General features: G+C 40.8%; 3 protein-coding genes across 9 annotated transcripts; 2 read left to right on the top strand and 1 right to left on the bottom strand.

The window, feature by feature from the left end:
* Nucleotides 1–3,802: 3,802 nt before the first annotated feature.
* On the bottom strand, nucleotides 3,803–9,098 carry LOC115674175 (WRKY transcription factor 44-like). Of its 5 annotated transcripts, none has more exons than XM_056316563.1 (7): nucleotides 8,741–9,088; nucleotides 8,580–8,642; nucleotides 6,231–6,554; nucleotides 6,013–6,144; nucleotides 5,177–5,898; nucleotides 4,868–5,023; nucleotides 3,803–4,403 (listed from the first exon to the last, which is right to left on the bottom strand). In XM_056316563.1, the coding sequence occupies exons 3-7, from the start codon at nucleotides 6,447–6,449 to the stop codon at nucleotides 4,217–4,219; spliced, it is 1,416 nt and encodes a 471-aa protein (XP_056172538.1). In that variant the 5' UTR covers nucleotides 6,450–6,554; nucleotides 8,580–8,642; nucleotides 8,741–9,088; the 3' UTR covers nucleotides 3,803–4,216. The 5 variants fall into 5 exon arrangements, with proteins under 5 accessions (XP_056172538.1, XP_056172539.1, XP_030452365.1 ...); XM_056316564.1 differs by having other exon boundaries at nucleotides 8,580–8,637; XM_030596505.2 differs by having other exon boundaries at nucleotides 6,231–6,527; nucleotides 8,741–9,087.
* A 22,730-nt stretch (nucleotides 9,099–31,828) lies between these two features.
* LOC130139432 (uncharacterized) lies at nucleotides 31,829–33,037 on the top strand. Its single transcript, XM_056316386.1, has 2 exons — nucleotides 31,829–32,032; nucleotides 32,798–33,037. Exons 1-2 carry the CDS (start codon nucleotides 31,829–31,831, stop codon nucleotides 33,035–33,037), a joined length of 444 nt encoding a protein of 147 aa, XP_056172361.1.
* A 9,886-nt stretch (nucleotides 33,038–42,923) lies between these two features.
* LOC115674233 (zinc finger CCCH domain-containing protein 11-like) lies at nucleotides 42,924–46,362 on the top strand. Of its 3 annotated transcripts, XM_056316366.1 has the most exons (9): nucleotides 42,924–43,230; nucleotides 43,790–43,874; nucleotides 43,969–44,109; nucleotides 44,239–44,327; nucleotides 44,788–44,976; nucleotides 45,132–45,262; nucleotides 45,498–45,549; nucleotides 45,592–45,642; nucleotides 45,878–46,362. In XM_056316366.1, exons 1-9 carry the CDS (start codon nucleotides 43,057–43,059, stop codon nucleotides 46,049–46,051), a joined length of 1,086 nt encoding a protein of 361 aa, XP_056172341.1. In that variant the 5' UTR covers nucleotides 42,924–43,056; the 3' UTR covers nucleotides 46,052–46,362. The 3 variants fall into 3 exon arrangements, with proteins under 3 accessions (XP_056172341.1, XP_056172340.1, XP_056172339.1); XM_056316365.1 differs by having other exon boundaries at nucleotides 43,793–43,874; nucleotides 45,498–45,642; XM_056316364.1 differs by having other exon boundaries at nucleotides 45,498–45,642.
* The last annotated feature ends 4,513 nt before the right edge of the window (nucleotides 46,363–50,875 follow it).

The raw sequence follows: 50,875 nt of genomic DNA, 5'->3' as shown, positions 1-50,875 counted from the left end.
TTGTGGTTTGTTTACCTGAGATATTGTAGAACCGTCGTTATAGTACCATGGAGCTAGTATTGCTAAATGATGTATCTTATTGTCAACCCTCTCGAGAAAGAAGTTGGGTGTTTCTTAATTCTTACCTTTGCTGAGCAATCAGCAGGAGCACCTATTTTTGCACTACATAAAGTTCACGGTTTTTTAGCATCACAAAATTATGCACTTAGGCCAGTCTTTCTAAATGCATGTTCCCTTGTTTTTAGTCATGTAATCGTTTGTTTATTGTAGCCAAAGGCCTAGATTTTAATCTACAACAACAATGAGCACGGATATGTGCTGATCTTTCCTTGCTTCTGTGTTCAGTGAGTAACATGCCGTTTGCTGTGGCTATTCTTTTATTCATAAACACCCGGTTAATGTGTTGTTTTAAGTGCATTTGACTTGCGTTTTGCAGCCAAATTCTAATCATTGTAATGGCTTTCATTGTAAGTGAAGCACAGTGCTTAAATTGGATAATTTGTTTACTCATATCGATATTGATTCTAGTTGTGAATCTGGTTCAAGGATTAAGCATGTAGGTGGATGATTAGGGCATAACATTCTTTGTTTCTATTAGCTTGTTCTCATCATTCAAATTTGTTCGTGTGACTTCATCAAAGGAAAAAGCATTTTGGAGCCTGGAAGATGTAGAAACCATTTGTAAGTTGTGCGCTGAACAAATTGATAATGACAATCGTCCTGCAAACAACAAAAGGGATGGAAGACAATCATAATTAAGAGGCTTGAGGACCTAAGGGGCAAGTATGATAAAAGTCAAATGAAGAGTAAGTGAGATAATATTAAGGAAGAATGGAAAAGATGGAGGGCATTGGTTTTGAAGGAAACAGGATTGGGATGGGATTCAAAAAAGAATATCATTGATACAAGTGATGAATGATGAGGATATTGTGGCCACACAACTTGATATTGATGATTGTGCAAGATCAACCGATAATAATATAGAGTGTAATATAGGTGAAAAGATTGTTGAATAGACTCAAAGCCATAAAAGAATGTCGCAGAGTTCGGTGAGGCAATTATAAGGAAAGAAACAAAAGAAATTGACCATTGCTGCTACTAGCAACACAAATGAATAGAATTTGTTCAGCTATTGAGAGTAGGAGCCATGCAAGGGAGTTTGATCCTTACAAAGAAATCATAGAGACGTTGAAAACCATACATGAGATTAAGTAAGACTAAGAATTATACTTTTTTGTCACCAGATCTTTTTGTAGAAAAGAAAGACAATAGGCAAATCTTCATGAACTTATATGGCGATCAAGAAAAAGTCGAATGGATCAAGTATAAGTTCGCACAATGTAGTCATCACTAGTAGTTAGCTACTTATTTGAATTCTTTCAAATGCTACATTACTGTAATGTGAGACCTATTTGCGCTACTTATATGTGCTAGTTGGTGATACATATTTATGTTCTATTGTAAGACATGTTTTTAAATAGTGTTCTCTTTATTGAGTGGAGTTTGCATATATATGATGGTCGATAAGTATTACATCTCTTATTCTCATTCTTTTGTTACTTTAACTAGTTATGGATGATTATCCTGAAAGGGAAAATCATGAAAAAGAGGAAGAGAAATATTGGCTACTCTGTGCAACTGTGCATACGGGAGCTGTTTATCAAGCAACATACCGTCACAAAAAACCGTGCATGACCTCATCATACACAAGAAATGAATAGTTAAAAGAGTTAATGGGCATCGATGTTAACCCGATAAGGTGTTTTCGAATGTTTAGAATGGATAGAACTGTATTTAATAATTTAAGGCGTGCTTTAGTGACGCGATATGATCTCCAAGGATCTAATGTTGTAGAAATGCTAGAAATGTTTCTTCATATTTTAGGAGATGGTGTAGGTAACATATTAGCACAAGAGTGCTTTTAGCACTCTGGGTAAACCATATGCGAGCTATTTAGCTTAGTTTGGATAAAGTATGTGAAATGGAAGTAGATTTGATCTAACCATCCAATCGACAATTTAAGGAAGTTCCAATGAAGATAAAGAATAATCAAAGATTTTATCCACGTTTTAAGGTAAGTTACAATTATACAATAGAAAACACAAACTAAATATCAATCAAGTAATATTTACATTCTTTTTTTAGGATTGCATTGGAGCTATAGATAGTACACATATCCCAGTCATGGTACCTATGGGCAACCAACTTCGTTTTATCGGTCGAAAAGGAACACCGACGCAAAATGTATTGGCTGTATGGAATTTCAACATAAAATTGTACTTATGTTTGGACCAGTTGGGAAAGAACAACTCATGATACTCGTATCTTCTATGAAGCCATTAGGAGACGTGATTTACAATTTCCTCATCCTCCTAAAGGTTAATTAATTAATGGTTTTTATACATTAATTAATATATGTATGTAATATATATTGATTTAATTTGCAATATTTTTGTGTAGGTAAATACTATTTAGTAGATGCTAGATATCCAAATCTCACGAATTATTTGAGTTTATACAAAGAAGTTAGATATCATTTGCTTGAGTTTCAACGAGATCCTGCACCTACAGGCTATAAAGAAGTGTTGAACCATGCGCACTCCACACTGCGATCAGAAATTGAGCATGCCTTTAGCGTATTGAAAAAGAAGTGAAATTCTAAAGACTATGCCAAGTTATCCATACAAAAAGTAAATGAAAATTGTGATAGCGGCAATGACTTTGCACAATTGTATATGAAGAAATGCCCTCAATGATGCACATTTTGTAGAAGTAGATTAGGATCCCAATTTATTTACTGATGATGTAAATGAGGAGGGTAGTGCTTCAAATGATGACTCTGCTTCTGACACGTCACATTTATGTGATCAAATAACTATAAGTTTCGGAAATATTTAAGGATGATTGTAATCTTTAAAGATAATGAATTTCTTTTGTCGGGGCATATGTTACCACAATTATTGTAATCAAAGTATTCTTTTTTTAATTGAGAAGGAGACCACTTTGATGTGAATTTTCCATTTGAATTTTTTTAGCCAGAAAAAATTTATTTTTTCAATAAAATTGTTTAAACGATATCTTTTAACATTATTGTCAATATTTAATTAATTTTTTTTTTGCAATTTTAGATAAATTAAAAATTAAAAAGCTTAAATTAATCACCAAAGGAACTTTCCAAATGTGTTTTCACCAAACAACTTTCTTTTGAAATTGCTTCTCAAAGCATAATTTACTAAACAGTCTTTGCATTTCTCCAAAGCGATTTACGCTAAACTACATTGCATTTTCCCAAAATCTATTGGAAATGCTGAACCAAACGCACCTAATATCCTGAAAGGATTTCCTGTAATCAGATACCGAACATTCACTGAAAAGTCTGCAGAAAATGAAGTGGTGATGCCATCCAAAATCTTTGAGGAGATTCCAAACATACAATATGGTGATCGCTTAGATGACTATTGAGAGTTCATCATATCATATGGTAATTATTTTTTCTTTTAAATAAGTGAAGCGCCTCGATTAATCAACGGCCCCATCCATGAGGAGTGTGCCAAGCATGGGCTCCAGTTACTGAGCTCAGATAGCTCGATTCCTTCTTATAAGCAGAGTCTTCACTCATTGCTGGATTTTATTTTGGTCTCTTGCTACTCCACATTCGATGTTCTGATGCTTGCTAAAGCCTGCAGGCATTCATGGGTACACACGTTTCTCCTAAATAATATTAACACATCGCACATTCATTTGCTTACTTAGCAGCAGGAAAATCTATAGAATGCTGAAATTCTAGGAGCCATCTTGATCAGGAGCCTAAACGAGAAGATGCATAAATAGAAAATTTCTACAGTTACATCGCTTCTCAAGCTGCATATAAGGAGAACCTACGACTAATCCAAGAAACTAAAAGAACAATTCATGGCTGACAACATATTTTGACAAAACTTTTAGTAAGTTGGGAAGAACTTGCTACGGGTGGCTATACACTGGAACGTTGACGAGGACAAGTGAACTTATTATGTGAAAATGAAAAACTCAAGGGAAGAATTCTTATCAAGTCAAAGCTATCATCAGTAGAAAAGTTCTTCCGGCAGGTTACTGGAGTGACTCGGCTTCCGACGCCTCGAGTTGACCCTTCTTCTTTTCTTGCTCTTGTTTGACTTGTTCTTTCTTCCTGTCCTCTGCCCTTCATAATGCCATCAGAAATTACTTCAGGTAGCAGTTAAGGCTTATCTTTACTGGAGGCCGCTTGCAGATCGGACTCTGAGCCTGCCGTGTTGGTACTCCTCAGAGGCATCTCATGGTTATGTTTGCCCTCATATGTTGTTATAAGGGCTCTCGGATCATCTGAAGCTCTTTCGACATGCTTCCGCACGTTGCACTTGAGACTGGTACATCTATAGTAGCTTCTGTTGAAAATGAAATACCGTTTTATGAGATTCTGTGAAAGAGACCTCTCTCATTCCTCTTTCAGCAATTCTCCATACCTGGTGTGCATTGCAATATATAAACTAGAGTTGGAAAATCTACTTAATTCAACTTTTGTCCTTGATTAACAAAACTACAAAGAGGAAGTAATGGTTTTTTTTTTTTGACTTCTAAACTTTCAATGGACAACACAAGTTTATTTGTTCAGTAGCTAAGTTCTAGCATAGAAACTAGTTCTCAGCATGACCATCCTTTCCAGAGTGCTAGGATAATGATCAACCAGCAAAATTTGACCCCATGTAATTAGTTGTTTTTCCTTAAATAACCGATCTTGTCAAGTGTTCGTAACCTAGCAAAATGTAGATTCCAGAAATCTCTCAAGCACATACTATTCGGGTTGGGAACGTATTCGAGTGCAGGTTATACACTCTGTTCAAAGTCTCACCTGGGATACGGGTTTCCTTTCACTACCTTCTGCCCATACTTCCTCCACCGAAATCCATCACCTACAATCTCCGAATCTGTTGAATTTTGCACAGCGCGGGCTTCTTGTATTCCTTCGCCTGAAATGTCTGGTTCATTCAATTGATTCTCCCTTTTCCTATAAGAAGAATTCATTAGTCAGAACAAATAATGCGATACTGATAAAGAGGTCTGCGCATATGGGAGAACAAGACTAAAAGAATCACTAATTTTATTCCAGGAAGCTATCTGGCTTCTTCTAAGCTAAAGGCAGCTGCTCGCTTAAGCTAACCTTCTCTTATTCTTGGGCTCGTCATCCTCTTCCAACTCTTTGCTTCCATCATCGTATTCCCCACTAATACCGCAAGAATTGTCGGGTGTCCCACCACCAGCATTAGGAGCCGCATATGTGATAGGATCATAAGCCAGGGGACCTTTCCCGTGGTAAGTCATGAGAGCAAGATTCTTGTTCTCTACTCTATCTTTGGAGCATTCATTTCTTTCATTCAGGTGACCACTATTGTTAAGGTTATTCGTGCTGTCTACGCCAGACCCTTCCAGTACATTGCCTAGCCCTTGTGTTCCTGATGAACTGCGTTTTGGAGGCTGAGGCTTCGGATGGTTGTGCTCACCTTTATAGACGATTTCTGCTATCTGGCCATCGAAAGACCTCTCGACCTTTTTCTTCACCGGGCAGTTTGGGTGCGTGCATTTATAGTAACTTCTAGGATACTCGCTTCCCTTGACTTGCTTTTGCCCATATTTTCTCCAATTATATCCATCGTAAGAAGGGCGATCCACATTCAAGGCTGGTAAAGTTCTCGCATCTTCTTCCATGTTCTGGGCGGCCAATCTCAATGGTTCGCTCGTCCCATCCATATCTGCTTGCAAAGAGACACTCCCATGAAGATTTCCACTGGGCTGGGATCTCGAATTCTGTTTGTCCTGCTGCTGAGATTTAACACGTGCTTCGGCGACTGACAATGTTTGACGGTGAGCCGTATCGAAGCTTCCCTGATGAACAAAAAAATTATATCTTTCTAGATTAGATAAGAACTAGGTATTACACAGTTTTTCTGGAACTTGAAATGGCCTCTGTCATAGGATAAATGCAATTTAGGTACCAACCATATTTGCCAAGAGCGAGACAGTTGACCTTGAGACAAGCTTTGCCAATGGTTTGTATATTACGGTAGGTTTTTCATCAGACTTTAAATTCTTATCAGTGGAATTGCCGGTTGCTGTTCCAGAGACTTCTGCCTGAGTTTGTCTGATTCAGTCAATCTTAAATCTCAAGAGGCTGAAATTAAGAAGAATCATATCCACAGAACAAATATAAGGGTCACCTGGGATGAATTCACTGCAGTTGGAGCTCGATTTGGCACTGGCTTAAACCTCACTGTTTTGGGTCTAATGGTGGCAGCTGCAGATTCAGTGCATGCATTAGGTGGCGAGGAATTAATGGCACCAGCAAGGAGCTCCGAGAAGGATCGAAAATTCGAGCTAGTGGGCCGTGAAGCAACTGGCTTCGCGATCACTACTCTGTCCGTCTCTTTCGTCTCCATCTCCAATTGATGGATGACTTAGTCACATTTCTCTTGGGTTATGTGGGAAGTACTATTTCCTTCCTGGACGCAATCATCCTGAGTATAGATCACAGATGTTATGTGCTGGGAAAAAAAATAGATCACCGAAGTTGATATGATTTCTCTGAGCAAAGCTTGATATTTTTCTAACATATCATAAATCTCATAATAGAACAGAAAGATGAAATGGAAGAAAAAGATGATCCAGAGTCAATACTGCGGTGGGGCAAACAGGATCACAACTCACATCCCACACAGTGCAGCATGGATTCAGTTTGGTAAGGACTATACAGCTGCAGACAGAGACCATCCAGACAGTTTCTCCCTAACGCCACTTTAAATGAATTCTAGTTGATTTAACAAGGTTTTGTGCCTCCATCAATGAGGGAAAATGATGAATTATCGAAATAAATAAGCAATGAGAACATGCTTTACTCCACTTCCACTTCACACTGGTACACTACAGATTTCAAGCTCTATGGAAGCATTGCTCTTTCGATCATGTTTAGCCACTCATACACGCGTTGATCATTCAACTATCTTCTACATCCTTTAGTCTCCGCCATTTCATTGGCCCTACTATTTGCACACTGTAGAGAGCTTAACCTTTTTGGCTTGGATTCTTCAATGAGCAGCTTTTGTCGAACAACCTTGAAAACGTCATAATTATTAATTCTATCTCAGTAAACATGGTTTTCATCTTCCCAGTCTTTAAAAGAGAAGTAATACGATTCCTTTGGACCATCCTTCTCTAACAGCACTTTGAGCCAAATAATCCCTCATGTAACCTTTCCAAAATAATGTACAGTAGCTTATAGAGTATAAAGTACTTGCACTTACAGATTTTTTTTGTCGGCCAAATTTTGCTCAGACAAACAAACACCAGCAAACTAGACATTGTGGTGGGTAAAACAAAAAACAAAAATTTACCACACCAATGTGGTTATAAAAGAAGCCAAAAACAAGGGCTAGAAGGTATGGATTTCCCACCTCACAACCTAGTCCGGAGTCTTCTTAACTAAATCAATCAGTCACTAATTGAGAAGTGCGAATTGTAGCCTAAGAACTCAATCGATGAAAACTGCAGAACAAAAATGTCTTTCCTTGGTCAGCGAATCATGAATTCATCCCAGAAACAAAATTGAGTTTTTCCGGACTTTCTCAACTTCTTGGCTAGTCATTAGCCTAGCTAATACCAAATTTAGGACGTTTGAGAATATAAGGGTACAATCAATTGCTACAGCTATCTGTTAATTTTCTCTGTTAATTACCCTATATTATAAGGGTGCAAAGACTGGTTTACAAATTAGTACAAAGTGTTGCGACAACAATGTAAGTGCGCATTTGAATAGATGCCCAATGTTCAAGCACAAAAAGAAGTATGCGCTTCAATTTGTAAACCAGTCTTTATACAACTTTATGTATCTTCATACTAAAATTCTGGCCTGCGTGGATATATTTTGATTGAGATTTGGCTGCAAAGGCCTCAAGCACAGCTGCCACCAACTCATGTCTGGAAATCAAGCCAAATCGGCCGTACAACCCTTTTTCAAATTGACTGCAAAAAGAGCCCCTTTTAATAGGAGACACTTTATTCATCTCTTAGCAAGCAAATTAATTACCAAATAAAATTATGATACTTTTGTTTTCTGCAACCCTCAAAACTAAAAAGTAAAAAAGGAAAAAGCCCAAAATAAATTTAGCAAGTAAATCTAATCCTTTTAGAGTTCTTATATTTAACTCAAGTGTCTGTGTTTGTTCTTTTCTTTTGACAAAGTGAATGCAAATTTGCACCTAACTGAAAATGGAGAAAGCAAAGAGAAATTTAAAAAGATGACAAGAAGTTATGTCAGCTACCCACTACAAGGGAGGACAAAATTCCCAAATGCAGAAACTGGGGTCGTTTCCAAATTTCTTGTTATAATCAAAGAACACATCATGCACAAACCACTTCACAAGATGAAGCAGATAATAAACAGAAGACCTTGACATCCTTGAGAGCACAGAAACGACAAAAACAGGCAGACCCGTACGGTCAGTATGAGCAGAAGGAGACCCAGATTTAATCTCAAAAGAACTTGACTACTGAAATGAAGTGATGGAACTAACCTGGAAGATGACACTATGCTCTACGATAACTCAAGGAGGTTCGCGCCTTCACTTTCATCTGCACTGGAGAGCCAAGAACTGGGTGAGAAAACATGAGAAACTCGAAAATCACTGGATCCAATTAAATCTAGAAAAGTAAAAACCATGCACAGAAAGTTGACCTTGGTGATTCAGAAACCAAAAAACGGTGCAACACTCCCGCAGAAAGCTTATGTATAGCGCTAAAAAGGGAAAAAAGAAGCTTGGCTAGTCCTTTTGAACGGGGAACAAGATGTTCTTGGACAACCCAGAGAACTACGAAGAGAGTTTTTGTCTGGTTTTCCTTTCAAATTTACGTCAGATTTTTAACAGTCACAGTACCCTTTTTGCTGAAACCACAGAGAGAGATAGAGAGAGACAGAGACAGAGAGAGAGGGAGAGAGCGAATGGGAGAAAGTTCACGTTTTGAGACGGAAGGAAAGTTATCAGCAGAAAAAAGAGAAGAATAAAAGAGAAATGAACAAAATGCAAAGTCAGTGTTATCTTTTCTTAATATATTTCTTCAATCTTATGCAGCGTTTCAATGGCACGGTGGGATTTGCACTTGCATAGTTTTCTCGATATGGAGGAGCAGGTCGAATTGCGCGATACATCGTTTTTTTATGTGGGTCCCGACGCTATTAAGGAATGCGATTGGTTGTCGGGACCATGAATGACTAAACTGTGTAAGCAATACGTGCGGAGGCAACAAAGCTTTTCGGTGAAAACAGTACGGCTCGACTATCTCTCTCTCCCTCTCTATTGACTCTCTGCCGTCGAAAAGCCAAGACGGCTCTGAATAATTCCTCAAGGCCTCGCGTTGCATCAAAATGGGAACTCCTAACGACGGCGCGTCCGGAAAGGGCGGAGCTTTTATATGTGTGCTAGTTTTTCTTTTGCGCTCGTTTTCTGTCAAGGAAAGGAGTTTCTCTTTAACGGACGTGTAGTCAGTGTGAAATATGATTTACACCGCCTATATTGAATTCATGCAGTTTTGTATTCATACGAGCTAAAATGAAGACAAGGTAAAACTTTTTTGAAAATGAACTTTGAAATTAGCTAAGCTTGACGTGGTAAATCCAGAGTTTACGGAATAACATATTAGTCTCGCGGTCTAGTGAAGATGCGAGTCAAAACTTGAACAAATGATCGAAATATCTAATTGTTTACACTTGAGTATGTGAAGCATTGAACCTGTGTTTTTCATGTAATCCACACAGAGTCCGGTCCCTAATTGTTAAGCACTCCGTATGAATTAGAGTTTATGTTGATTATATCAACTTAAAATCTAACAAGAACATTGTGAGGCATTAGGCATGTATGTAACGTCACATCTCCTAATCTGAAACGACGTTGGTAAAGAAGTTTCGTGTAACCTCAAACTAGCTCAATGTGTGTTAAAGGCGTGCTAACTTGAATGATCCAAATAGACCCGAGTAGGATCACACCTGCACAACATTATGCCCTAAAATTAGTAGGATGTATCAACACACAGCAATGGTGATGGAGGGATGCATAGGGAAAGATGACTGAGCTATTTAAGTTTGCTTATGAGAGTTAATGATTATGGTGGGCATGAACCCCATTACTTTCTATAACTCATTTCACTTTATATGGGTGATTTGGGCATGATCAAATTTCTCCTTTTTCATATTATTAGTTTGCTTAATCTCATTGGATGCTGCCTTGGCCTGTGAATCTTTCCTTGTCTGCTGAGTTGATCCTCAAAAGCACCTCTCCATTGATGACGCTGCAAAGCCACTTTGTAAGCTTAAAAAGGTCCCTTCATCCCTAATTTCGACCATACCATCCATAATTGAATTAAAATAATGACTCTGAATTTAGCAATCATGCCTTCATTAGTACTGTAAAAGGTGGTGAACCCCACTGAACAGCTCTAAAAATTCTTCCAGCTCATCCGCGGTACAATAGATTGATTAGAAAAGAGAACATTAGTGATAAAGCATCTGCCGTCTTTCTTGTTGTGAACTTGTTTTCCAAATTCAAACAAAAAATAAATAAATAAACATCATTGAGTTCGAAGTTTTGAACACTTTGTCAATATCTGTTCAATTCTTCTAATCGTGCTCTCTTGAAGCAAATTCATTCCTTATTTAGATTACATTCAATATATCATCAATTGCCTAGACTTTTAACACAATGGTCCTGCCTTTTAGATCTAATGGAACATCACATTATTAAGTCACATATAAATGCTATAAAAGTATCCCACGGTATTCGTCTACAGGATTTACATACTCTGCGTATAAACTTTTGAGCTGGATAATCTAATACAACATCAGAATCAGATTCCGTCTCGTTTTATTTCGTCAAACTCCACGCGTTGTCGTGCCTAAACCGACTTCCACATTCTTTTTTTTTCATCACTAGAAGTGAGATTTTTTAGGTCGGATGGTACGACGAGTGTCAACAAGAGAGTGATGGGCGAAGAAGCTAAAATTCGAATGAGCAAAAGGCGAAATGCAATCATGCAAAAAAGAAAAGTCTGGTGTATCAGATAGTGGGTGGAGAGGGGGGAGAGTTTTGTCACATAGTGGAAAAGAAGAAAGGGTGATTAGGTCGAGAGCTTTGACTTTTGGAATGTTAGTTGAAGAGGGAGGGGGGAGTGAACACGAGAACGAAGTCGGTCACGTGATGGTGGCGTCGTCAGATTCTTCCGAACCGAAATTCCACGGCCGCGACTGGTAGTTGCGCAACCCCAGCGCACGAACCTACAACCCCCACGCCCATTCACACCATCCTCCGCCCCACTACTCCCCAGCTGTTGTTGTTCTTTTCCTTGGACGAGGAATAATTGGATTAAGATTCCTAGGTTGTTCGGAGTGAGTGAGTGAGATGATGAGTACGTATATAAGATCATTGGTTTGTTCAAACCTCCAATTAAACTTTGCCGAGTGTCTGTTTGGTGTGAAAGATCTTGTGGGATCACTGCTAACCGTTATCTTCCATCACTTGGTGTCTGGTTGAGTGTACCCTCACCAAAAGAAGGGAGCTTTTGCTCTTATGAGGGCATCCGCGGCCTGTCCGCTTTCTCGAAAAATGGCTTACTCCACAAATGCATACCTTATTTTATCATGCCGGGACCCTCACGCCTCGAACCCCCAATTCTCCTCTCCCCTACCCTCCACGTATCTTTTTCCTCCTTGGGTAAGAAAGAATACTGTCTCTTTGCTTTACATCTAGAGGATCTCCGAGGTCCGAACGATATCCTGAATAAAGTAGTTTAAGGTCATACTTAGGACCATTTGTTGTTCTTATCCTTCAACGATGAATAATTGGATTAAGATTCGAAGGATGCTTGGGGGAGTGAGATGATGAGTATATAAGATCATTGATTTGTTCAAACCTTCAATTAGAGCTTGCCAAGTGTATGTCTAGTGTGAAAATTTTTATGGAATCACTGTCAACTATTATAAAGGCCTAATACCCTAAAAATCTCTCCAACTTTAACTCATGTCCCGATTCTACATTTTGTTTTATAAAAAATTTTCAACTTTAGGTCATGTCCTAATTCTACCCGAAACTATTTTTTCATCTCATAAAAAACCCTCAACTGTAGTTTCAATCTCAATTCTATCATAAAGTAATTTTGTTTTATAAAAACCCTCAATTCTATCATAAATTTTTTTTTTGTCTCATAAAAAAATCCCAGCTTTTGGTCCAATTTCTATTTCACTCTAATTATTTTTTTGTCTCGTAAAAGATCACAAACTTTTACTTAAGTCCAAAATATGCTCTCCACTAACCCTCCGTCAAAATCGCCCTTAGTGATTTTGTGCTCGTCGATCTCTCGTGCTTGGAAATGTTCTATCTGAGAGCTCGCGCTCAAGACACTCTAACAGCTTGTACTTGGGAGTTTTCCATCTCTCGGTTATCATCGATAAATTTTGGGCCGAGGGTTAATGGGGGAGATTTGTGACTCAAGTAAATTTGTTTAGTTTTTTATGAGACTGTAAAAATTTTAGAGTAAAATTGGGATAAGACCTAATGTTGGGGATTTTTCATAGAAAAAAAAAGTTTATGGTAGAATTGGAATATGACTTAAAGTTAAGGATTTTTTTGTGATAAAAAAATTATAGAATTAGGATTGGACCTAAAGTTTGAGGCTTTTTATGAGATAAAAGGTAAAATTGGGACAAAAGCTAAGATTTGAGGTTTTTTAGGGTATTAGGCCGTTATATGAAGGTATGGCTTAATACTTAAATATTATATGAAGGTATTAGGCCGTTATACGAAGGTATGGCTTAATACTTAAATATTATATCATTTCACACTTAATCTAGTCTTTTTGCCTAGTACTAGGCATAGAAATATTTCTTTGATGAGTCAAATATGGGTCTAAAAAGATTCTAACTTAGGATCTCATGATATCGTGTGAGATTTTTTTGTATATTTAAATCTTCCATAATGGTATAGCTATTCCTATATTGTAGTTCTATCAAGTCTTAGTTGGGCTCAAAGCGTCCTAACTTGTGTGCTTTGCAATATGGGAGAAGGACACTAAAGTGTCAAAAGCTATGTACGACGCTCACTTTAGTGCCAAAATTTGTTTCAGATCACTTAATTGCCACTTTAAAAAAAAAACAATCACTTAAGTGCCAAATCCGATCTGAATCCCCGGAAATCTGACATGGCAATATTTTATTAGTTTCTTAGTTCTACGTGGCTCGTCGGCGCGCCCAGTCAGCATATAACCCATAAACGACGTTATCTAAAAGTTGTAAATAGTGATCGTTTGAGTGCCAAATTTTGTTTAAAGTGATCACTTCAGTGCTAGTCTTTGTTAAAAAAAAATCACTTCAGTGCTAGTTGGATTGTGTGACATCGTTTTGGATGCCCACATGGACTGAATTTTTTAAAAAATTATGTGAAGTCATATTAAAAATTTTAATTATAAATGCCACGTAATCAATTTGGCTAGAATTGACACTTAAGTAATCGTTTTTTCTCCGATTTGAGACTTAAATGATCGTTTTTTCTCCGATTTGGCACTTATGTGATCCAAAAAACACTTTTAACACTAAAGTGAGCACCGTACACAACTTTTGACACTTCTAGTGTTCTTTTCCCTGGGCAATATACATCTTTAAATTACAACACCGCGAAATTGAGGGACACCCTTTTTTCTAAAAATTGTTATAAAGTTTTACGGCTGTGAGGATCTTGCGAAGCATTGTAGAAAAGTGACAACCTCCGAGTTTCATTAATATATAGTTGTTGTCGAGAAGTTATACCAAAAAAATTCATATAAACAAAATTGAACATAAACTTAGTGCGTTTGGCCTTTTCTATTTTTCGATTTTCCTAGCCAAAAATAGAGACCACTATATTCAACTTCGAATGAAAGAAGAAAAAAAAAAGTCATGCTACCTGCAATGAGAAATACTACCTTTAAAGAGAAAAATATCATTTCTTTTTTATAAAGATCTAATAAGAAATATATTTATTTCCAAACATAAATTATACACATAACAAAATCAAGTGCTTTGAGAAATCGAAATTTCTTCTCTTTTGGTAAGTTTCCAGGTATTTTAAGAGCATTTGCCAACAAAATTCTTCTTAAGGTTAATACCACAAAAAACTCCAAACCGGTATATCCATGACAAATTTATTCAAAATTAATTTTTTGACCACGAAAAACCCCAAACTGGCAAACTTGTAACAAATTTACCCAAAACTAATTTTTTGATCACCTAAAATCCCAAACCAGCACACCTGTGACAAATTTACCTCAAATTAATTTTTTGACCATAAAAAGCTCTAAACTGGTACGCATATAACAAATATACCCTGAACTAATTTTTTGACCATCAAAAACCTCAAACTGGTAATCATGTGACAAATTTACCCTCTGTTAGCAGACCAATTAGGAATTTTTCGTGTTATTTACCCTATAGATTTCCACGTGGACTTGCCACGTCACCATATCACTTCACCATGTGTCATCCACGTCAACAAATTCAATGGTAAAATTTGACGGAAGCTAACAAATGGTAAATTTGTCACAGGTGTACCAGTTTGGGATTTTCATGATTAAAAAATTAGTTTAAAGTAAATTTGTCACAGGTGTACCAGTTTGAGGTTTTTTGTGGTATTAATCATTCTTCTTATGAGTGGTTAAAAGTCTTGTCACTTTTCATCATCCAAGTACTTTCTGGAGCTACAATTCCTGTATAGAGTCGCCATGAGAAATTTGAGTTGCTCATATTCCTATTTTGCGACTATCAAAACTGCTTCATATTTATACAACATTCTCTTATATTAGTAAATATTGGAAAAATTACACAAAAATTCCAAATTATTTGGCTTAATGTGCAATTAAGTCTTAATAGATTGAAAAAAGTGCGATCAATTCTTAAAACATTTAAAATTTGGTGTAATTTTTTCATTTTGGTGACCACGCACTTAATTTCGCTGACATGGCACGTTGGGAATCCCACGTGACCTTTTTTTAAATAATATCTTTCAGCATATGTGGTGCTGACATAATGGTGATTCAATATTATGTTATAAAAAGTTAAAATATTTTGAATAAAAAGGAAAAGCCATGATTTTGAAAAAAAAAAGAAAAGCAAAAAAATTTAGAAATGGAAATCAACCTAAGAGAGAGAAAATGGCCACCATGCGGGGCGGGTGTTTGAAGGTTGGTTGTGGCGGCGATGCACTTGGTTTAACAGCTTCTCCCACAGTCTTCTTTCTCTTAGTTGTTCTTTAGCCTAATTCCCTAAAAAAACCCCAATTTTAGGACTAGTTCTAATTCTGTCCCAAACTTTTGTTTGTTTTAGAAAAAACCCCAAATTTTAGGTCTAGTTCCAAATCTGCTTCGAACTTTTGTTTTTTTTTGTCTCAATCCCCTACTTTAGATCCAATTCCATATCTATCCCAATTTTTGTTTTGTCTAACAAAATGCCAACTTTCAATCTATTTTCAAATCTCCCCCCGTGGTCCAGTTTTAACTTGACATGGCATTTCCATATTGATAACAAATCCACATTAACATGGTGACATGGAAAATTATCTCCAAAATGAAACTATTCTAGGATATGAAAATTAGGGATAACTAATGTATTTTTGGACAAAGAGTTGTTGGAGGTAGAATTGGGACTAGACCAAAATTTGAGGGTTTTTTTTTAGAAAAAGAAAAGTTAGAAGATAGACTTGGGACTTGACCTAAAGTTTAGGGTTTTTCCAAGACATAAAAAAGTTCGGCGTAGAATTTGAACTATACTTAAAGTTGGTGGTTTTCTAGGGTATTAGGCTGTTGTGCTTTTCTGAATTTTAGGCTGTTATGTTTGCCCAACTTTTTACTTTTAATTTTGGCCTTTTGTTTCTATTTTTTTTTTAACTTTTTTTTCATTTTTCACTATTTTCTGAGTCATCTCGGAGACGCGTTAGCAAAATTAGCTTACACGCCTCATTTAGAAACAAAGTGCACCATTTTCAAAAATTTTAATATTTAATTGCGGTTTTGAAAACTTTTAAGACTTAAAATTCACTTTTGGCCAAATTTTTTTATCATTGAGATAACTTTTCTTGTAAATATCCCACTCTCCATGCAATACTCGTTTTTTATTGGGAAAATGATACAAATGATCCCTGAACTTTTGGCTCAATGTCCAATGTCATCCCTGAACTTTTAAATTGTTCAATGCGATTTCTAAACTTTAGCTCAATGTGCAATATCATCCATGAACTTTAATTTATTCAATGCGGTCCATAAATTTTTGGTATATGTTCAATCTAGTCCCTAAATTATATGAAAATATTCGATGTAGTCATTCCATTAATTCAGGGACTATATTGAACGTGTATCAAAAGCTGATGGAACACATTGAATAAATTAAAAGTTTAGAGTCGATAGTGAACTTGTATTAATAATAGTTCATGGATCACATTAAATAAATTAAAAATTTAGGGATGACATTATACATTACACCAAGGTTCAAGGACCATTTGTGTAGCTATAACCTTTTTTTAATCTGTAACCGGACTTCACTTTAGAAGGGGAGAAAACAACCGAGTACGATAATAATATATGGCAAATTCACTAAGCTCGAGTATAGATCGTAGAGAAACGTACAAATAGAGAAACGACATTGGATTTAGCAGATTTCTCCCCCGAGGCTTGCAGTGTCAGATGTTGTTGCTACACTGACAAGGGCCATGCCCGAGTCCAAAAGAGCGTACTTCTCTTCATCTCCATTGCGCAAATCGATTTCGGAAATGTTAAAGAAATGAAATAGCGTTCTATGTAGAAGGCTCGTTGTAGTTGTTCTTTTGTCACTTAGGGAATAACCTTCTTTTGGGTTGGACTCATCGTCAATGTCATCGGCTGACATGACACTTTTGAGTTGGAAGCAAAAATGTCTTCTTTTCGATGAAAACGAACTTCAAATGGAATCGAAATGAATGGTTTTATGAAGTTTCTTTAACTTGGGATCTCACCAAACTCCTTCGGTTGTTGGGGGAAGAGGTAGAAGAGGCAACCGTCTTCACCAACTCCCTAAGTTTGTTAGTGTTTGGTTGGAATCGGGGTTAGATTGAATGTGCAAAGCATCTTAGTACAACAACCGATTGTGCACTCGACGGTGACAAAAGTTATTTTGGGCCTACCCAACTTTTGGTTGGCCCTTACTGTTAAAATTTTACTGGGTAAAAACTTACCTAGTGATAAATTGAAAAAAAAAAGCACACACACTGACTCTCTCTCTCTCTCTCTCTCCACCGTCACCTTTATCTCCTTCGTCTATGGAGGAGATGACCAGTTTCGTCTCATCCATCGACGGTGGAAACCATCGTCCGACATTGAAGGAGATGAAACCTAATAATCTCACGAAGGAAGCTTATAGATTAGGTATCGGGCTTTGATAGAAGAGATTCGCTATTAAAATATTATCCCGCATTACCTAATAATGGATCTTAAATACTCTTTATATTCATGTGATTTTTCTTCGCCTAATAATTTAAGTTTATGGAGAGGTCGTTGCTGACTAAGTCATATTGTGGGACAATGGATTGAGACCTGGTGAGGCTACGGTCGGTATCTACCTCCATCCGGTAAGCATACACCGTTGGGAACTATTGGGCCAAGCCAGGCAAAATTCAAGTACGACTTCGATGTGATACCTTGGCCCCCGGTTGACAGTTGACCTGTTAGAGGCAAAATTGAGGGCAAAAAAACACTACAAGTGCCATAATTTGTGTACGGCGCTCACTTTAGTGCCATAACTTTTTTTTGGATCACTTTAGTGCTAAATTTTTTGAAAAACGATCACTTAAGTGCTAAAATTTTTGAAAAACGATCACTTAAGTGCCAACTTCGGTGCTGTACACAATTTTTCGCCGGAAATCTGACGTGGCATTTTTTTTATTAATTTCTGAAGCTGACGTGGCTCGCCGGAGTCTTGCCGGAGATTGGCACTTAAGTGATCATTTTTCAAAAATTTTAGCACTTAAATGATCATTTTTCAAAAAATTTAGCACTTAAGTGATCGTTTTTCAAAAATTTTAGCACTGAAGTGATCCAAAAAAAAGTTATGACACTTAAGTGATCGTTTTTCCTCCGACTTGGCACCAAAGTGATCCGAAAAAAAGTTATGGCACCAAAGTGAGCGCCGTACACAAGTTGTGGCACTTATAGTGTTCTTTTGCCCAAAATTGAGGTATCAAAACGAACCAGCCAAACTGGGGAATGCACACTAGATGGTAAACTTTGCCACCCCAGCATTCACCCCTTGCCTATAGTTAACGGTTTTGGCTCGGCTCTCCCAATGTAGAATTCTGACCAAGTTCTCACTTATGCAAAAATTGATCATTTCCATACTGGGGCTATGACTCTACCTGGTTCCCCCATTGCTTGAACTTACTAAAAGTGCTTTAACAACTTGTTTTACTTCATTATACGAATTGGCAATAATAGGTTTGAACAATTCAGCCATGTTTTTAAAAATAACACTCCGCATAACATGTAGGCTACGGTATGTTTCTCGCCTAAACATGCTCATACATTGATTAGTCATTCCAACATTACCATTTCAACTTTAGGAACTAGTCGACACATGTTCAAATTTTTTGCCCAACACCAGTCGGGAGGGTCGCGACATATAGCGACCACACTCGCACACATTCATTATCTCCACTGCCCACACACACAATCACGTTTTTCTCAACATTTTGCCCACCACCCCTTCTTGCATTACCCTCTAACGTATTCCCACACAGCAGATTCATATTGAAAAGCAAAGAATATAAAATTTACTAGTTTCCACTCTGAGTTCTACAAAGCGCGCCAAAATGTTTTTCTCTCAAACTTCATCAAATGAACGCCAGCCCCCTTAAGAAAGACTCGTCCTTGAAAACCGAGCTCGAAATTGGCAAAGATGAAAAACACGTACTCCTTGTATTATTAATTGGGCGATTATAGTTTAGAAAGGAACATGAAGTAGACTTCAGGATGACTCAGAGCAAAAACCTGACAGCGTAATCTCAAATCAAACTCACAAGAGCGAGAGTTTGGCAAAATGAATGAAAAGAAATAAGAACTTGAATAAAATAAGTAAATATTGCGATTTGGTTGAGTGTATGTACCATTCTTCTTTCCTAGGCCGTCCTTTTACAGTTTTGAGTATCTAGGATCTCACTTTTCAAGTTCTTAGACTTGTTTTCCAGTTCTGAACGTGTCCCCCCGAATTTTTGGCCGGGGTTGATATTAATTTCTAGTAATAATTGTGGTACTAATGCCAACTGCTTCTCCACGTACGCCAATCTTCTTCTGCCATGTGTCTAAAATCTACGTCACTCAATTTTTAGGAATGACGTTTTAACAAGAAAATAAGTGTTCCTGCACTTTTCTTAGACATTTAATGGATTTGGAATCATGCCAGCCACTTCCATCATACATGCGATAGCTACTTCTACAATGTGTCCCCCCGAATTTTTGGCCAGGGTTGATATTAATTTCTAGTAATAATTGTGGTACTAATGCCAATTGCTTCTCCACGTATGCCAACTGCTTCTCCACGTATGCTAGTCTTCTTCTGCCATGTGTCTATAATCTACATCACTCGATTATTTTAGGAATGACGTTTTAACAAGAAAATAAGTGTTCCTGCACTTTTCTTAGACATTTAATGGATTTGGAAACATGCCAGCCACTTCCATTATTCATGCGATAGCTACTTCTACAACGTGTACATTAGCTGCCTATGCCATGTGTTTGGCCATAATTCTCACTTCTCTACTTCTCTTTTTCCATGTTAGCATTGACAAAGCCAATGTCGGCCTCATGTTGGCTAAACCTCATGTTGGCCAAAACCCATGTTAATTACATTCCAATCAGCATAATTTCCATAACATCATAATTATAAAGTCAATATCTTGTTTGACATGGCAGATGCCTCACATAGCAATTACCTCTCTAAAAATGGCCAATATCAATTTTTACCATCTGTAGGTGTCGACGCATAGAAACTTAAATTTTATTAGAGATATCAATAGCTTTTCATGATAATTGTAAGTGAATAAAAACTATATCTAACTTATCTAAGAATTAATCACAAGAAAAAGTAATTCAAAATGTTTAGGTCAACTCGAATTAAAAAAAAAAAAAACAAGAAGCAAGAGTATCTTAGAAAAAGAATAGTCAAGTGTAGGAGGTTGGGTACTGTATGCATCATCTAAAATCTTTTAAAGCATAATTTTTGAGGTCGGGTACTTTAGTTATGTTGCCTTCGACACGGTTGAAACTTTTGCTTTTCTTTGGTCCCAACATGACCGCCCAAGCGTACGGACCGCATAAGGTACGGCCGGAGAATCCATCTCCAAAATAGCATGTCGCTAGGTCAAAGGTGATCTTCCAATTCGGATACAATCTAGAGGAACCTAAGTCAGGCTGGAATTAATTTTAAAAAAAGTAAAATCCAATAAGATGGGGTCATGATTGATCAATTCACAGCCCCAATTCAAACCATATCGATCAAAGATCACAATTCTCAGACCTAAACGGTCCAAATTCAAACAGAAAATAGAAGACTAATTCAATCTGCTATTGTCTCGCCTCTTGATCAAACGCAGCCCTCGCCACCCTTGTTGTTATCCACCTCCGGACCGCAATTGGTGCTCACACGCTATAGAAAGTAGATGAAAATTCTTCAATTTCCTTCCTTTTCTAGTTTCTTAAATTGCTTTAGATTTGTTATTTTAATTTCCTAAATTAGTCAATTTGCTAATTCTTTCATTTTTCTTGAAAAAAAAAACTTGCTAAAAAACTTTCACCAGATCATGTGGTGAGTGGTGACGGTAGTAGAGAAGGAGATGGTAACAGGGGTGAGTATGGTTCCACTGTTGACACTTATTTTTTATTTGCCCAGAATTAATTATACAAAATTTAGGAATTAATTTTCTTTAATTCCTAAAACAAAAAATATTTCTATTTAAATGCATTACATATAGAATTTAGGCACATTTGTATTAATAGGGTCTATTAGAGTTATAAAAAAACCAAAAAACCAAAAAAATCGAGTCAAGCCGGGTCGGGGCTGGGCCGACCCGGCCCTTTTCTTTTTCCTTTTCTTCTCCCGCCTAGCCCCCGGCCCATTCTTTTTTTTTTCTTCTTCTTCTTTCTTCCCCCTCCGTGCGGGCCCAGCCCGCTTTTCTTTCTTTTTATCCCCCCCCCGCGCACGGCTGGGCCTGGCCCGGCCCAGCCCTTCTCCTTCCTTCTCCACCGTCGCTCTCGCTGCCCTGTTCCCGACGGCAGCGTGACGCACGGCGGCGCCGCTCCTTGGTGTCCCTATCCGGCCAGAGCAGGGCCGAAGAGGCATGTTGACGGGACTGGCATTAATTGCCAGTCCCGTCCTCCCCGTTTTCCCGGCCTCCCTTATCCCCTCCGCCCTCTCTTCTCCCTGTTCCTCTCTGCGCCTCACTAAACTGACCCCCTGCTCTGCACCGGCCTAAATGGCCGCGAAAGTCGCGCGCTAGAGTAGGCCGGTGCAGGCCATCGTCATTGCAGACGTAACGGAGTAGGGGGGCACCATCGTTGCCGGCTATAAATAGCCAGAGAGAGAGAGAGGCCGGTCGGCCAATTTGAAGAGAAACAGAGAGAGAAAAACAGAGAGAGAAAGAGAGAAAATAGAGAGAGAAAGAGAGGAGAGTTGGCTTCTACAGGTTCCCAGCAGCGTCGCCGTTGCCCTCCGATCAGCCGGAAGCCCCCCCAGACGCGCCGTCGACGGTGAGATTCTCCCCGGTCCGAACTGCCCCTGTTCTGCTCTGTTTTTCTGCTTGGTTTGGCAGGGACCCGCGACGGCCGTTTTGCGCGAGTCCTGGCCCATACCGCCGTCCCCTGCCGTCCGTGTGTCTTCACCGAAGGTAGGTTAGGTCGCTTGAATCCTCCGGTTCGCCGAAACAGGTCAGAATCTTCTGTTTTTGGTCGTGCACACCATTTGCTCGACAAAATTCCTCAATGAAACCGGTTTTTAATCCGGTCGCCGGCCGGCGAGCGGCGGTCGGATGGCGACCCCAGGTGGCCGGCGAGACTCGGTGGAGTTCCCAGAAGCTGAATTAGGGGTGGCGCCGGTCTGGGTCAGCCGGCGAGAGGCCGATTTTCGGCTCCGCCGGCGTCCGCTCACACGGGTTCGGCCTGACCCGGTTCAGCCGACCCGACCAGGGTCAACGCCCTGGGTCGGATCTGTTGACCCGGGTCGGTCCGACCGATCCGACCCGGGTCAACACCCCAGGTCGTATCCGTTGACCCGGTTCCGGATCCACCGACCCGTTTTTTTTTTTTTTTAAATAAAATTAAAAAATATTTTTAAAAAATATTTTCTTTTCTTTTTTATTTTTCCTTCCCTGTTTTTTTTTTATTTTTTTATTTTAAGAAGAAAAAAAAGTTTCGTATTTATTTTATTTTATTTTATTAATTTTTTTAAAAAAAATTTCAATAATTTTTTTTAAATTTTTTTTGTGATATATTTGTTTTTTTAATTTATTGTGGTATTATTATGTAAGTTTTTGTCTTGTTTAAATTAGACAAGCCTGAGGTTGCGCGGTAGTATTTTGCATGTTAGTTTTTATTACCGTTGTATTATTATACATGTTTTTAGTACAATTGCATGAGTTGTTGTATTTTTGAATGTCATTTGACTCAGTTAAGATTAGAACTAGGCTGCATGAATTATTGTGTTTTTGACTGCTAATCGTTTCTGATTATGCACTCGTTTGATCACCTCACATGTTAGGAGAAAGGTCCTAAAATCAATCCAAACTGTCTGATAAATGTTTTCAAAAAAAAATGAACAGGGTAAAATGGTACCGAAAGGGCATTAGTTATCCAACTAGTGTAACCAAGTCCCCGAACTCAGTTAATCTCTGGTTCGCAGGAATAGGGTGATTCTCCCATCACCTTATTTGGATTTCTAATCGACCCACCCCAAATCGATTAGTGACGACTCCTTAGTATAAACCATTTGCATGTTAAAAACTTAAACCCTAAATCGTGATATCGTATGGGCTTGGGAGAGCCCGAGTTAAGTCCCAAACCTAGACTTAGCACGTACCAGGCGAAACCCCCTTTTTTGCATGTGTTCAATAAAAAGCGAGAGTTTAGTCGCGACAGACTGGCGACTCCGCTGGGGACTTGCATTTTTTAAAGTGGACTTAGGCCAAAAAATTTTATCCTATTGAAAATGATTTTTGTTTGGCAGCAAGGACTCCAGGTATAAACCTGACATTAAGGTGTTATTTGTTCTTGCAGGTTCGAATTGATTGTTTATAAATTGTTGTGCATGCTTTAATGATTTAGCACTACACTATTGCACACACAACCACGCTGTCGGACCTGGGCCGCAATAGGGCATTTTAGGATGGTATTAAGAAAGATACGACCTCGAACGCAAGCCCGCGATGTAGAGGTTGCCTTTCTTTTCCCCGAAATTTATTTCTAAAAAATCGTAAAGAAATATCTTTAGCCGCTATTCGCGTGACTACAAGATATTCCTTTCGATTTGGCCGAGGTTCAAAGAACTTGACACCAACGCGAGACTGCGACGGTCAGGCTCCCTTTTAATTTCATTTTGCTGAGCCAGTCTAGATAGAAATCGAACCTCACTCCTCATGTGCATGTCGTTGTGATTGCCATGGTTCAAGGAAAGGTATATATTCTGTCCCTTTTCATTTTATTATGCAGCCTACTTATTTATTTGATTTGTTTTTTTAGGCCACCCGTTGATTGCATTCTATATACGATGGGAAGAGCTGATGTCCAATTTGTCCCCACTCCTAAAAAAGAGCTTCTGGCATGGTGGGACCGACTCGATCAAAATGGCCAACAGTATGTTAAAGCAAGAATTGGTCGCCTACTCCCCTTGCTCAAAATCAACATCCATTCTGGCATGATGCAAGCATTAGCACATTTCTGGTGCCCACAAACATCCACTTTCATATTCGGTAAGTTTAAGATGACCCCGACCCTGGAAGAGTACAGTGTTGTCATTGGAAATCCTTTGGGATCTGAACTCATCAAACCACTTTTGGGTGTGTCCCCTCTACCCGAATTATCCTAGTTTTTGCGAACCGATAGCAATACCGTGAAAAGAGTCGTTAAAGTTCATTGCAATGCCTGCCTCTGGTTTTTCTTAAATGAGCGTTTTGAAAGTCAACTCATGAGCCAAAAAGCTAAAATTTTTATCCTTGCTTTTGTTGGGTATGTCATTTTCTCCCATCGCAGAAATTCAATAAACCCTTCGATTGCGTATGTGGCCAAACAAATTTGCACCGGCTTGGGTTATGTTAATTCGGCTCTAGCAGAAACATTTTTGTCTCTAAACCGTTTTAAACAAAATGATGATAAAATCATGCGGGCCGCCCCAGAGATTTTGCAAATCTGATTTTTATCTCATTTGAGAGGATTTGGGCATCTCATGCAGCTTTTTGAAGTCGATGACTTCATGCACCCGATTTAAAGGTTCGAGATTTTAAAAAATAATTCCCCTCATAAGGATTATTCTACCTGGGTAAATTTTTTGAAAGACCATGATCCCAAAGCTTTCTTATGGCATGCTAAATGGTTCCATGAGGGTTAGGTTTGGTATGCTCACCAGTTTTACAACGCTGTCCCACTACTCGGATTATCTGGCATCACTTCATACTACCCCTACCGGGTAGTTCGCCAGTACAGGGCCCTCCAGGAGATCCCGCCACCTCTCACGACAAAATTGAGGCGAGCTTGATTCACTCGCTCGAATTACAATTATGCTGGCGAAATTCGTGCCACCCAGGGGAGATGGACTGAATGTCAGCCTGAGAACATCCTTGTGCCTAGACTATTGAAAGGGCAAGAAAAAGTCCACCATGCCTCTTTATTCTACATCATACATCACAAAATCCCGGCAGAGGTACAGCCAAAAGTCCCGGATGTACCCAACAAGCCCAGTCGCCAAACACAGATCGACCAACTCGAAAGGACTATGGAGACGAAGGATACGCTTATTGCGGAGCTTGTCCGTGAAAATAAACGGCTCCGAGAGACTATAGCTTCCCCATCGTTTATAGAATAAGCATCCGGGAAAGGGCACCTTTTTGTTAAAAGCCCTGTCTTTTATATTTCCCTATATTTATGTTTAGGGGTTTTGGTTATCTCCTGTAAAAATGTTTATGGGTTGTACAAATGTTAATATAACTCGGGCCGTTTTTTATGCTTTAAATAAATTTTTTTGCCCCTTAATGACACCACCGCGGCCTTCGGCCCAGTGGTATCCGGGGATGTAGCGTCACGGTCCGAGGCGACCGGGGTTCGAACCCCGGGGACGCCACCTGTAATGTTGATATTAATAAAAACCCTTTTTCTCATTTTTTTCTTTGCAAATAAATAAATTATGCAATAATAATATGACTAGGTCATAGAATGATTCTTTATTGGACATTATACTCATTCATATTAGCGTTTTCATAGGTAGTTACAAAAAATGGCCGAAGAAAACGTCCGTCTCAATAACATGGAGGACGAGATGAAGATGGTCCTCAATGCGATCCAAAATCTCACAAAGCAGGTGCAATCCATTCAGGGCAAGCTCACGCCCACGCCTGCAGCAATTGAAGTGGTGTTACCACCACCGTCTACTGGAAAAGACAAAGCCTTCGCCAGTGACAGCAAAATGCCCCTGCTGGAGGACGATCCGCTTCCCCTTGATGTCAGGAAGCCTGAACTTGAAGCTGTACCAATGACAGAACAGGACAAACGCCTTGCAAAGGTCGAGGAGATGCTGAAACAGCTACAAGGCCCGCAACATGCTGTTCCACTTGACCTGTCTATATACAAACGGGTCAAAGTACCAAAAAAATTCAAGATGCCGGAATTCGAGAAGTATGATGGTACCTCATGCCCCAGACATCATTTGCACATGTATCATATGCGGATGACCCAGTATGTTGACAACGAACCCCTCATGATTCAGACCTTTCAAGCGAGTTTGACGGGGCCAACCTTGACGTGATATATGTCGAAAGATGTAGATGCTTTTAAGTCTTGGGATGATGCCGCTGATGCATTCCTCAAGCAATATCAATTCAACCTCGACGTCACCTTTACTCGTGACGATCTGGAACGTACTGAAAAGAAGAAGAGTGAGTCCTTCAAGGAGTATGCCACCAGATGGAAGAACTTGGCCGCCCAGGTTACCCCACAACTCATTGATCATGAACAAGTGAAGTTGTTCATAAAGTTGCTTCCGTACGAATACAGACACCGCCTGGTTGGCGCCACTGCTGAATCCCTTAATCGTCTCGTTCCTATGGGTGAACGAATTGAAATGGGACTGCGTGACGGATGGTTCACAGACCCCGCTTCCATAAGTAAGAGACTCCACACACGAAAAGAGAAGGAGCCCCTAACGGATGGAAATATTGCATATACCCAGACAGTTTATCCTCCTCGGACAGTCCAGGTGAACAGTGAGCAGCAGCCAACCTCAAGTCGCCAGCCTCAGTGGCGATATAAGAAAAGACAATTCACTCTACTGCCTAGATCCCCTTCTCAAGTCCTGGCCATACTCCGGAAGAAAAACCTGCTTTCTACCGAACAAAAACGGCCCAACTCAGAAAGCTTTTCGAATTATGATCCGTCCAAAAAATGTGACTATCACATGGGCGAGGTAGGGCATTCGACTGACGACTGCTATACCCTCAAACACCGAATCCAAAACTTGCTCGACACCAAAGCCTTTTCATTTTAGACATCCAAGCCAAACGTCCAAAACAACCCACTACCCGAACATGAAAACAGAATCAATGCCATATCCACTTTCGACGCTGGTCGAATCAAGAGTGAAAGAGTATACACTGCTGACGTTTATAACGCCCTAGTGGAAGCGGGGTATTATCCTACTGGTGAAGTACTGCCATTGTCCCTAATGAAAGAAAGGGTTGCTAGCATGGCGAAAGCAGGTTTGATTGTGTACGCCGACCATACCGATATAGTGACCACCATCTCTGAGGTTATCATCGACTGGGACAAAAAACTCTCAGCATTGAATGCCGAAACAAGTGAATCCATCCCCACGCTTGTGAACAAACCTTTGTCTGACAGCCCAGACGAGGAGGAGGAGCTGACGATTGAGGTACCCTTACCCGCGGAGCATATAGTGATCAAAATACCTCAGCCCTACCGGTACGAGAATGACAAGGCGGTCCCATGGTCCTACGAATTGGATGTGGACCTAATCACCAGGTCAGGACGAACGTATGCCTAAGCTGACGCTCAGCCTCCGAAGCCTGTTACCGACAAAGAAGCCAAAGAATTCCTGGCCATCGTCAAAGCCAGTGAATATAATGTGGTGGATCAGCTACGCAAGTTGCCCGCTCAGATTTCCTTGTTAGAACTACTCCAAACGTCCGTGAAGCATCAGAAAGCTCTGATGAAGGTACTCAGCGAAGTAAACGTACCAGAGACAATTGAGCATGACAAGCTAGAAGCATTTGTGGAGTCTATCCTTTTGAAGGATCAGATAACATTCTCGGAAGATGAATTTCCCGCTGAAGAAAGGGGACATACCAAAAGCCTCTACATCTCCGTCAAATGTAGAAACTCCCATGTAGCTCGAGTTCTGATAGACAATGGGTCTGCATTGAATATCTGCCCGTTAGCAACCTTACGTCGTCTTAATGTGGACACGTATAAGCTCCGTGCCTCCAAAACATCCGTCCGAGCGTTCGACAGGATGAAGAAAAACACCGTGGGTGAGATTGGCCTTGATGTACAGATTGGTCCAACAGTATTCAGCATTCTGTTTCAAGTAATGGACATCCCCACTGCATTTACCTTTCTGCTGGGCCGTCCCTGGATTCACTCTGCTGGAGCTATACCTTCAAGCCTTCACCAAAGCGTGAAGTTTGTGGCCCAAGGGAAGCTAATCACAGTCCTTGGAGAGGAAGACCATCGGATCTATCAAGAAACCGCCATCCCATATGTCGAACTAAGCGGCAAAGTGGAATCTAGCTATCAGTCCATCGAGCTCGTTTCAACTGTGCATGGATATCGAGGAATTGCTCCCCTCGTCCCTGATATGTCAAAAGCCTTAGTCATGGTAGGGAAGGTCATGGTTGGGAATGGTTTCACCCCAGATCAGGGACTCGGCAGAGGAGGCTGAGGCATCCGAGAGCCTATCCAGGCTGCCAAGAATCACCGTACCGCTGGTCTAGGGTATCGCGGAGGAAACCCACATGCCAATAAAAGGCACATAGCGGGTCAAGTCGGTTTGCCACTTCCCCATATCCGGGAAACTTTCCCGTCACCTGCTAAATTACTGCAGGATGAAAAAATTTATCTTAACCTATCAGGACAATCAGGAGAAGGGTTCAAGCATCCTACCGAATCTTCAAGACAGCCGAGCTCCTCGATGCTTCCAGTAAATGTTGCTGTTGACCGACATAGGAACCTAGACAAGCTACCGATTGAGGAAGATTGTGGACGAGAAGACACGCTGGATAATGTGGTCACCATATTTGACGACATCTTTATAGGAGCCATACAAGAAGACTCGGCCTCTCAGACAAGTACGAACCCGCCTGATTTGCTTGAACGTTTGCAGTGTCGGTTAGGCGATCTACGAGATTTGCTTGCGTCCTTAATGGATACTATCGGCCAAATCTCGGATGTGTTACTCCCGTTTCCCGATCAGGAGCAGGTGAACCAAGTAAATCGTCCCGAAGAAAATCCGCCATCGGGAGCCCTTCCCGACATGACTTGGCGAGATGTCCAACTCTTACAGTGGCAGGGCAATGTACGACGATACTCGCCGGTTCCCAAATCCATGGATGTGATATTCTCTATGCTTTTGCAAAAGGGACTGATCACAAGGAACCCAAAACACCCTACTCCTGAATACTTCATTAACTATGATCCCTCCAGATCTTGTGACTTTCACTCAGGAGAGGTCGGGCACTCGCTGGATGATTGTGACGCTCTGAAGAATAGAATTCAAGACCTACTGGATGCTAGGGCATTCACTTTTCGTGCCCTATGGTTATGTCATGGTGAAGATGATCTCTTGGTGGTACCTAGCCTTCGTGACGCTGCCCCTGAGCTTTTTGATAAGGCACGCAAGGGAAAGAAAATTATGGATACTCTGGGCCAGCCCAGTGGTAAGTTTGATTATTACGTTGACTACCAGATGCCATCAAGTTTTTATGAAGACCAGCAGAACAGCATTCCTAGCGGATGGGACGACATGGAAAAGCTGACACCAGTGAAGAGAAGAGCCGATGAGCTAGATTCCTAGAACGACGATTTCGAAGATTTCTTCGTCGGCGCAATAGACGAAGGACCAGTAGAGGGAATGGGCGCAAACCCGCTTGAGTAGAATTCTTCTTCTCCTTTCTGCATGAATCCCTGGAAAAGGGGCTATCCTTGTGTTTTGTTTTTTGTAGTCATTTCTGCTGGAAGAAATGTCTTTTTGAACTCACCCTCTTTTGAGGTTGTAAATCCGTGTATTGTAAATAAATAATGTTCTAAGGGCATGAGGTAGTATATCAAACCGGCCCGTTGATGATATCCAGCCACGAAAAGGAAGGCATATTCTTGCGACTTGCAAGGGAGTTAGTACGGTCCAGCCTGATGATGTAGATACTGACAGCAGCGATTCTGACGATTCAAGCGATGACCCCGCTGAAATCCAAAGAAATTGGGAGTAATATGAACAAATCAAGCCTCTTACAACTGAAGATACTATTACCATCAATTTGGGTGGTACTCAGTAGTCAAAAGAAGTGAAGATTGGGGCCAACCTTCCCGAAGAGAGAGCCACACGTTTGATCGCTCTCCTCAAAGAGTATCAAGACGTCTTCGCATGGTCTTATTCTGATATGCCAGGACTAGACCCTCGGATTGTCGAGCACAGTTGGCCTATCAATCCCGACATGCCTCCCAAAAAGCAAAGGTTACGAAGGACCAAACCCGAACTGTCGAAAAAGATCGAAGAATAAGTGATGAAGCTGTTGAAAGTAGGGTTCATCGAGGTTTCGCAATACCCTGATTGGGTAACGAACATCGTACCAGTGAAGAAGAAAGACGGTCGAATTCGAATTTGTGTGGATTACCGCGACTTAAACAAGGCCAGTCCAAAGGACGACTTCCCGCTCCCCCACATAGATGTCCTTGTGGATAGCACTGCTGGTTTCGAATTATTTTCTTTCATAGATGGATTCTCTGGGTACAACCAGATAAGGATGAACGATGAAGACAAGGAGAAGACGGCGTTCATCACTCCATGGGGGACCTTTCACTACAGGGTTATGCCTTTTGGTTTGAAGAATGCTGGGGCAACATACCAACGTGCTATGGTCACTATCTTTCATGACCTGATGCACAAAGAAATTAAAGTCTATGTCGACGACATGATCGCCAAAACTAGGTGCGGAGAGGACCACATTGAAGCTTTGAAGAAGCTATTCAGCCGGTTGCGTGAGTTCAAATTACGCCTGAACCCTGTAAAGTGCATATTCGGGGCGACCTCTGGTAAGTTACTCGGATTCATCGTGAGTAGCAAGGGGATTGAGGTCGACCCCTCGAAAGTCAAAGCAATATGTGAATTGCAACCCCCGTCCACAGTTAAGGAGGTCAGAAGCCTTTTGGGAAGGTTGAACTACATTGCTCGGTTCATCTCCCAACTGTCTGAGACTGCGCGGCCTTTCTTCAAACTCCTCACGAAAGGCACTCAAATCAACTGGGATGAAGATTGTCGGGAAGCATTTGAAAAGCTGAAACAGTATTTGATGAGTCCCCTGGTACTAGTTTCACCAGTCCTAGGACATCCTCTAACTCTCTATTTAAGGATTCACAGTGAATTGTTAGGAGCCCTGTTGGCCCAGAGCCACCCCGACGACGGAAAAGAACGAGCCATCTATTATCTGAGTAAGAAATTCACCATTTCGGAACAGAATTATTCCGAATCAGAAAAAACATGCGTCGCATTGGTGTGGGTGTTGCATAGACTCCGACAATATACTTTGCACCACCAGACGTTCCTCGTAACTGAAAACGACCCTATCTGGTATTTGCTTAACCGACAGACATTAGTGGGAAAATTAGCTAAATGGCAGATTCTAATTTCAGAATTTGACATCTAAACGTCATCGCAGAAGTCAGTGAAAGGCCGGGTGATCGCTGATATGCTGGCTGAATGCCCTGGGGAAACGCATGAGGATGGTCTTCCAGATGATCGCATTTTATCAACGGAGGAACACACATGGACCATGTTTTTCGATGGAGCAGTAAACCTGTCTGGCTCTGGCACTGGGGTAGTCTTGATATCCCCAGATGAGCAGCATTATCATGTGGCCTCGAAATTGGTGTTTCCTTGCACCAACAATATAGCCGAGTATGAAGCATGTATTCTCGGTTTACAAGCAGCAATTGATATGAAAATATCCAAACTAAAAGTGTTCGGCGATTCTGCCTTAATTATACTCCAGACTGTGGGTGAATGGAAGACTAGGGATACTAAACTAGTACCTTATCGTGACTATCTGGAGGAATTGATTTCAGAATTCAACGAGCTCTCGTTTGACTACCTATCTAGATCTCATAACCAATTCCCCGATGCACTGGCTACACTATCATCCATGTTGTAGGTTACCAATGGTTTGGAAATAGAACCTCTGAAGATTGAAGTCATAACCAGACCGGCCCATTGCATGACCTTGACTGAAGAATCCGATGGTAAACCATGGACTACGATATCATGGACTACATCAAGGAGCAGCAGTTCCCTGAAGGGATTAGCTCTACAGACAGAAGGTACATAATGAAGATGGCGACGAAGTTCTTCGTCAGTGGTGAAAACTTGTACAAGAGGTTCTATGATTCTATTTTGCTAAGATGCGTCGATGCAACCGAAGCAACACGAATTATGCAGGAATTGCATGAAGGAGTATGTGGTCTACATATGAATGGACACATGTTGGCTAGGAAAATAACAAGACTAGGTTATTACTGGCTTTCCTTAGAAAGCGATTGCATCCGACACGTTCGAAATTGTTACCGTTGACAGATCCATGGAAACAAGATAAATGCCCCACCAACTGAATTACATCATGTGATCGGCCCAATTAATCCGAAAGCATCAAATGGACATTGCTTTATCTTGGTCGCAATTGATTATTTTTCCAAGTGGATCGAGGCCACGTCATATGCCAATGTCACTGTTCGGAATGTGATGAAATTCATCAGGCGAGATATAATCGCCCGTTATGGCGTCCCTGAAGCCATAGTTACAAATAATGGGACGAATCTGAATAACAAGATTGTTGATGATTTACTCAGTGAATTCAAAATCCGCCATCTAAATTCGTCTTCTTACCGTCCCCAAATGAACGGAGCTGTTGAGGCTGCCAACAAAAACATCAAGAAGATCTTAGCCAAAACTGCTGAGAACTACCGAAATTGGCATGAAAGATTGCCTTTCGCATTAATGGCTTACCGAACATCAATTCGGACATCTACCGGGGCAACCCCTTTTTCCTTGGTGTATGGCATGGAAGCGGTCCTGCCTGTTGAGGTAGAAATCCCCTCACTGCGGGTATTGTCCCAAGTGAAACTGTCTGATGCATAGTGGAAGCAGTAAAGATTGGAGCAGCTGAATATGATTGATGAAAAGCGCCTGAAAGCTCTTTGTCATGGGCAATGTTATCAACAGAGGGTAGCCAGATCATTCAACCGGAAGGTGCGCCCAAGACACTTCGAAGCCGGTGATCTTGTCCTGAGAAAGGTGCTACCACTACCCCCTGAGCTTGGAGGTAAGTTCGCTCCAAACTATAAGAGTCCCTATGTCGTGAAAAAGACACTCCTTGGAAGGGCTTTGATTCTGACTGAAATGGATGGATGCCAATTCTCCAACCCGGTCAACTCTGATGCTGTGAAGAAGTACTATCCTTGAAATAACTTCTATGTCCCAACTTATAGCAAGGGAATTGGCAGAAAAGTTATTGATAAGGACATTCCTGGTGGCAAATCTAACCGGAAAGGATTTCGCACATGACAAAGTGACTTCAAGGCCGATCCTGACAACCATGGAAGTCTCGATGGCAGTCACGCCCATATCCGTTAAAGACCTTTAAAGCAGAAATTAGCTTTGCTGCGAAGTTCCCCATGCAAGCAATTGCACATGCCTGTGCAGTCAGGAATCGGAGCATCCACGAAAAACTCCTCAACATGCTGAAACCGCATTGACACAGCATGCGCTAACAAAAAGAACCCTCTATTCGGAAGCACCCCTAATTATAGAGGATTTCATTCGAGCTTCGAGACCAAGAGTATGAAGGAGCAGACTGAGACAGAGAAGGCTGAACAAAGTAAAGAGGAGAAAAGACTCTGCTAGCTTTGAAGGCAAAATGGAAGAAGGGTAATTTGTATCGTTCTCAATTTACCCTCAATCATCTCATTTCTAACATAAGTCCCTGTTTTTGTCAGAAGGGAATTATCAACATCCGAGAAAACTCAAGGAGTTGTCAATTTAATCTCAAATGAGGGGAATCACGAAGGGTAATGTTGTATCGTTCCCAATTCCTGTCCCTCAAAGAGCCGTTCATTAACACGGTCTTTCTTATTACCTTGTAGGTTTGCCCTACTGTTGCAGAATAGGTGAGTATCTCTTTCTCTAAAAAAAAAATAATAATAATTCTCTCATAAGAGTACAAAGAAACAGAGAAAGAGGAAACATGTTAAAGCAAATAAATGCTTAACCTTCCCCCAAGTGCATTGCATATCTTTTAGAAAGAATTTCGCATGGTAATTTTACTTGTTTAATTCACCAAATCTCTGTGAAAATTTTGACAATTCGACGAATGGTGTTGAACTGCTCCGATGTATTGAACGAGGTGTGTCAGGATGATAAGAGGCAATCCTTAGTCTATACACATTCTCACGTACCAAACCCTCGCAAGATGAGTGAAAAAGTTTCATTTCTACAAGGTAAAGAGATTTCTCGCATAAGGTACGGTAGTCAAAATGACGAGAGGCAGTTCATTTCTCTACACCATACACTACTATTGATCCTTTGCTTGACCATTTTTGAGCCCATACACTCAGAGGTTTCTTTAAATCACCCCTGTCAAGAACCACCCTACATTGGGGCAACTTGAGGTAAACCAGCATCACATGGAGAATTCAAATTCAGAGGGAGCAAGAGGAGCGTCCCTCCCTTTCGATCACCACTCCCGTGGTTTCGGCCTCGTCGTCTTTACGGATCCGGCGGTCCTCGACAGAGTCCTCCAAGACAAGCACACCATCGACGGCTGAATAGTCGAGGCTAAAAGCGTTTTGTCAAGAGAGAAGCAGCAAACTAAAGCCTGTTCAAAATGCCAACATCTTATTGATAACAGTGATGTTTTCACCTAGGAACTGAGCAAGACAAGAAGGATGAGGAGTTTGTAATATCTAAAATTTTCTATGATCATCAGCTGCAACAGCTCGCACAAGGTGAAAAGATGAATAGAAATTTTCTTGCTCTTATTTGCATTAATCTTTGAGTGTTTTTATTGCAGATGAACTCTCACGATAATTTAAATGCCCTAGGATGATGAAGAGCAGTTCTTCTTCTATCCCATACACTTGTATCCCTTGCTAGCCCAATTGAGCCAGCGATTTCATTTCGTACGAACCCAGCTGGTGATCATCCTCCACACCGGGGCAAGGCAAAAGTCATCACAGTTTGAACATCATGGTCCAAAGTACCGAATCAAGAAGAAGACTCCAAGAGCCTAATAACATTGTTCTGTTCAACTTGTTAGGCTAGTCCTGACAACACCAAAAGAACAGCAAAAAATGCTGAAAACTAGAGGCATGAAAAAGCAGTGTGCCTGGTAAAAGCAAGACCAATGCCCATGAATAAAAAAACAAAGAAAAAGAAAAAAGGAGAAGAAGAAAAACGATGAAAAAGATGAAAAGAAAGGAATCCCTAATTTTTGGGTAACTGCTTTGAAAAATAATGAGGTTTTAGCTGAGGAGATCTCTGAGCATAATGAAAGTGCTCTCACATACCTCAAAGTTGTTAAGTAGTGTAGAATAGACGACCCAAAGGGGTTTAAACTTGAGTTCTTCTTCGATACAAATCCCTACTTTCAGAACTCTGTCTTGACAAAGATCTATCGCATGATAGATGAAGACGAACCTATTCTGGAGAAAGCAATTGGGACAGAGATCGAATGGTATCCAGGAAAATGCTTGACGCAGAAGCTCCTCAAGAAAAAGCTGTCTAAGAAGTCAAAGCACAGGATTACCCATGAAGTTTTCCAAAAAGATCCTGACGGTGGAGAAAAGATTGGTGACAATGCCAAGATGATCACCAATTCTCACCCCCACACACATTTTTTAGCCCAACGATCATTTCGTTCCTCAACCTGTAAACCAAGCTCACGTTACATCCCTCATGAAGTCTCTTCTGACTAGGGCACTTGATTTAACATGGAATTTCAAATGTTGATAAACAACGCTCGAGGAAGTGCGAGCAAGACTACTTCTATCTCTTTTGCAGGGTTCTTGACTTGTAAACTTGAAGATAGTTACCGAATTTTTTCTTTCATGGCCTTGACTTGGACAGTCACCTTTGTTAAGCCATCGACCAAGCCTACATTATGATCCTGGAGAAGACCTCCCAGATTGGCAGTGTCGTACCGCTTGCGAGAAAACTCAGACCCTTGTTGATGTGATAACGGTCAGACTGAGTGTTTTCGATGTTCCCGCATTATTGGACGGGACAAATAGCCCTTTTCAATGAGAGTGAGTGGAAAGTCCTTTCTGACTGAAGGTCCCTCGTTCAGCATCTCGAGAAGTCCGCCCAGCGAGCAAAAATTGTCTTGATTGCCCTCAGTGGATGTTTGGCGATGCAAACAAGGCAAAATCATCATGCATAAACTTTCAAATACACATTCTGGAATAGCCTAGCTTGTCTATCCTTGATGAATGCATGCATGTTTGCGCTAATCATCTTTGACAGCTCAGAGTTTTTAATCCCCAGTGATAGAACACGAAAATTCAGGCGCTGGAGAAGCCCTCATTATCATCCCAAGAGAGATGCCCCGAAAAAGGTCGGGTATGCAGCAGATGATGCATTGAACCTCCGGGTAAGAAATCCCTGGTATTTCATCAGATTTCTTTTCAAACTACCCAGAAGGTAAACATGGTGTTTCTTTGAAAAAGAAAAGCATCTTGACTAGCTGGTCAAGATATTTCATACGATATTCAAGAATAGCCTCAGTTGTCTATTTCTCCGATGAATACGTATGTCTTTGCACAAAAAAACTTATCTGACAAGAGACATGCCCTTAAGAGGCAGGAACGTACCCAGGTAAGTACATTTTACCCATGCCCGGTTCCAAAAATCCATGTACCTACGATTGTTATGGTACCCTTTGAACATTAGATTGACCCTTTTTGTTCACCAACTGAACATTGGATTGAACCCTCTGTTCACCAGGTACCTACGATTGTTATGGTACTCCTCCTCAACATTGGATTGACCCCTTTGTTCACCAACTGAACAATGGATTGACCCCATTGTTCACCCTTTGAACATCGAATTGACCCCTTTGTTCACCCTCCTGAGCACAGGACTAACCCCCTCTGTTCACATCAAGTCTTTTCAGGTGCCCCTTATGATGCAGGTACTTTGGTAAAGCAAAATCCAGTCAAGGCGACCGAAGAAAGGTTTGGGTCCTAGACAAATGAAATCCAGTCAAGGCGACCGAAGATAGGTTCGGGTCCTGTGCAAGCGATTTCCCCAGTCGAGGCAACCGAAGGTAGATTCGGGTCCGAGACAAATGAAATCCAGTCAAGGCGACCGAAGATAGGTTCGGGTCCTAGGCAAACGATTTCCCCAGTCAAGGCGACCGAAGAAAGGTTCGAGTCCTAGACAAATGAAATCCAGTCAAGGCGACCGAAAATAGGTTCGGGTCCTAGGCAAACGATTTCCCCAGTCAAGGCGACTGAAGAAAGGTTCGGATCCTGGACAAACCAAATCCAGTCAAGGCGACCGAAAATAAGTTCGGGTCCTAGACAAACCATTTCCCAGTCAAGGCGACCGAAGAAAGGTTCAGGTCCTCGACACACAATATCAACTATCTGGAATTACTCTACCGTTCGGCAAGGTAAGTAGCCCCAGGTATGTTTTTATTTGCTTTCGCATGCATCATCTTATATCACATCATAAAATGGGACTCACAGTCTCGCCAAAAATAACATTCATTGAGCATGCATGGGCCAAATTTAGGTGTCATTTTATCTTTGAATGTAACCTCTACGAACTCAACCTCTACGAGCTCACCTTCAAAGAGGGGCAGCTGTTGACACCTATTTTTGATTTGCCCAGAATTAATTACAAAAAATTTAGGAATTAATTTTCTTTAATTCCTAAAACAAAAAAATATTCTATTTAAATGCATTACATATAGAATTTAGGCACATTTGTATTAATAGGGTCTATTAGAGTTTAAAAAAAAAACCAAAAAAATTGAGTCGGGGCTGGGCCGACCCGGCCCTTTTCTTTTTCCTTTTCTTCTCCCGACTGGGCCCCGGCCCATTTCTTTTTTTTTTTCTTCCCCCTCCGTGCGAGCCCAGCCCGCTTTTCTTTCTTTCCCCGCGCACGACTGGGCCTGGCCCGGCCCAACCCTTCTCCTTCCTTCTCCCCCGTCGCTCTAGCTGCCCTGTTCTCCTCTGTTCCCGATGGCAGCGTGATGCACGGCAGCGCTGCTCCTTGGCGTCCCTATCCGGCCAGAGCAGGGCCGAAGAGGCACGCCGACGGGACTGGCATTAATTGCCAGTCCCGTCCTCCCCGTTTTCCCGGCCTCCCTTATCCCCTCCGCCCTCTCTTCTCCCTGTTCCTCTCTGCGCCTCACTGAACTGACCCCCCTGCTCTACACCGGCCTAAATGGCCGCGAAAGTCGCGCGCCAGAGTAGGCCAGTGCAGGCCGTCGTCATTGCAGACGTAACGGAGCAGGGGGGCACCATCGTCGCCGGCTATAAATAGCCAGAGAGAGAGAGACGCCGGTCGGCCAATTTGAAGAGAAACAGAGAGAGAAAAATAGAGAGAGAAAGAGAGAAAATAGAGAGAGAAAGAGAGGAGAGTTGGCTTCTACAGGTTCTTAGCAGCGTCACCGTCGCCCTCCGATCAGCCGGAAGCCCCTCCAGACGCGCCGTCGACGGTGAGATTCCCCCCGATCCGAACTGCCCCTGTTTTGCTCTGTTTTTCTGCTCGGTTTGGCCGGGACCCGCGCTAGCCGTTTCGCGTGAGTCCTGGCCCATACCGCCGTCCCCTGCCGTCCGTGTGTCTTCACCGAAGGTAGGTTGGGTCGCCTGAATCCTCCGGTTCGCCGGAACAGGTCAGAATCTTTTGTTTTTGGTCGTGCACACCATTTGCTCGACAAAATTCCTCAATGAAACCGGTTTTTAATCCGGTCGCCGGCCGACGAGCGGCGGTCGGACGGCGACCCCAGGTGGCCGGTGAGACTCGGTGGAGTTCCCCGAAGCTGAATTAGGGATGGCGCCGGTCTGGGTCAGTCGGCGAGAGGCCGATTTTCGGCTCCGCCGGCGTCCGCTCACACAGGTTCGGCCTGACCCGGTTCAGCCGACCCGACCCGGGTCAACGCCCTGGGTCGGATCAGTTGACCCGGGTCGGTCCGACCGATCCGGATCAACCGATCCAACCCGGGTCAACGCCCCAGGTCATAATTGTTGACCCGGGTCGGTTCCGACCCGGTTCCGGATCCACCGACCCGTTTTTTTTTTATTTAAATAAAAAAATATTTTTAAAAAAAAATTTAAAAAAATTTAAAAAATATTTTCTTTTCTTTTTTCTTTTTCCTCATTGTTTTTTTATTATTTTTTTATTTTAAAAAGAAAAAAAGTTTCGTATTTATTTTATTTTATTAATTTTTTTTTTTAAAAAAATTTCAAAAAAATTTTTTAAATTTTTTTTTGTGATATATTTGTTGTTTTAATTTATTGTGGTATTATTATGTAAGTTTTTGTCTTGTTTAAATTAGACAAGCCTGAGGTTGCGCGGTAGTATTTTGCATGTTAGTTTTTATTATCGTTGTATCATTATACATATTTTTAGTACAATTGCATGAGTTGTTGTATTTTTGAATGTCATCTGACTCAGTTAAGGTTAGAACCTTAGGCTGCATGAATTGTTGTGTTTTTTACTGCTAATCGTTTCTGATTATGCACTCGCTTGATCACCTCACATGTTAGGAGAAAGGTCCTAAAATCAATCCAAACTGCCTGATAAATGTTTTCAAAGAAAATAAACAGGGTAAAATGGTACCGAAAGGGCATTAGTTATCCAACTAGTGTAACCAAGTCCCCGAACTCAGTTAATCTCTGATTCGCAGGAATAGGGTGATTCTCCCATCACCTTATTTGGGTTTCTAATCGACCCACCCCAAATCGATTAGTGGCGACTCCTTAGTATAAACCATTTGCATGTTAAAAACTTAAACCCTAAGTCGCGATATGGTATGGGCTTGGGAGAGCCCGAATTAAGTCCCAAACCTAGACTTAGCACGTACCAGGCGAAACTCCCTTTTTTGCATGTGTTCAATAAAAAGCGGGAGTTCGGTCGCGACATCCACGATAGAACTGGAATTTGAAAATCAGACTGGTGGGAATCTATCTTGTTCTAGCTTCCAAGATATATATGGTAGATTCAAAGTTTTAAAAATTGAGGAACCTGTTTCAACGGCCACCTAGAACCTAGAACAACTACGGCCCAATTTCACCGGTACTTTTTTTTTATGGCTTCTAAAGTTGAATATACCGAGAGATTGCCTCCTTAATAGTTAATTGAATAAAGGCGCAGTGTATATATTTATGTACAACAAACACGTGATCATTTTATAAGCAAAACAAAGGAAAAGTTACCGCTAGCAGTCATAGTAGTCACTTTTCATTGTGCTCGACTAGTTTCCATGACTCCGAAACCATCAATTTGAGAGCGGATGGTTATACTCCTCAAATCAAGGATAGATAAGACTATTTGTATAATTTTTTCTTTACCGTGGTGGCGTATGCTTCATTTTTCAGTGCATGTAGTAGCAACCGGCAAAAACAAATACTGACTTCACCCATGAAACTATTAGGGATAATATTAAAAAAAATAGCAAACCTATTATACAATGCTTAATTTAGTCATAAAATTTTTAATTTGACCAATTTATTCCTAAATCTTATGAAAATTTATCAATGTAGTCCTTCAGGTCAAAATTTGTTGGAAATTGTTGACATGGCCATCGGCTGTCCGACATGGCATAGTCAGTGCTGATGTAGATGATTTTTACAATTTCTTTTGATTTTTTGAACTTTTTATAAATTTTTTATTTTTTCTTTTTATTGTTCAATTCCTGGAAAGGATCGGAGAGGGTCACTATGGATGGCCAATTCAGAAACTTATAAAAAAATCATTCACGTTAGCACCGGTCGTACCACATAAGATAGCTAACAGTCACGTCAGAAATTTCCAATCAATTTTAGTCTGAATGACCACATTGCAAATCGATAAAAGTTTTATGATTAAATTGGCCAAATTAAAAAGTTTATAAATGAATTGGAACCATACAATAGGTTTAAGATCTTTTTAGTAATTTTCCAGAATCTACTATGGCCCGTTAATCAATTAACATATGAGCGAAACTGTTCATCACTTGACATTGGAAAACGCACTGTTTGGGGCTCATGTCAAGAATAAAAGTACCAAATTAACGATCAAGTGCCATAACCTCCACGGAAGAAAAGTCTCTAACATATAATCGATCAAGCTGAATCACCTTTTCCTCATGAGTCTATTAAGACGAATCTTAGGTACTTAAGCGCAAATAAATATATAAAAAAAGACAAGTAGGCAACTCACTATTTTGCAATTCTCTTTAAAACTAAATATATTAAAGTTGATGAAACTTGCAATGTGCTTATGAATTAATTCATGTACTCTAAGTGTTGTTATAAATTATTTTATATAGGTGAACTCAAATATGAAATGATCTTGCGAAAATTTTAAAGGGTAATTCGCATTATGTTTTTCGAAATGAAAAATGTCAATAGGAAAATAACAATGAAAGTTTGCGTGAAGCGCGGGTTCACCATTGGCATATATCGACCTGATTCATGTATTTCCTTTGTATATGTTGGAGAATTTGGAAACCAAATAGTGAAATCCCTGAAGTAATTTTGATGATCACAAAGTCTCATTAAAGTATTTGATGAATTCTTTGAATGAATGCAGAATCATACTTGTAGAAAATGCATATTTTAGAGAATTTGCCCGATCGTGTGACTTGGACTAAATGTCAATACAAATCGCAGATATTAACGTTTTAAATATCAAAATTATATGATATAAAATGTTTAGGAATGAAAAGCTCGGGATGACAACGCAAACTAGAAAACAGTTCTTTGTAGGAGATCAATGGCCCAAAGCAGATTTGGAAGCTGATCTGCGAGTGAATGACTTGAAAGGAAATTAAGAGTGTGGGCTTCTATAACCCACCGCGGTTGAAACTTCAATGGTTGCTTGTGAAGTCTCTATTGGTCTTATTCTTATTGTGCGCCTTAATGAGCGCGTTTGGATCTACTCGAAGCCAATCGCTCCAATCTTTCCCTAACCCAACTTGGGATTCTGCAAGAAATGAGAAGTTCACATCAGAAAATTTCCGTATGTAGATCAAGTTCGTGTAAATCCAAAAGATATGAGACCCAACTTATAGATGTTATTGATTTTTAATATATTGTGACAGACCCATATGACTTAACAATCATGTGATTGTGCCTAATTGCTTGTAATCAAAGATTGACGGATGTACTACTTACTTTTTTTAAGAGAGATTTTATTATACAACCTGATTGATTGGAGAGACTCGAAGATTTTGCGGATTAATAGCTAATTTGTTCAGGGACACTCAAGATTAATTCAACTTATAGTAATTCAGACTTGAAAGTTCGAATTTGGCTCATAGTTGCTTGAATCATTGACGTTATTGCAGTCGCACGAAAAAGAGTTAGCACAATCTACATTTGTTTACGCTTTGAATGATCCACATCCTCTTGTTATGTCCAAACCTAACATTTAGTATTAGAGGATTGTGCTCAGTTTTGCAGAAAGAGTTCATACTTTGAGTTGAAGATCAAAAAACAACCACCGTCCCCCAAGGTTCGACAGCATTAGCTTTCTTATTGAGAGCAATGGATGATCATGTTCATAGACACGGTTGGGGAGAATCTGCCTATAACGAGAAAAGCTTATGATATTACAAGTAAGCTGTCACTAATTTGACAAATTATGGACATGAATATGCTGAGTGATGAAGTTTCTATTTTAAATTCGGTATATGTCGTAGATTACATTGTCATCCCACTTAGTTTGTGGTACACGTCTATCATCTTCTTCATGTCTACATCGATGAATATGAATGAGGCAATATACATACATTATGGAGATTAGTCGCGTCAGACTGCGGAAACAATATCGTACCTGCACAATGCTTCCGTGGGTTTCTAATATTTTTCAATCCCTCATGCACACTTCATTCCAACGATCATTAATCGATTGAGACATACGTGAAAGGCCACCGATATGCGCCACCTAGCAGCTGCGGGCAGCATAAACCAAACTGCTTTTCAAAACCTTTGACAAGGAAAACCCTCGTGGGACCCCCGCCAGTCCCTCAGAAAAGCTGACACGTGGAAAGTTGCAATGGCACGTTCGGTAATTTCAAATTGCCAACGCAACGCTCACACGTTGCTTCTCGATGCCGTTCCAAGTTCATACATAAACGATCACCTCCTTCACGTCTCCTCTTCTGCTTTTGGTAGACACTCCATCGGAGAAAGCCTCACTCCACTCAACCTCGGAAGCGGAAGCTGATTCTTAAGGAAGCTTGGGCCGATTGATGCGGACGAGATCGAGGGATGCCGCCAAAGCAGGCCGCGAAGAAAGCCGACGTGGCGAAGAAGCAGAAGATGGTCGAGGACAAGACCTTCGGGCTCAAGAACAAGAACAAGAGCAAGAACGTCCAGAAGTACGTGCAGACCCTCCAGCAGTCGGTGCAGCCCAAGACCGATCCTTCCAAGAGCGCCACGAAGGTCCGATTGTACACCTTCTTCTTAGTGTTTCTGCCGTTGTAACTCTGATTTTCTTGGGAAAATCGGTCGATGCAAAATAGACGAGGAGCTAAAATAGTGTTTGATATGACTAAAGGCCTTGATTTGCTCATGACCACTTACGTCTTGCGAAGATCGATATGACAAAAGGCCTTAATGGTGCAGAGCTCAATCACATATGAGTGAAGGAATTGTCAAGATCCCTACACACATAAGGAAACTCATCATTGGTTTAAGGGGTGGGAGGATTTAAACCCACGATTACTTGCTCTGATACCAATTGTGGATTCTTCTACTTTTTGAAGTTGAATGGGCGACCGTTTTTTCTATTGATAAGAGAGTGGACGTTCACATTTTATATACTAACAATCTGTGTTGATAAAGAAAATGAGGTAGTATGATTGACTAGAGGTATAGGTTTGATAGGTTCAAGTAAATTCTTTCATTAATTTCCATGAAAAGCAAAGTCAAAAAGAGCAGAGGACAGAGTTTTTTGCTGATCTAATTATAAATAGGTCTCTCTTTTCTCTGTTCCTTTCAGAAGAAGAAGGAAGAAAGTAAGGCGAAAGATAAGGAGCTCAACGACTTGTTTAAGATTGCCGTGAGCCAGCCCAAAGTGCCTGTTGGTAATATCTCCCGGCTTTTTGCGCCTTTGAATCTTTTTACTATGAAGCGCGAATGAGTTCAAACAGATTCAGTAATGAATGGAGGGTTGATCAGGTGTTGATCCCAAGTCCATCGTGTGTGAGTTCTACAAGGCAGGGCAGTGTGCCAAAGGTTTCAAGTGCAAATTCTCGCATGATTTGAATGTTCAGCGCAAAGGAGAAAAGATCGATCTTTACAGCGACAAACGGGATGATGGTACTGACTGTTTCCCATTTCTTTGTGATTAATATTTTATCATAATCTTAGCTTAATTTAACTGTTGCTAGTATTTGCTTATCGTGTGTAATTTGTAGCAATGTTCTGATTTTATTTTCTCTACTTCAGGTACAATGGAGGAGTGGGATCAAGAGACTTTGGAGAAGGTTGTTGAGTCAAAGAACAAGGAGTATAAGCAGAATAAGCCCACTGATATCGTAAGTGTTCGTAAGTGTCTCATGAATTCTTTGTCAAGTAACGTGATTCGAGGTGCAATCACTTTCGCTGAGTACAAATGTACAAAATGTCTGTGCTGTATCAATGTGTCTTTAGATTAAGCTCTTTTCTTTGGGGTTCCATGAACAAAGATCAGCTTTTCATCGATCTTTTCTTAGGATATCGTGTTTCAGGAAAATGTTGCGGGCATGTAGTAACTTGCCTAAAAAGAGCTGGAATCCATTCCTTTAGCATTTCTCGAGCAAGCAATGACCTACCACCTCAGAAAGCACATAGAGTTTATAATTAGTAAGGATGATACATGGCAAAATCCGTGGTGATCTTTAGTAATGGTGTAACTGAAGGAAGCTTTTCACAATGATGATGCAGGGAAAATGAGCTCTTGACTCTGTCATTGGTCTTGTTAGATTATGACTTGTTCTTTTTCTGTAATATGTGAAGGTGTGCAAGTACTTTTTGGAAGCAGTGGAGAAGAAACAGTATGGTTGGTTCTGGGTTTGTCCAAATGGTGGGAAAGACTGCCACTACAGGCATGCACTTCCTACTGGATATGTCCTGAAATCCCAAATGAAAGCTTTGCTCGAAGAAGAGAGCGAAAGGACGCCTCTCGAGGAAGAAATTGAGAATCAGGTAAGTCGTCAATTTCTGGGCTCATTTTGTTGGATCTGTCCTGTGTTTTCCTATGGACTTGAGTTTGCCGGCGTTGAAGCAGTGGCCATCGATATCTTCGTGTTTATCTGATACTGAAATGTTGTGCTCAATGGGTATCTGTTTTTGGGTTGCAGCGTACCGAGTTGACTACTTTGACTCCTCTGACTCCCGAATTGTTCGGGATATGGAAGAAGAAAAAGATTGCAGAGAGAGATGCTCGCTTAGCGGCACTTATAGAAGAGAGGGCTAAGAATGACCGGATGAGGTACTCTACTTTCTTTCTTCTGCTGTATCCATGCAGGTGTTGTAGCAGATGCAAATCGCCTGTCATGCGGCCTGTATCGCGCTTTTCACTTGTCGATTTCTTGTTTTGTTGTCATTCTATTCTTGTGCTGGCACTGTGTGCTCGTGTGCATGGGCATGGGTATCTGTTTTGTGTTGGATTGAAGAGCGAGATATTCTGAATGCTAATTTTGTGGAATTTTCTGCACGCTTCTCAGTGGCCGAGAGCTATTCCTGTCCAATTCAAGCTTGTTTGTCGATGATGTTGAGCTATTCCTGTCCAATTCAAGCTTGTTTGTCGATGTTGTTGAGGCATGTGAAAAGCACTTGAGAGAGGAACAATCTCGCGTCATCAGGAAGCAGGTGGGAATTTTCATTTAAACCCATTTGCTTAATGGAGTTTCCTAGAACATTGTCCTTCTAGCTTGTGAATGCCTGACATTTCTTGTTCTTGATAAGAGCTCTGCTTATGAGACCCAAAGAAAATGCATTCTATAGGTTGAACATGATGATGTCTTTCACTTGGTTAATTTTGTTAAATCTGGTGCTTGATCTCCATTGAGCAGTCCATGCCATATAATGTCTTGTAAAATTTCAGGTGGATGGCAATTCGGTTGGAGACGGACCTAGTGCCTCGTCGACAGAAGTTGGCGAAGGTGAAGTCCTTCCGAGCGAGGATGAGGACGAGCTGGATACTAATGAACTTGACGAGCTCGAGGCTAGCCTGTCGAGAACAGCCATAGAGATTCAGGAGCCCCGTGTCGGAGCATAGACTGTGAACTCTAAAATGTTCTTCAAATCTCCAGCTCGCTCAGATTCTCGATTAGCTGCGACCTGCAGGCGCAATTTGCCAGCGTTTATCGTAAAACCAGTTTTTTCACTTCATTCCTCCAGTGGTACACATGTACTTAGGTACTATGGCTTTAACAAATGGAAGGTAACTCTGGGCTGAATCAACATGGCGAATCGCACTTCTTTGTTACAATTCGTTTTGGCAGCGATCATAGGTGCACGGACACAACCAGACAGAGCAGTTTTATATGTGTATTTACCGCACGAGATCATCCACCATGTTTCTTCTTCTTTCTTGCTGTGTGCTTGCGCTCATGCATGCCTGTGTGCTTCTCCAGTAATGGGAGCTTCATATGAATGCGTTAATGGTGGCGAATCCTTGTATAATGGTGTAACGGGGAGGCTAAGATAATTAATCTTTTTGTTGAAGTATTATCTCATATTCGCTTGACAACGGGTCTTATATGTTTTTTATATTCATGTGGTCTCTCTTTACCTATTAGCTTAAGTTTTTGGATTAAACTTTCTAACATGGTACCAGAGTCAGTGTTATCCCTTTCACAAATGTGCGCCAAACCCCCGTTAGACAAATTCATGGCAGCTTAAGATCATCCCTTACGTCTATCTATAGATAATTAGATAATGTCTTTTTCCTTACAATGATATTTGGTTTATCATAAGAGAGCCCAAGTCTTCACTTAGATACGCATCCAAATTTGGAGTAGTCTTTAGTGAATGAATAGAGATACAATTGTTCAATTGCATCAAGTAAATGATCAAGTGCATGCATGGATTACAAAATGTTGCGAAAAGCTAAGAGTAAAAGTGATTGGCCGAGAGGACATTGAATGCTTAGATAAATAAAGTACTATAGCAACAATCTCTCTTCTTTAAACAAAAAATTGAATCAAATCAAGCAGTACATTATTTTGGGGAGAATTCTTACTCAAAGAAAAAAGAGTGAAGGCCATAATTTACCTTTTCGTGGCATAATTTTCATACCACTTTGAAACACTTTCGTTAACGTTCTTTAATCCCAATTTCAATGATCAAATACAGTAAATTTCCATGTACCCACAACTAATCCACCTCGATTGTCATCCGACCAATTTTCAAGAAAACCATTCGTGTGTCCTCTTATGTTAGGCAAACACACGAAGCTGACCTGGTGCCTCAGCCTCCTCAAAAAGGTGATACAAAGAAGAGTGGAGAGGTGAACGGGAGAATGTATTTTATGCGACGTTTATCCCACCTGACAGCAATGAAATGGTATAATCGATTAATCATTGGTGTTCGTATATTATAAATTTTATTCAACTTAGTGTCGTGTGTGTTTTTGTTCACACTTTTGATTATTATTTAATTACATGTTATCGTCACATGTATTCGTCACATAAATACCTTTACAGAGATCTATCATTATAGAAATCTAACTAGCCATCTCCCTTATCGTCAAGCTCTCTCCACCCCAAGTCGATGGGGCCAAAAGTTAGAGGAGAGAGACATTACGATCCAACTTAGGCAACTGATGACTTCTTCAATACGAGCTCTTTGGGTGCGTTTGTAAGAGTATTTTGGAAAAACCTTTGCATAAATGCAAAAGACTATAGACTAAAGGGTTTCTAAGAAGTGTGAATAGTATTTGGCAAATTATAATTGAAAAGTGCATTAGGAAGCAATTTTGATTTAAATGCCATTTGGAAAAAATCTATACTTTTATAAAACTTTAGTCATAACAAAAAAAAGGAAACAAACATAGATGTTTAGGTGACCTTAGCAGCTCAGGCAACAGAACGTCATCGGGATTGTACAACCCCGAGCAAGGGTCGCCAAGGTTGCTCAGCCCCAAGTGAGGTGGCGCCAGAGTCGCGTGAGTTCATATACCGAACCTGGAAATTGCAGCGTGCCAGATCTGGGAATGGTGATGAGCTCAAGCGCAACCATTGACAGGCAACCATTGCACAAGCCTTGGCCATCATTAGGGAGCCTAGATGTACGAACCTCGACGACCCTTAATTCTCTAGATCTCGCCTTGATTCTCCAGACCTCGGCTCGACCCTCCAAATCTCGCCTGATCAACCTGCAACCGTCAACCATCGACCCTCGACCCTTGGCGACCGTCCCTCGACCACGGTTTGCGTTTGTGGATTTGCTGAGTAGATTGAGAGTTTTTCTGTTTAAAAAGAGGGTAAAATTGGAATTATGATTATTGATGGGGGTAAGATGGGAAAGAAAATAATTAACTTACCTTTCAACATGCCGAGAAAGCTATAATGCTACTGCTGGACTGAAGATGCCTCGAGAGAAAAGTCTTTCCAAATGCACTGTAGTCCACAAAATGGGCTTTCAAAGCCTTTCCCCAAACACACAAACGAAACCTTAAATACAAACTTCCCCTCTCTCCTCCAATACAATTTGCATCAGCCACCGCGCGCCACCGTGATCGGATACGCACTGCCTCTTCCCGCCTGGCCGTCATACTCCATAGCCGTGCTCCATTGCCAATCTATCCATCTCTATCTTTTCATGCTGACCTCTCTGCGAACTAACTCAAGGGCTGGCTCGCGCGGTAGCCCCAGCCTCGAGGGACTCCAGGTCAGAGGTCACTCGAGGTTAGCGACCTCAGGTCTGCAGTCGTGTTCACCCCCACGACCTGATTTACTCTCTCCCTCTCTCCCCCGCGAGCGCGCACATGCACACAACAAAGAGGTTGTAGCGGAGGAACTCGCTTTGGCAAAGATGGCTCACACAACTATTTGCCGACAACAATGAAGTAGACATGAGGGGTGAGCATCGGATCCGGTTCAACCTGGGGACCGAATTGAACTGGCTTGAACCGACCAATTCAAGGCCAATTTTAGGGAGAATTGGTTTGGTTCCACTTCCGCGAACCTAGTTTCGACCCAGAATTGATTCGATTCCCGATTCCAAGGTCAAGGTTCTACTTGGGAATCCGATCAACTAGTTGTGCCCCAAGTTGAACCTGTTTTAAATCAGTTTTGAAAACTTTTAGGGAAAAAAAAAAGAGAAAATTTACATTTATCTACAATTGAGCTCATTCTTCAACATGAAAAAATAATAATATGGGAAAATTCCAATAAGGGCCTGAAATACTCATATTTTCTCAAATAAGAGCATGAAGTGGTTGGCTGGCCACTGGCTGGCGAAATATTCTGACCGATTAAGGACATTTTTGTCCAAAGACATTTTTAATTTTAAATTAATTTTCTTTTTCTTTCCTTTTTTTTTCCTTTTTATGGTTCTCTTTCTTCTTCGCCGGCCACCAATGGCTGACCAACCACTTGCGAAGCCCAAAAATGGCTAGGCAAGGGTCGCCTCGCCAGCTGCTGGCGAGGGATGGCCTCATCTCAGTGAGGTGACCCTCGCCTTGAGCAGGGCTGCCCTCGAAAGTCATAGGCGAGGGTTGACCTCGCTTGGGCAAGTGTTTTGCTAGCCGAGGGTGACCCTAGCCCAGATTTGGCGTGGGCTGGCGTCGCCCAGGGCAATGGTTGCCTCGCCTATTCCCAGAAAGGCTGGCCCTTGCCCAACCCTTCCTAAGTTTCATTGGTGGCCGATCACTAGCCACCGACGAAGTAAAAAGAAAAAAAGGAAAAAAGAAAGAAGAAAAGGAAAAAAATTCAAAAAAAGCTAAAGAACGAAAATTCTCTTACCATCCGGAAAGTCAAACTCTTTTTTAAAACAAACATAGCCACTTCAAGCTCTTATTTGAAACAAAATCCACTTCAAACTCTTATTTGAGAAAATAAGGGCACTTCAAGTCTTTATTTGAAATAGGGTCTACTTCATGTCCTTATTTGAGAAAATGAAGGCACATTAGGTCCTTCTTTGAAATTTTTCCTAATATCATAACCACTTCAACAAATGTTTTTTAAATAAAATGATGCAATTTTTATATTTTATTATAATAATTTGATTTTTTTACCCAAAACATAAAATGGATCAGTACGAAGAAGTCGGTGATTGTAGATTGACCAATTCGGTTCTCGATTGCAATCTTTTGAAACCGGGGGTTACATCATCGGTTCCTAATTCAGTCCTCTCTGGCGTACCTAAGGAGAACATTGAGGAGAGGTACCTGATCGATCGCAAGCTTGGTAGTGGCGAGTTTGGGATCACCTACCTATGCATCAATCGGGGCTCACGGGAGCTGCTCGCTTGCAAGAGCATCTTGAAGCAGAAGCTGAGGATGGGCGTGGACATCGAGGACATGTGGCGGGAGGTGGCGATCAAGAAGCACTGGCGAACTCGACATCGTCGGGATCTGGCAAGGTCGAGTCACACTTGAGGCTGGTGAGGTCGGTCCTCACCTATGGCCGGTCGCCGATTGTTGCCGAGACTCATTAATCAGCAAAGGAAGAAGGAAAAATTAAAAGAAAGAAAAAAATTATTAAAAAATTCAAAATATTTTAAAAATTGTTCACGTTAGCACCATCCACACGTAAGATGGCCAACGTCCGCGCCAGCAATTTCCGACCAAAATTGGCTAGAATAATTAAGTTGGCAAATTGTCAAAATGTTTAGGATTCAATTGGCACAATTGAAAAGTGTAGAATTGAATTGACACAAGTGCAATAAATTTAGGACTTTTTTTATAATTTTTCTTTTGCGTGCGGTATCCTGTAGAAACCTCTCTTATTTCTTTCCCGAAACAAATCCGTCTCTGAGCATTTAGAAATCTACAGTAGTAAAAGAACGAATAGGCATTTTTCTTTCCCACTTCCAGAAACTGGAGGTAATGCTAACAATGAGAATGGATACGTTTGCCAATTGATAAGCATATCTC

Source organism: Syzygium oleosum, unplaced genomic scaffold (assembly GCF_021117445.2).
Source record: "Syzygium oleosum isolate NSW1041296 unplaced genomic scaffold, Sole_v2.1 Sole_v2.12, whole genome shotgun sequence".
NCBI classification, from domain to species: domain Eukaryota; kingdom Viridiplantae; phylum Streptophyta; class Magnoliopsida; order Myrtales; family Myrtaceae; genus Syzygium; species Syzygium oleosum.
Note: the sequence above shows the minus strand (reverse complement) of the source record. Positions and strands in the feature narration are given on the sequence as shown.

Excerpts from the sequence above, each read along its gene's own strand:
- LOC115674175 (XM_056316563.1), bottom strand. The coding sequence starts at position 6,449 with ATGGAGACGAAAGAGACGGACAGAGTAGTGATCGCGAAGCCAGTTGCT. Across the intron at positions 5,899-6,012 it reads TCTCGCTCTTGGCAAATATG|GGAAGCTTCGATACGGCTCA; the intron begins GTTGGTACCTAA and ends TTTGTTCATCAG. Across the intron at positions 4,404-4,867 it reads AAAGGAAACCCGTATCCCAG|AAGCTACTATAGATGTACCA; the intron begins GTGAGACTTTGA and ends CATTTTCAACAG.
- LOC130139432 (XM_056316386.1), top strand. The coding sequence starts at position 31,829 with ATGGACTACGATATCATGGACTACATCAAGGAGCAGCAGTTCCCTGAA. Across the intron at positions 32,033-32,797 it reads TGCAGGAATTGCATGAAGGA|AGGGTAGCCAGATCATTCAA; the intron begins GTATGTGGTCTA and ends TGTTATCAACAG.
- LOC115674233 (XM_056316364.1), top strand. The coding sequence starts at position 43,057 with ATGCCGCCAAAGCAGGCCGCGAAGAAAGCCGACGTGGCGAAGAAGCAG. Across the intron at positions 43,231-43,789 it reads CTTCCAAGAGCGCCACGAAG|AAGAAGAAGGAAGAAAGTAA; the intron begins GTCCGATTGTAC and ends TGTTCCTTTCAG. Across the intron at positions 44,977-45,131 it reads AGGAAGAAATTGAGAATCAG|CGTACCGAGTTGACTACTTT; the intron begins GTAAGTCGTCAA and ends TTTGGGTTGCAG.